The sequence below is a fragment of the Artibeus jamaicensis genome, unplaced genomic scaffold (assembly GCF_021234435.1).
Source record: "Artibeus jamaicensis isolate MK-2021 breed Jamaican fruit bat unplaced genomic scaffold, CSHL_Jam_final scaffold_1283, whole genome shotgun sequence".
Classification (NCBI taxonomy): Eukaryota; Metazoa; Chordata; class Mammalia; order Chiroptera; family Phyllostomidae; genus Artibeus; species Artibeus jamaicensis.
Window position 1 is genome coordinate 8,808,470 of NW_026522028.1, and position 72,089 is coordinate 8,880,558.

A 72,089-nucleotide genomic window follows, 5' to 3' on the forward strand; every position below is an offset into this window, starting at 1 on the left:
AAATCAACTCAAATCACAGAAACAGAAAAAACTGCTAGAAATCTGGCTTTTATATCACTTATCAGAATGTGTTGAAGTTATGTTTCACAACCAAATATAGTCACATTAAAACTGCTTATAAAATAGTCCAAACATATCAGCTCTTCCTCTAAAAATTCATGAGTGTAAAAATAAAAACACTGAATATGCCATGTTAAGTTGAAGATACCTTCTGATTAATTTCTATTTCTTGCTACAGGTTTATAAACATGCCAATAATTCATGCATTACATTAAAATCTTATCCACCAGTGGACTATGGTGACAAGAATATAAAAGTTCACATTTTAAAAATATAAATTTAAATTTCTTCTTAACACTGACATGAAAACAGGCAGTGACTAGAGTTGCATCAATCCTTCCCAACTGTCTCAAAAAATATGTGCACTGTTACAATAAAAACAGTTCACCAGCTGTTTATGCAAAAATTATTTGACGAAAAACAAGCATAGCCATATGGCACTCCAGTTCTGCTATGGGAGCATGAAAAATAATTTTGTAGACTGTAGTACATAATGGTCATGCTAAGTGGGGTGTCAACTATTGCAGGCACATTACATTAATAGTTAATCTGTCCTTTTATCCTCTAAGTACTTACATTTCTTAACAGCTTGTAGTTTGGAAACAACAACTCAATGATTAAGAATTAAAATTTTGGAAATGACAAAATATTTGATGCAATATGGACATACGCAATATTAATTCCCTAATTAAAAATACTGTTTAAATAATACATTAATTGGGTAATAGGAATGTGATGGGGTGCTGGTTCTCATTTCTAACTAGAGATTCCCAAAATATGGCTATTTCGAAAGTGCGACACCACAATTTAGAAGAAAAAATACTTAGAAGAGGTACTTCAGGTAAGAACTAAATCAACATACCCATTTGTACTTTCAGTGTAAGAATTGTACTTCTTACTCATCTTTGTATTATTTGCAATATCTATTACTATTACTCTGTCTTGCACATAGGAAGCATGTAATAAATATTTGCTGAATAGATTACTCTTAGAAAAATGCAATTTTAAATGCCATTAGCAGACCTTTGAGTCATTAAGTTTGTCTAGAACTTCAGGAATACATTGGAAAATAACCCTCATCCATTACACAGACTGTATAGTTGAATCATGTTTATTAGTTTATGAAATTCCAATATTTTACCCTCACATTAACTTTCCTTTTTGAGTTGTTTTACACACTGGGAGCTAAAGTCACCTGAAAGACAAAACTGAATGACCTAGCTCTCATTCAGCATATCAGAGTACTTAATTTAAGATCCTGGAAAAGAAGGTGGAAACCAAAATGGAGAAGAGAAAAACCAGATTAGAAAAACAGTCATTCACATTTGAATGTTTTGGTAGATACCCTGACAAAAAGATGTTCATTGACATGTGGCTCTGTCATTAATAACTTTAAAATGTCAACTGAGTGTCATGGTGACATTAATAACTGAGAAAGAAACCACAGCAAATATAGTTCTGTAAGAAAAATGTTGCAGACATACCATCTATTTCTAAAATGTTTATCCTCTGTGGTTTTCATGGTTCATTTGATACAGAAGTGCCTCGTTTAAACTCATGATCTACGTGGTTTACCTCCCCCCATATCAATTCCAAGACCAAGATGTTAGTCTTTTATTTCAGAGACTTAGAACACCACATTAAAGGATTTCAAGGTGGTAATGATATCCTTGTTTACAAATGGTAAACATAATTGGTGTGTAGATGAGTATGTCTCAAGGGACTTTGGAAGAAGGCTTCAAATTCTAGGATGGATACATAGCTGGTTCAGAGAACTTAACAATCATAATCAATAAGGGTGTATTATGAAAGCAACTTGAAAGATATTTGAGGAAGCAAAGTTTTTAAATTTGTACAGACACAAATTAGTAAAAGCTCACAGCTTAATATTTGAATGATAGGACAATTAAATACTGGAACCACAATACTTTAGCCCAGGGGTGTCAAACTCATTTTCAGTGAGGGCCACATCAGCCTGGTGGTTGCCTTCAAAGGCCCAAACGTAATTTCAACTCTTTAAGGAGTAGTTACATTTATACAGAGTTAAAATTATTTTGGCCCTTTGAAGGCAACTGTGAGGCTGATGTGGCCCCTGGTGAAAATGAGTTTGACACCCCAGCTTTAGTCAATCACAGTTTCAATGGAGCAAAACTTACAAGATTGGGAGAGACTCTAAGATATAGCATTATTATCCTTCTATGATATTAATATTTAAGAAATATTAAATAGTTTTTAGTTGAATTTATTTCACATGTTACATAAAATCTATCAAAAGGGCAGGGTTTTTTTCCCCAGGAAGGCAGACCTTTTTATTGATTTTTATTGTGGCATGTCATTAAAGTAATTGCTTTTTATCACTTTTAAAAAATATGTATTTTTTAATTTTTATTTTAAAATTTTTTATTTATTTTTAGAAACAGGGGAAGGGGGAGAGAAAGAAAGGGAGAGAAATATCAATGTATAGTTGCTTTTTTTGCATCTGCTACTGGGGACCTGGCCTGCAACCCAGGCATGTACCCTGACTGAGAATTGAACCAGCAACCCTTTGGTTTGCAGGTGAGTGCTCAACCCACTGAGACACACCAGCCAGGGCAATAGGTATTTTTTAGAACAAGGAAATTTTCTGCTCAGTTGTTGACTATAAATAGTAATATTTTCAGTAAAGTGTTAGAAACATATACATGAATAGAACTCAAGAGCATTATGCTAAGTGAAATAAGCCAGGTGGTGAGGGACAAATACCATATGATCTCACCTTTAACAGGAACCTAATCAACAAAAGAGAAAAGCAAGGAAAATATAACCAGAGGCACTGAAATTAAGAACAACCTGACAGTAACCAGAGAGGAGGTGGGAGGGGATAATGGGGTAGAAGGATTTTTAGGAACAACTACAAAGGACATATGGACAAAACCAATAGGGGGTGGAAGCAGGGGAAGGAAGTGTGGATAGCTGGAGTTGGGGGGCAGTAGAGGGAGTAAATGCAGACAACTGTACTTAAACAACAATAAAATAATTAAAAAACAGGCATATAAAAAAGATTTCAAGAATACACACAATTTTTGAGAAAGCAACACTATGAATATTGAGAGATATGTTCACCCAGAATGGATATGGGTAGTGTGAAATAATTAATGGGTGATGATAATTGATGAACTAAAATGCTACTTTGTGGAAAAAAAACAATTGTTATTAGGAAATAAGAATACATTAGAGGGGGAGTTGAGATTTCTTGATTTATGGATATATATAATATATAACTTATTTAAAAATATTTATTATATGCTTGTCTGATATTAAATCTAAGCATGCTTATCTTAAAAGTAAGAAATTGTCCAAAAAAGAAATAAACACCACCTATAATTTCCTATCGAGAGATAGGCTATACAGATCTACTTTTTAAAGTTTGTTCTCAGTATTTTAAATTTTCTGTAATATTTGTTGCAGACACTTTACCCATTAATATTTTTAATTTGTTCATTTATTTTACATGCAGAATTTTAACTTTTTTGTAGATCTGTCTATCATATTTACCATTTGTATATGATTTCTGAAATTGGAGTCATATTAAAAAGGAGTCATATCTTTCCCAAATCATCTTTAATATTCTTCCCATTTTTTATTGTGCTTATTTTTCATGAGCAGAGCTTGATTTATTGGCATTAAAAAACCACTTCTCATACACAAAACATGCTGATTGTTGTTTTTGAGTGTTCGATGTACTCTTTAAAGATTAGAGAAAATTTAAAGCACAGATTAAGTGAATTGTTTCTCCTGTAAGCACTTGAATGACTACTTGACAACACTGATCTCAAGTGCACAAACCCAGGCACCCACAGAGAGATTCCCAGGCCTGCTTGTCACAATGTGTGACCTGGCAGATGCTGACTGTGGTGTCGGCACAGGTCTGCATTTGGTCACAGGAGTGGGTCATTGCCAAAACCCAGGGGCACAGGACCTGCAGAAAGTTCATTTGCATGTTAGAATCACATCTATAAATGGCTACAAAGTACATCTTGCTCCTAGCCATTGCAGCTAAGTTGTGACTTAGAGTTCTAAAACTCCAGGCATCCAATGACATTCTGCCAGACAACTGCTGTAAACATGGTGACCAGTCAGGGCCCAGCCCCATGGGACACAGCTGTTCCTTCTGTATCTGCTATAGGTGGGAGCAGAGCAGAGGAGAAAGTACAAGATGCCACATGCCTAGCTATTCTGAGCCCCCAAACAGAGAGCACTGGGAGAGGGCCAGAACCCCACCCACAGCTTAGCTGAGACACTAGACACCACCCTCCTCACCCCACCATGGGAGGCCAGGGTATGGGCTCTGTCCTCGGTGATCATAGGAGCTGGACACAGGTATTTAGAATGCACAGGCTGCCTGTTACCTTGTAAAGTGGTGGCTAAAAATAAAGACCAGGGGCTCCCATTTACAAAGTGGTTTACTGAATTGTTAGAACCATGTAGTCACTGAACAAGATGGACATGAGACAATATGGGCCCTGCCAGGGGACTGGGGTAATCTGCGTGTCCTCCCTTCTGTGATGTCCACGTGCACCAGGAGCTGCCATTGTGTTAGCTGGTGTTTGTGCTCTGACATTTCTTGGGTCACAAGCCAGGCTGCAATGTTCAGTAGACCTGTTCCAGCCTCTTGGCCCAGGATCCCTCATAGCAAGTGATGTCTAGAAGCCTCTGGATGGAGACCTCAGGAACTTGGGTGTCACTGCTGCCCCCTCAGGCACAGCCTGCTATTTCCACAGCAATCACCCCAAAGTGTCAGTGTCTGAGTGACCTATGCCAGGTCATACAGAGCAGAACTAAGGGAGCACTATGGAGGCCACAGAAACTGCAGTCAGGGGCACCCTACAAAATCAAACAGGTATGTTTTCCAAAAATATTTTTTACAGCACTTTAAATAATTTACAAAAAAAAGCTATAAAACTCATGTTTACTAGGATACACATGCCAAATAGGGGCATCACTTCCCATTACTGTACATATGTACAGGGAGGTCACAGCGGGTCTTGCCCTCCTCTGCACACGTACAGGTTCACCCACACACACGCTCTACCCACAGACATGCTGGTGCTTGGACTCGGTTCACAGGTTGAGGACTTTGCCAGGGGCTATGGGGCTGCCATCCTCCTTGGAGGTGTCACTCAGCTTACTGGCATCACTGCTCCAGGCCTCCCAGTCCTTGTCCTCTCTATCTACCCTCCATCTATACCTCAGGTCCAAAATATCCTCTTCAACCAAGTTCCTACTGTTGTGAAAGCTGAATGCTGCTGGAGACTTCCTCCTGGGCCAGTGCCCTGCTTCCTACTTCACGAGCAAGTGTGAGCTTCCAAACACAGGGCCATGGCCAGCCAGGGCCTCTCTAAAGGCCAAGAAGGATGCACCCTGCAAAGGCAGGCTTGGGCCAGGGCTGAAGAGGCGAGCTGGCTTGGTCCCCCAGGAGACACTACTCCTAAAGTGGAATAACTTCATGGAGAGCAGCAGGGAGAAGCCAGAAAAGGGAAGGCCTTTCTTGGGGTCCCCAGGGAGGCTAGGCGTGTCCCCAGCCTGGACCTCTGGTACCTTCTCCCTCTTGCTCCCCAGCCCCCTATTCCACAGTGAGTCCCTGCCTTCAGAGCACAGCACCCACGTGCTCTGTAGTTGACTCTGTTGGGCAAAGTCCTGTGCACCAGAGGGTGAGGCCAGCCTGGGGCTCTTCCCTCCCTGTCTGATTCCAGGCTCAGAATCAGTGTGCTCTAGCTTCAAGAGGTCACAGGTAAGGTTCCACTGGGGGTTCCTGCCCCTCTGCTTGCTTTCGCACAGCTGTACAGCTGACCAAAAGCACTATCCCCAGGCAGTAAGCCCGGCCCCTCTCCAGCTCTGGTTTTTGTGAGGGTAAAGGTCTCTCCTACCTGTGGGTGACCCTCTGGCAGATAGTCTCACTGGAGCTCCTGGGTGCTGCCCACTGACCTCTGGACCTCTGAGGAGTAGGGAGGCAGGCCTACTCTGTGTGGAGGCCATCCCTTACTCTTGTGGCTAGCTGAGGGGTACCCCTGTCCCTCTGGTTCTGTGTGTACATGTCAGGCTGAATGGCCAGGTCTAGAGCCTCCACCTTCTGGGATAGTGGCTCTGGCTTGGGCACAGTCCCTGGCCCAAGCATGGTGGAACTCCCTCCTTGAATTACTGAACCACTTACAGACTCCTTGGTGTTTCTGGCCAAAAACTTCCTGATCTCCACTTGATGCTGTCCTCAACTGTCCACAGAACTGCTGTCCTCAGACTGAGAGCTGGGCCTGGCAGCTGAGCCATACAGGTGGCTGGCGTCTGCCTTGCTGGAGCACATACACCCTTTGCAGGCTCTCCACTGTGATGGGAGGGCGAGGGATATGTTGGTGGGCCCAGTGCTGTCAGGCTTTGCTCTCTCTGTCTGGCTGCAGAAGATACCGGAAGGAAGGTTTCCTCAGAGGGTCGTTCTGAGATGCAGACCCAGGGCCTGCATCTCAGTGATGCTGAACCTGACTTTCTTCCTGCACACAGCACTGGGATTCCTATACCATTTCTTGAGCCTCCACTTGAATCATAACAAGTCCTTCATGGTGGTGTCTGGTCCTCATCATTGTCCAATGAGCTGATCTTGTCCTCAGAGCTCTCCTTGTCCACACTTCTTTTTTTTTTTTATACTTGGATTGTTTTTTTTAAACTTTTTTATTGATTATGCCATTACATTTGTTCTATTCCCCCTCCATTCCCCTCCACCCTGCATACCCCTCCCCCACCATTTCCCCCTTTAGTTCATGAACACGTGTCTCAAATTCTTTAGATTCTGTATTTCCCCTACTATTCTTACCCTCCCCCCTATCTATTTTCTATCTACTGTCTATGCTACTGATTTTCTGTACCTTCTTCCCCTTCTCCTCCTCCCACTCCCCTGTTGCTAACCCTCCATGTGATCTTCATTTCTATGGTTCTGCTCCTGATCTAGCTGTCCTCTTAGTTTGCTTTTGTTTTAGGTGTGGTTGTTACTAACTGTGAGTTTGCTGTCCTTTCACTGTTCCTATTTTTTTATCTTCTTTTTCTTAGGTAAGTCCCTTTAACATTTCATATAATAAGGGCTTGGTGATGATGAAGTCCTTGAATTTGATCTTATCTGAGAAGCACCTTATCTGTCCTTCCATTCTAAATGAAAGTTTTGCTGGATAAAGCAATCTTGGTTGTAGGTCTTTGGATTTCATGACTTGGAATACCTCTTTCCAGCCCCTTCTTGCCTGTAAGGTCTCTTTTGAGAAATCCACTGACAGTCTGATGGGGACTCCTTTGTAGGTGACTGTCCCCTTAGCTCTTGCTGCTTCTAGGATTCTCTCCTTCATTTGAATCTTGGCTAATGTAATGATGATGTGCCTTGGTGTGTTTCTTCTTGGGTCCAACTTCTTTGGGACTCTCTGAGCTTCCTGGATTTCCTGGAAGTCTATTTCCTTTGCCAGATTGGGGAAATTCTCCTTTATTATTTGTTCAAATAAGTTTTCCACTGGTGGCTGTGCCTTTCTCCCTTCTGGTACCCCCTATAATTCGGATGTTGGAACGTTTAAAGATGTCCTGGAGGTTCCTAAGCTTCTCCTCATTTTTCTGAATTCTTATTTCTTCATTCTTTTCTGTTTGATCATTTTCTTCTTCCTTCTGGTCCACTCCCTTGATTTGAGTCCCAATTTCCTTTCCATTACTATTGGTTTCCTTTGTATTACCATTCATTTCAATTAGTTTAGCTTCCATATGTTTCTCTAATTTGTGACTAAAATCAACCAGTTCTGTAAGGATCCTGATAACCAGTGTTTTGAACTGTGCATCTGAAAGACTGGCTATTTCTTCATCGCTTAGATCTATCGGTTCTGGGGCTCTGAGTTGTCCTAGAGCCATTTTTGGTCTATTCGTGCCGTTAAGTAGGCAGAGCGAAGCCTTAGTTGTTTACCAGGACGGGGCGACCCAGGTCCCTGGTTTGTGATGCTGTGTGTGGGGGCGTGGTCAGAGAGGGAGCAATGGTGGTCCTCTCCGCTAGCCCAGTCCGTCCAGTCATACCACTCGCCCCGGTTTATCCAATCGGAATTGCGCGAGCCTGCTGCCCCGCACAGGCTTCCCTTCTCACTGGTTTATCCGCACGCAGATGCATGACCGACCCACCGCAGACAGCCCGCCGCGCCTCTTCCCTGTGTGCTCCCGTAGCTAGCCCATGATCAGCGCCTTCGGCTGCTTGTGCACCGCGAACCACCTGGGGATTTTTTCTTGCCAACCTGCTCTGCTGCTGGCTTCGCTTCTCTTACTGGTTTAGCTGAGCATTTAGTTGTCTTTGGACTCCGTATTGTCGATTTTCTGTGTGGCTTGGTTGTGTTTATTGTTGTTAAAAATAGTTGTTCTTAGATTTGGTTGTGCACAGAGGCAAGGTGGTTCCACCTACGTCTCCATCTTGGCGGAAGTCCTCCACACTTCTCATCTCCTGCCTTTTTGTGGCCTGACAACACACTGTTCCTCACATCTGTGGCCACATGTTCATCACCCAGTCTGACAGTCCTGTAGGGGAGAAGCTGCTCCTAGTTTCACCTTCCCTTCTAGGGGCCTCACTGGCTTTTCCCTGGCCAAGATCAGTGTCCAGGGCACCCTGCTTCACCATCTTTCTCGTCTTGAGGGTTTGGATGATGACACAGTGTTGCTGTCTCCCCTGCATTTCCTTTTGCAACTCAGTGACAGGTCCAGTGTTTTAGAGACAGAGCCTTGGGACCACCAGCCTACCCACTGGGACCAGGCAACAGCAGTGGGCTCTGTACAGACTATAGGCAGGGGTCTGTTCTGGCCAGCAAACTCCCCTATTGTGCCTTCAGTGCCAGAAATGTCTGGATCTCCCTTTGTGTACTGTAGTTACTGTCCACGGAGCTGCTGTCCTCATCTGGGTGGGAAGGCACATTTGGGGGACAAGGGAGCAGGCTGGAGGACAGGGGTCTCACACGGCCTTCCCCAGGGGCTGGCAGGATTGTTTTGGAAGTGTCCAGGATCTCTTCAGCACACATGAGCTAAGCGGACATGTCTGCCGAATAGGAGGATTTGTCCACAAACTTGCTACTGGCCACTGTATTTCCTGGAAGTGCAGGGGCTTTGGTTTCCTTTGGTGGCTTGGAGAGACTGTCAGGGTTGAGGCCATCTGGGCTGAGGTCCATGGCCTTCAAAACCCCTGACTTCTTGCCTAATGTTTTCCAGTGGGTTTGAGCAAGGCACCTTTTGTGGTGTGGGTCCTGCTGTGAGCAGGGAGTGTCGGGCTGCTCCTCCCCCAGCCGGGTTTCTGTGGTGGGTCTCCGCTCACCTCCCTTCTTTTCTCCAGCTGGTACAGCTGGATGGTCTCCTTGATGCAGCCATAGCTGCTGGAGTCATATGCCTCGTGCACCAGGACTTCACTCTTGACTCCCTGTCATCTCTTCCCTGGGCCCAGATTCCTTTTGATCCCACCCTTACTGTGGGCTTCTGCAGTTCCACTGGTGTTGGCTGGCCTGGGGGCTGTCATCTTCAGACCACCCAAGTTCTTTAGCTCTGTGGTAACTTTAGACCTGAGGCTTCTTGGCTGCATGGTCACCTTTGCCAACCAGGGAGGTTTCCCGAAGAAAAACTCCTTACAGGCTCTGGCCAAATCCTGTTAATATGCCTTGACAACCAGCTGTTTGCAGGATCTGAGTGCCAATTTGGCCAACTTGTCATTGGGGTCTGTTTTTTTTACCCACAGATACATCTTGTGTTGTCTGTTCTCATTTCTGCACAGATGCTCTGCTCAAAGGAGTCCTGGTTACTGAGATGGACTGGGGAGACGAGCCCCAGCTCCCATTCGGCCACCAGGGACACCTCCTGAGCCAGGTGCCAGTTTGGGGGGAACATGGGGCAGGTGGAGGCTGATCTGAGGAGGTCCTTTTGCACTGAGTGTCTCTGTCGGCGTGGGCTGGTCAGCCCTACTCTTGGTGGTCCGAGAAGTGGACATGAAACCTACAGCTTCCCGGCAGCCTGAAGGCCTCCCATGTGGACTGAAGATCAAGCAGAAGAGGAGTTTATGAGGAACATTCTAGTGACAGGAAGGCATGTTAAGCCCAGGCTTTGAATACCCACTAGCTTCACCTCCTCAAAAAGCTGTCCTGGTGCTAACAAGATAAAGGCCAAACACAGTTCTCTGCAGGTTAAAAAACAGGAAGATTCCATCCCTGGGTGGGTGAGAGGCATGTCAAGGGTTGATTCATTCTTGGTGGGAGGAGTGAGCCATTGAAACTCTCTTCCAGTCTAGGTTCAGAGTTCTGATGGAGCAGCCAACTTTGGCACATCATGGGCATGAGGTTGTCATCACCCCACCTTCACGCTGTGGTGTCCTTTGCTGACTTTTAGAACAGACTCTGTATTCTGCCTGGCTGCCCTGCCACTAGCTGGGCTCCAGCCTGCCCATTCTGCATCCCACGAAAAGAGGGATCGGGGGAGAGGGGTCGCACAGAGGCAGCTGCTTTCTGGCATCATTCCTCTATGACATCATGGAGGAGGCTATGGCCATCTTCAACCTGCCACTGCTTCCCATCCTGCTTTTTCCCATTTTTTTAAACTTTAAATTTATAATATGTTTATCAGACAGAATCATAAACAGTTGGTCTGCAGTCTGGATTCTGCCTGAATTTTTTTTTCATACAGTGAAGTTTTTGCTACCGTGTTCCTTTAGTTAGCGTGTGTGTGTGTGTGTGTGTGTGTGTGTGTGTGTGTGTGTATAGACTTACATAGTGTATATAAAACCAAAAAAGTGAACTAATCATAGAAATAGCTTGGTGTATTTCCACAAACTGAGCACGTTCATATAACTATCATCCAGATTAGGGATAAGAACCACAGCAGAGACAGTACTGTGAAAAAAATATTGCAGACATGCCATCTGTTTCTAAAACCCAGAAGCTCCTAACATGCCTCCTTCTAATTGCTACTTCTTTCAAAACATAACTACTATTCTTTCAAATTTTCTATGAGATAAATTTCTCAGTTTTTGAATTTTATATAAACTGAAGCAATAAAAATGATTGTTTTTCATGTGATTATTGACCATTTGGATAACCTCTTTTGTAAAGTGCTTTTTTCAAGTCTTCTGTTTTTCTATTGGGTTGTCTCCCTTTTTCTCATTGTATTATAGAAGTTCTCTATGTATTTTGGACATAAGACCTATGTTGATGTTTCTGCTGAACTTTTCCCATTTCTTGGCTTGCTTTTTCAATCTCTTAATAGTTTATCTTGATATCAAATGTATAGCAATCTTTTTTTTTGCGTTTTATTTTTATTTTTTTAATTTACTTTTTTATTGATTATGCTGTTACAGTTGTTCTATTCCCCCTTCATTCCCCTCCACCCTACCCCCCGCCCCCACCATTACCCCCCTTTAGTTTATGACCATGTGTCTCAAGTTCTTTAGATTCTATATTTCCCATACTATTCTTGCCCCCCCCGAACGCACCTGATCTCGTCCGTATAGCAATCTTAAAGCACTCTATTTTATCGATTTTTCTATTTTTTATTGTTTTTGTGTACTATGTAAGAAATTCTTGCTTGTTCTATGGTTATGAAGATGTTCTACTACATTTTCTTCTAAACACCATATATCATTTTAAATTTCACAGTAAGATATGCAGTTCATCTCGAGGTGATTTTTTTTTTTGTTATGTAACTCAGAAACCAAGATTTAATTTTTTTTCTCTCATATATATTCAATTGATTTGGGACATTTTACAAGAAGATATTTCTTTCCCTGCTGCATCCAGTTATCACAAATCAAATGACTGTATATTCACAGGTCTATTTCAGAACTCTCTACCAGGGATGTCCAAAATTTTGGCATCTCTGGGACACACATTAAATATACAAACCCTAATGAAAACTGATGAGCAAAAACAAACAAAAAAAGGTTTTAAGTAAATTTACAGTTTTGTGATAGGCCTCATCCATAGCCATCCTGGGCTGCATGAGGCCTGGGGGCCACAGGTTGGACGCCCCTGTGTCCGTTAATCTACTTTGTTGTTTTTTGTTTTTTTGCAAATATCATATTGTCTTACTTAGTGTGGTTCTGTAATTATTTCTGAAATCTGGTAGTGTAAGTAAATAAATTTTGCTTTTCTTCAAGATTATCTTGGCTATACTTGGCCCTTCATTTTTCTATACACATTTAGAGTCAGCATGTCAATTTCCATTTTTAATAAATAAAGTGCAGACATTTTTATTGGGAGTACACTGAATACAATATTCCATTAGAGAAGAGTCAGTGAATAATTATTTAATTATTTAATTTATCTCAGCTATATTTCTAACGACATCTTATAAATATTTGTTAAATTTATTTCTCGGTATTTATTGTTTCTTACATGACTTTGTAAATGGTTTTATTAATCTCATTTGTATTTGATTATCTAAATAATAATATAGGTGTAAAATAATTTGCTTATGTTCAACTTGTATCCCACAACCTTGATAATTTTACATATTAATTCTAAATATTTTGTCTGTAGATTCTTTTCAAATTATGTATAAAACTCTATATGGCTATTAATGGCAGTTAATAACCATTGAATTCTTTCTTTGAATCCTTATGTCTTTATGTGTATATGTATGTGTTCTTGCCTCATTACACTGGCTGGGATGGCCTTTAAAATTTTACAAAGCAATGATGATAATGTTATTCATAGGCATATTTGTCTTGTTTCTGATCTCAAGGAGAAAACTTTCAATATTTCACTGTTAACTAAATCTTTGCTCTAGGAATTTATATCCTCTTTATTCAACTCAAGGAGTTCCCTTCCTTTTCTAAATTGTTTTTTAAATCAATAATGACTATTAACTTCTGTCAAGTATATTTTCCTCAATATATACGTGATTTTTTATTTCTGATCTTCATTTTTTTAATAAAATACTGATATATTTAATATTAAAGAAAAGTTGCATTCCGCAAATACATTCCAATTGGCCATAATTTATTACTACCATTTTAGCTAGATTAATCTTTTTTATTGTTGGCCCTATTATAGATATCCTCCATTTCCCTTTGCCCTCCTCTACCCGGCCCCTGCCCACCCCTGGCCTTCATCACATTGTTGTTTGTGTCCATGGGTTATGCATATGTGTATATATGTTCTTTGACTAATCAGTTTTTTAATTCATCTTTTTATTTAGTACTGGATTTAATTTGCTGATGTTTTGAGATTATTATACCCGTGCTTAAGAAATAAATTAGAAAAAAAAAGAAATAAATTAGTTATATGGAGCGGGGGGGGGCTGGGATGGGAGAAATAAGACAAAAAACTGTACTTGAAAAATAACTAAATAAAATTTTTAAAAATTTTTGAGAAAAAAAGAAATAAATTAGTTATAATATTATTTTTAAAAATATTCTTATCAAGTTTTGGTGTTACAGTATTGCTGCTCTTACAAAGTGAGTTGAGATGTGTTCCCTCTTTCTCTATTCTTTGGAAATCTTTTTATGATTTATTTTTATTTCTTTTTTTTGTTTTGTTTTATTTTATTTTAATTTTTTTATTGATTATGCTGTTACAGTTGTTCTATTCCCCCTTTCATTCCCCTCCACCCTACCCCCCCATTCCCACCATTAACCCTCCTTTAGTTTATGACCATGTGTCTCAAGTCCTTTAGATTCTATATTTCCCATGCTATTCTTGCCCCCCCCCATCTATTTTCTATCTACTGTCTATGCTACTTATTTTCTGTACCTTCTCCCCCCTTCTCCTCCTCCCACTCCCCTGTTGCTAACCCTCCTTGAGATCTTCATTTCTATGTTTCCACTCCTGATCTAGCTGTCCTTTTAGTTTGCTTTCATTTTAGGTGTGGTTGTTAATAACTGTGAGTTTGTTGTCCTTTCACTGTTCATGTTTCTTTAACTTTTTCTTCGATAAGTCCCTTTAACATTTCATATAATAAGGGCTTGGTGATGATGAACTCCTTGAATTTGATCTTATCTGAGAAGCACTTTATCTGTCCTTCCATTCTACATGAAAACTTTGCTGGATAGAGCAATCTTGGTTGTAGGTCTTTGGATTGCATGACTTGGAATATCTCTTTCCAGCCCCTTCTTGCCTGTAAGGTCTCTTTTGAGAAATCTGCTGACAGTCTGATGGGGACTCCTTTGTAGGTGACTGTCCCCTTAGCTCTTGCTGCTTCTAGGATTCTCTCCTTCATTTGAATCTTGGCTAATGTAATGATGATGTGCCTTGGTGTGTTCCTTCTTGGGTCCAACTTCTTTGGGAATCTCTGAGCTTCCTGGATTTCCTGGAAGTCTATTTCCTTTGCCAGATTGGGGAAATTCTCCTTTATTATTTGTTCAAATAAGTTTTCCACTGGTGGCTGTGCCTTTCCCCCTTCTGGTACCCCTATAATTCGGATGTTGGAGCGTTTAAAGATGTCCTGGAGGTTCCTAAGACTCTCCTCATTTCTTTGAATTCTTGCTTCTTGACTCTTTTCTGTTTGGCCATTATTTGCTTTCTTCTGGTCCACTCCATTGATTTGAGTCCCAGTTTCCTTTTCATCTCTATTGGTTTCCTGTGTAATTGCATTCATTTCAATTAGTTTCGCCTTCATATATTTGTCTAATTTGTGGCTATAATCAACCAGTTCTGTGAGGATCCTGATGACCAGTGTTTTAAACTGTGCATCTGAGAGTTTTGCTATTTCTTCATCACTTAGATCTATAGGTTCTGGGGCTTTGAGTTCTTCTTGAGCCATTTTTGGTCTGTTCGTGCCCTTTAAGTGTGAGGAGGAGCCTTGGACTCCCAGGTTGCTGGTTTGTGACGCTGTATGTGGGGGCGTGGTCCGAGCAGGGAGATGCGGCCCCCTCTGCTGTTTCGTGCCGCTGCGGTAGGGTGAGGAGGAGCGCCTAAGGTGGTTCACCTGGGCCGGGCCACTCAGAGTCGCTGGGTTATGATGCTGTATGTGGAGGTGGGGTTAGAGCAGGGAAATGGCGGCACCCTCTGCTGCTGCTGGCCTCAGGGACTGCCGGCCCGGTCCACCCGCGCACAAATGCGCCACCACAGTCAACACGCAGCCCTGCTCCCCCGCTGTCTCCTCCGCAGTCGCTGGCCTAGTTGCTCGCTCGATCGCTCACTAGGTCCAACCCCGCGCCTGGGTTCCGTGCGCCTAGATTCCGCACACCTGGATTCCCTGCCGCTTGAGTCTGTCTGACCGAGTCCTCCTGTGCAAGCCCGCTTCACCAGCCGCTGGTTTTGCCCCTTACTGGTCAGGCTGAAGAATTTGTTGTTAACAGACTTCTGAAAAGTTCAATTTTCCGTGTTCTGACTGTGTTTTCTGTTGCTAATATTTAGTTGTCTCTAAACTTGGTTGTGTGAGAAGGCACGGCACATCCACCTATGTCTCCATCTTGGCGGAAGTCCTATTTTTATTTCTTCATCAATGAAGCCATTGGGTTCTAGAGTTTGCTTAGAGAAAAATTAAATTATAAATTCTGTTTAATTTCATTCTTACTAATATTTTCTCTTTCTTTTTGTGTTAATTTAGTAAGAAACTACTTTTCTAGGGATCCATGTTTAGTTTATTCTTTCTAGTTTTTTAAAAAATATTATATTTATTTATTTTTAGAGAGAGAGGAAGGGAAGGAGAAAGAGTGGGAGAGAACCATCAATGTGTGGTTGCCTCTCATGATTCCCCTACTGAGGACCTGGCCCACAACCCAGGCATGTGCCCTGCCTGGGAATCGAACCAGTGACCCTTTGCTTCACAGGCCCATGTTCAATACACTGAGCTACATCAACCAGGGCCTCTTTCTATTTTTTTTGTAACACTATTTTTTAATTTTTATTTTTTAAATTACATTTTATATTTAATATTATTTTGTATTAGTTTCAAAAATACAGTATAGTGGTTAGACAATCATATACTTTAGAAAGTGTCCCCCCTGTAACCCTCAATATTTCCATTAGTCACCTGGCACCATACATAGTTATTACAATATTATTGACTATACTCCCTAAGTTGCACTTTACATTCCTGTGACTATTCTGTAACAAGCAATTTGTATTTCTCAATACTTTCATCTTTTTCACATAATCCCTCAATACCCCTCCTCTCTGGCAACCATCAGTCTGTTGTCTGTATCTATGAGTCTGTTTCTGTTTTTTGTTTTTATTGCTCTTTAGTTTCCAAATATAAATGAAATCATATGGTATTTGTCTTTCTCTGCATAATACCCTTCAGGTCTATCTATGCTGTTTCAAAATGTAAAATTTCAAAAATATGTAAAATTCTATTTCTCAGTAGTATGGCTCAGTAGTATTCCACTGTATACAACATGTATATAAGGATAACATTTTTGAAAATCAATTTACAGTGAATATTTAACAAGGGTATTTCTCATCAGTCTGTGAAATACAAAGACATGCATTCAAAACATGCATTCAATATCCATTATATTATTATACTATTTATAATAACAAAGCAATGGAAGTGCTTTTCTAAGAAATGAACATATTTGAATAAATTAAGAAAAACTATTTTCTTAAGAAAACAGAACATGAAGCATGGACTAAGTTGTTTAAATTTCACTCAGGAGATGTCAGCCCAGCACAGTGGGAATGAGGAAAAAAAGGAAATTGCTTAACATCAAAAACAATGTCAAGCAATGCATTAATGCATGTGTTATTGCTTCAAATAAGCCATAAAGAGATAAAACAGATCACTCTGGAGGCATAATCACTTAGCATATGAGACCTCTCTGGAAGGGTAGTTAGTCCCAGGAACAGTCCACAGAAAAAGAAATGAGTGCAACTTATCTATCCACCTTTCTTCTGTCTCTTTTTTCCTTCTGACAGAGTAGAACTCTGAAATCTAGATTCCGCTCTTTACAATGCACTGTTTCATCCAAGTTCAAAAAGGGGAGGCATGACCTTGAATGGCTCAGCTACCAGGTAAGAAAGTGAAAGGAGCACTGGCTTTCACAGATTTGTAGAGGCAACTCAACTCCCCACATTATGGATGGAACTTATAAGAAAAGAATATAAAAGAAAGCTACTGTACAGCAGCCAAATTAATTCCACTTGGTTGACAATAAATCTGCATCCGCTAATACAATCAAAATATTTTTAAGACAGAAAAAATCAAAGAATTTGTATTAAATACTTAAGATACTAAGACTTTAAAAATAAGCACTAAAAAATCAAAAATATTAAAAAACAAATACTCCTTGGGTGGTGTGGGTCAATGGATTGAGTGCCAGTGGCAAAACAAAGGGTCACCCATTTTATTCCAAGTCAGAGCACATGCCTGGGTTGCAAGCCAGATGCCCAGTAAGAGGTGAGTGAGAGGTAACCACACACTGATGTTAATCTATTCCCTTTCTCCCTCCTTACCACTCTCTCTAAAATGAATAAGTAAAATCTTAAAAAAACAAATACTAAAATATTAAAGCACTGAAAACAAATATTGAAATATACTGAGATGTTGGCTTAATTAGATAAGACACTGTGTAACTTTATAACCCCTAAGGTGCTCCAAAACACTCAAATCCAACAAGTATCTGAAATTCATCCTATTAAAAATAAAACCAGAAGGCACCCCCTCAAGCCCCACCCCATTCTATTCCTCCTGTTCTCCCTGAATCAGGGTCACACAAGGTAGATGACTGAAATAACGGTATTCCTTATCTTTCTTTCACAGGCCTTATCCACTAAGTAGGTCAATAGCATTTCCAGTCAGTCAACAGTGAATGCCATACATCTCTTGAATCTGCTCCATCTCTGTTGCCACTGCCATTAAGTTCAAGGCTAGATCATCATTTATTGGCAATATTCTGATAGCTGTTTACTTGGTACTTTCATTTGTTTTCAAAAAATCTTTACTTGGTGCCTACACTGGACTCTCTACCAAAAGCTGTAGCTATAAAGATTAATCAAAAGCAGTACTCACATTCAAGTAACTTACTCTTGAGTAGAGGAAACTACACATAAAAAAGTATCAATGGTGTCATCCATGTGTTTGAAAAACAGTTCTTCCAGATAGAATGCGAGAAATTGTTCGAATTTAGTTTTGAAGCCTCTAACCTTACACCTATCTAGCTTATTCCCCTTCCTGAAAGTAATTATTATAAAATGCAAGGCCAATTCTCACTTAAATTACTGAAGTATCTACCCGTCATCAAGTAGATAAAATCCAACTTGTTCTCTGTATGTTTATAAGAAATCAGCAGTTCTTACAGTACACTTTGGGACCTGTGAGAAGGGAAGTGGGTCCCTGAGTCCTTTTTAGTGGGTCTCAAAGGTCAAAATTATGGCCATGATAATCTTAAAATGTTCTTTGTGATTTTCCCCCCTAACTCTCTTACAAATGTACAGGTGACATTTCCAGACATGGTGTAAGAAATATGCAACACTGGGAAAAGAAATTTGTTTTATTTTGGAAAAATTACATTTGGGAAACCATTTATGTTAACATGTAGTGGGTTTATTATTCTTCTTTAAATAAGTTAATAAATGTTTTAAAATTTATCAGCTTTAATTCCTACTGTGGCAAACATCAGTAGAGATAAATCACATATGGATGATTACTTTGGATTTCTCAAAAAATTTTAAGAATGCCGAAGGGGTCCTCAGACCAAAGAGTTTGAGAACTGTTTCTATAAAAATCTTTCTCTTAGAGTAGGAACTTTCTTTTAGAATAAGGAAATAGCTTCTGGGAAAATTAAGCTTATCAGTCAGCCATGTCTGAGAATGAATTACTTTAATCTTTTAATCAAATTGCTTTTGCTTTCATAGCTAGGGTACAGAACATAGTGTTCTGGGTCATCCTGTCCTCTGAACTTTCATATATACTTACATATAGGCAATAAGGCAGTGAAGGAAAAAATGAACTCTACTTTCTCGATGGTTGAACACACTTGCTGATCACAGCAAAAGTGGCCTCCACTGGGACCTCCAATCAACTGACCCTATCAAATTTGCCCTCTTTATCTCACTCTTTTTGTCCTTAATTCTCTTTTATATAGTTAAATTCCTGGTTCTATACTGAAAAATGTCAATACATATAAACAAACTCCTTGGCCCCTGAAACCTCCATTATCTTCAACTAGCAGATTGGGGATAACGGATTATCCCCAACTAGCAGATTAGCAGATAAAAAGAACTCAGATTTTATCTTGAACCTGGACATTTGCCTGCTCTGCTCCTGTCCTCCAGTATCTGAAGCAGACAAAAACTAACAACCATGCTGTCTCACTTCCCTTTTATGGGATCAAACCACAAGTGGACCCTCTCTGCTTCTAGGCAAACATTCTCTGTTCCCCTATTGGACTCCTACTCCCATTCGCTGAGATGACTATTCCACACCTTCTTGTGCCTCAAGGACCCAGCACAGCTTTCATCTTCCTCATTCATGGCTGATATCCTTCCTTCTTTACTCACTGGGAGAACGGAAGCTATTAGAAAAGAGTACGCACATTTCCCCAACACCAGAGATGGCATTCTACTGCCTCTGTGCTAAATCTTTTCTTTCCTTTCCTGTTACAATTCCCCTACCTATGCATTCCATTCTGTACCCACCCCCTATTCAAGACTGTTCTTCTGCCCTGGCTGGCGTAGCTCAGTGGATTGAGCGCGGGCCTGCGAACCAGAGTATCACGGTTCGATTCCCAGTCAGGGCACATGCCTGGGCTGCAGGCCAGTTCCCAGCAGAGGATGCATGAGAGGCAACCATACATTGATATTTCTCTCCCACTCTTTCTCCTTCCCTTCCCCTCTCTCTCTCGAAAAAAAAAAGACTGTTCTTCCTAAAACTCCCACCTCCCCTGCATTATCAGTTTTTACCCTTACTAGTCAATCATTGTCACTAGTATAGAACAACCAGTGGTAATCCAGGTTAAAAACAGACTATCTTGATGGCAAGCTCCCTTCCCATAGGAATTACATGGAATGTGTAGGTCACCTTGGATAGTGTGGACATTTTCACAACATTAAGTGGTCCAACCCATGGACACTAACTACTACATGTCTTGCCAATTATTTGTGTCTTCTTTAATTTCTTTCATCAATGTTTGGTAGTTTCAATTGTACATACAAGTCTTGTTCTTCCTTTGTTAAGCTATTCTTAAATATTTTATTCTTTCTCGTGCTATTGCAAATGACATTTTTTTCCTCAATTTGCTTTTGAATAGTTCATTCTCAGTTATTCTGAATCCAAATCCAGATGAGCACACTACAGGAAAACTATCAGTGAACAATCCTAATGAAAATAGATGCAAAACTCCTCAACAACAAGGAAAAATAGCAAACCAAGTTCAGTAGCACATTAAAATGGCAATACACCGTGACCATATAGGATTTATCCCTGGGATGCAAGGATGGTTCAACATAAGCAAATCAACTAGATCAGGAATAGATTCACAGAAATGGACATGTCACGGAGGAGTATCAGTGGATAGGGGGTGGGGGGAGAGTGGGGGAAAGGTACAGAAAATAAGCATAAATGGTAGATACAAAATAGACAGGGGAAGGTTAAGAGACTATGGTAAATGCAGAAGCCAAAGAACTTATATGTATGACTTATGGATATGAACTAAGGTGGCAGGAGTGATGATGGGAGGGGGTACAGGGAGGAGGGAATAAAGGGAGAAAAACATGAGACAAGTATAATAGCATACTCAATATCATACATTGAAAAAACATAAGCAAATTAATCAAACTGATACACCATTTAACAGAATGAAGGGTAAAAGTCACACAATCATCATAGTAAATGCAAAAGAAAACCCCAAAACCCAAACTAGACTAAATCCAATGCCCTTTCATGACAAAAATTCTTTAAAAACTAGGTATAGAAGGAACTCACTTCAACATAATAAAGACCATAGATGAAAAGCTGACAGCTAACATCACACTAAACAGTGAAAAGCTGAACACTTTACCTTCAAGATCAGGAAAATATGAAGCACAGCTGCTCTTGACACATCGATACAACACAGTACTGGAACTCCTAGCCAGGGACATTAGGAAAAAATAAATAAATGAAAGGCATCCAAATTGGAAAGTGTGAAGTAAAATGAACTGTTTGCAGATGACATTTCCTTATATATGGAAAACTCTAAAGACTACTAGCACACATACCATAGGCACACACAAAAACTGTTGGAATCTATATGTTCAGTAAAGTTACAGGATACAAAATTCTACCTTCTGCACATGACTCAGTGGGAAGTACCACCAGGACAACAGAGAGAGGAGAATTAGTTTGGGAAATTTGTCTCCCTGGCCCTCTCCTTATCATTTTACCAAGGAATGGTAAATGATAGCCCTTGACAGGTCAGATTCTCCACACTGCCCTTTCTGTCTCAGGTTTTTGATAACTGCTCTCTAACTTCCCCCACTTTTAGGCCTAGAGGTACAATATAACGTCTTCCTCTTCTTAAAGACCCTGAGGTCCTGACCTTTCCCTTGTGAAGTCCTTACAGCTTTCTCTCACTTTTGTAAAAATCCCACTTAGGAACTGCTTCAAATTGCCCAAGTGATATGCATTTCTTGCCAGTAGCCTGATGAATCCATCTCACATTCACACTCAATTTAGGATTAAATGTTGAAATTTACACTTTGAAAATATATCTCATACCTAAACAGTTTTCACCACCTGTCCCATCTTCACCCTCATTTAAGCCACCCTAATTTCTCACCCTAATTAGAACAATAGTTTAGTACTTCTGCTGTCTCTTCTTACCTCATTCTATTATCCACACAGCAGCCTGTGTCATCTTTTGAAAAGTCAGTCAGACAATGCCATTCCCCCCACTCACAAGCTTCTAAAGGCTTTCCACTACACACAGAATGAAAGAAAAGTTAAAATTCTTGATGATGGACAGAAAGGCTCTATGTAGCTGACCTTTCTGTCTCCTGATCCCATTGTCTGACACTCTCTGTCATGCTTACCTGCATTGTTTCAGTCACGGTGGCCTCCTGGAAGTGCTGTGAACACTCATATTCTGCTACTACTTTAGAGCATTTGCACTCAGTGTCACTGTGCAGGGAATATTCTTATCCTAGAAGTTTCCATGCTCCATTTCTCTCTCTTTTTTTCAGCCCTTGCTGAAGTGTCATCCCATAAAAGAGACCTTCTTTTAATGCACTATCTAAAATAACAACCTCCAGTCCATATCTATTGCACACCTTTACTTCTCTTCATACCACTCATCAGTGCCTCATATGACCTACATGATGACTTGTCCGTTGTCTTTCCCCCCTATTTGTATGCTCTATGAGTGAAGGGATTACCACCTTCACCAGAACCTAGAAAAGCACGTGGTGTTTATTTAGAGACTCCAGATAAATTTCTGGAGAATGAATGAATGAATGTGAATTCCATCCCTATGACTATGAATGGAACTATACCAAATGGATCAAATAAATTAAATGCAAACTTAAATGAAAAGCCAATTCCACGATCACTTTGCTTCATCAGTTTGTATTCTAGAAAAAATCAAGTCAAATACAATAGCATCGGATTAAAATAACCTGATTCAGCCTCTAACAGGGGAACTGTCCTGAAAATGTGGCTAGGCATATTTTCAAATCAAATTATTAAGGATTCCTTCCCCAGGACCAACCCAGAATGGGCATGATAGAGTTTAATGGTTTAGTTCCCCTAGGTGGGTGTTTGATTGTTTTGTTTGGTTTTGATTTTGTGGTCCATCGTTGAGTAAGACTCCTTGTTAATGAACTACTATGCAATCTACCATACGAAAAAAGGGTGTATAAATGTATATGAATACCTATATGTATATGTATACATATATGTCAGTCAAAAAACAATAAAAGAGGCAACAGCATGCCTATATCCAGGATAATCTATATATTTCTTCAATAATTTTTTTAGCTTTCCCTTTCCAGATTTTAAATTCCTCTTCTCCTCTTAATAATTATCCTGAATTTAAGTCAATTATTGCCTTGCTTTTATAAATACCTTTATTTCACATGAAAACTATAATGATCTGCATAAAAACGAAATTATGGAATATTCTTCTCTCAACTGTGTTTTTGTTCATCACTGTTTTAAGATTAACTCATATTGCTATAATTTTAATTCATGAGCCCTCATTTTTGTATATTATTCCATTATAGAATTATATGTTAAATGATTTATCCATGTTACTCTTGATAGACTTTCAGGTGGTTTTCAGGTGGCTGTGCTATTCTCTATGGGACACCATAAATATTCTTTTATGTGTCTTTCCATTATTATAAGCATTGGAACTGTCCCCGCTCTTCAGAAGACTACATAGGTGAACTCTTCCCTCTTTTCAGAAGACTATGTATCTCTATGTTTAATTGACTTTACATTGACCTTGCAATTACTCTAAGGGAAATCTTGATTTCCTTACTTAGGAGTTTACTGTAACCCTTTGAAAATTTACTGACATAACCCCAAATAATTCATTTGCCAAAACTCTGAGGTTAACATAACAATCACAATTAACAGTCTCTGAAGACAGTTCTTTGCCTGAAAGCCCCCATCCCTAAGCCTCTTACCTATCTTGGGATATATTTACAGTATCGTGACACCTTTCTAACATCACAGAAAAATTCCTTCTTCATGACATTATGGCAGTGTTCTGCAAGAATCGTAAATTGAACCAACTCCAAATAAATACATAGAATCTCTGGTGGAGGAAGAAAGAGCTGTGCTTCTATTTCAGATTGGTGATGCACTCGTTATTTCAATGTCCACATTAAACTGACCAGTTAATTTCAGCTTTCATGACACAGAGGGTTTAAATTAATCTTCTCGCTAAAAAAGCCTGCCAGACAGGAAAATCTCAGATAGTCCATGCGGCAATATATTCACCGATATGCCCCCTACAGAAAAGGACATAAAAGAAAGAATAAACAAGTGGAATTTCATCAAAATAAAAAGCTTCTGCATGGCTAAAAAAAACAGCATTAAAACGAAAAAAGAACCAAACAAATAGGAAAACATACTTGCCAATGATACCTCAGACAAAAAAGTTTGATCTCCAAAATATATAAAGAACTCAAAGGACTCCACTCCAGGAACACAAACAACCCAATTTTAAAATGGGCAAAGGACTTAAACAGACACTTCTCCAGGGAGGACATACGGAGGGCCCAGAGACACATGAAAAGATATTCAGCATCACCAGCCATCAGAGATATGCAAACTAAAACCACAGTGAGATACCACTCCACACAAGTGAGAATGGCCATCATAAACAAATCAACAAACAAAAAGGGTTGGAGAAGATGTGCAGAGAAGGGAACTCTAGTACAGTGTTGGTGGAGTGCAGACTGCTAGAGCCCCTATCGAAAACAGTATAGGATTTCCTCAGAAAACTAAAAATGGAACTGCCTGTTGACCTGGCAATTCAACTGCTGGGACTTTACCCAGAGAACCTTGAAACACAAATCCAAATGAACCTATGCACCCCAATGTTAGTAGCAGCACAATTTATAATAGCCAAGGGCTGGAAGCAACCTAGGTGCCCATCAGTAAATGAATGGAACAAAAAACTATGGTACATTTACATGATAGAATGCTATGCAGCGGAAAGAAAGAAGGAGCCTTACACTTGGACAGCATAGATGGAACTAGAGAGCATTATGCTAAGTGAAATAAGCCATGAAACACAAATACCATATGATCCTACCTGTAAATGGAACCTAATCAACAAAACAAACAAGCAAACAAAATATAGCCAGAGGCTTTGAAATTAAAAACAATCTGACAGGAACAAGAGGGGAGGTGGGAGGGATAATGGGGGGGAGGGGAAGGGTTTTCAGGAACATCTGTAAAGGACACATGGACGAAACCAAGGGGGTTGGGAGTTGGGGATGACTGGGGAGGGGGTTAGTGGTGGAGGGGAATGGAGACAACTGTACTTGAACAACAATAAAAAGACACTAAAAGAGAGCCTGCCAAAATTCACAGAAATACAAATACAGGACTCGCATTTAAATTTGCTATTCAAATTAGTAATAAATATCTTCCTTAATAGTCATGCCTAAGGCGACATTTGGGATATACTGGTACTTAAAAGATATTCATTTTTAAATCCAAAATGCAATGACCTTTTCTACTAATTTCTACAAAGTTCTCAAGGTTCCCTTCAAAGTGTTCGATTTGCTGAAGATATTATTTGCATTTCAGGAACTCACTATCTGTGGGGGCCTTAACAATCTCACACTGCATTTGACTATTCATTTCAGAACTGTACATTACCTTCAATCAAAGCACCGAGAAGCGTATGGTAAGTGTTTTCCCGAAGAGGGCAGGTTTTGTGGCAGTTTCTCTAATAAGAATATCTCTCAACTGCAATACGTTTCAACCTTCAAAAGAAAAAGCAGCAAGTACACTGGCTGATAGTGTAAGAGAACTCCGTGGACTGGGCTCCGGGACTGGATAATGAAAAAAAAAACAACAAAAAAAAAACCCCCACAAAACACAAAACAAAACAAACCCTGAGCAGCCCAAATAATCCCAAGAATGTAGATGGAGCCCGAATAATGCCAAGAATGTAGATGGGAAGAAGTTTTTTGAACCTCATCGGCTCCCATACTAGCTAAGGCCTCAACGATTTACCTTACTTCCGGCTTTTCCCTACACAAAATGTCGCCAGACCTCTAGGTCTAACTGCTTCTCCGCTAGTCTATTTGCATCCTGGACTGTCCTGCCTCAGAAGAACGCACCTGGGGCTGTTCTCCAGTCCTCTACATCGTTTACCACAACAACCCAGCTACCCCAGCTACAAACGTCTGAGATGTCTGGTAACCATGGTGGCGCAGATGGCCCAGCCCAGGCCAAGATGGAGACCTCGTCAGTTCTCCATCCCACAACTGAACCTCAAATGGATTTGAGACTGACCAGAGACGGTGACGGTGGCAATGATGCTACCGTTCCCATCGTTGCCAGCCCAGAAAATCAAGGCACAGATGCGGAAAACATCGGTGGCCGAGACACGCTCGACCACGGCGACGGCGGGCTAAGACGGGAAGCGGACGAAGGTGAGGAAGAAGCGGCAGAAGACCACCATCAGGTACCGTGCACTGAGAGCAACCCTGATCGGTATTTATCAGATGAGGCTCGGGCCCTGGAAGACTGGATGTCGTCAGAGACATCTGCCCTGCCCCGCCCTCGTTGGAACCTCCCTAGTGCTCTTCGAGATCGGCAGCTGGGGTCCAGCGCCCGCTTTGTGTACGAGGCCTGTGGGGCAGGAGTGTTTGTGCAGCGCTTCTGCTTGCAGTATGGGCTGGAAGGCCACAGTGGTTGTGTCAATAGTGTTCACTTTAACCAGCGTGGCACCTGGCTGGCCAGTAGCGGTGATGACCTGACAGTGGTAGTTTGGGATTGGGCGCATCAGCAGCCAGTACTGAACTTTGACAGTTGTCACAGAAATAACGTCCTTCAGGCCAAGTTCCTTCCCAACTGTGGCGATTCCACCCTGGCCACGTGTGCCCGTGATGGGCAGGTACGGGTGGCACAGCTACCTGCTCTGCCACACAGCAGCTTCTCTAGGCAGGTGGCCCAACATAGGGGAGCCAGCCACAAGCTGGCTCTGGAGCCAGACTCCCCTTTTAAGTTCCTGACCTCAGGTGAAGACGCTGTTGTCTTTGCCATTGACCTCAGACAAGACGAGCCAGCTTCAAAAGTGGTGGTAACAAAAGAGCAGTGGAGGAAAGTGGGGCTCTATACGATCTTTGTGAATCCTGCCAATACTTACCAGTTTGCTGTGGGTGGAATGGACCAGTTTGTAAGAATTTATGACCAGAGGAAAATTGATGAGAATGAGAATAATGGAGTACTCAAGAAGTTCTGTCCTCATCACCTGGTGAACTGTGATGCTGGAGTACACATCACCTGCCTGGTGTACAGCCATGATGGCACAGAGGTCCTGGCCAGTTACACCGATGAAGATATTTACCTCTTCCACTCCTCTAGCTGTGATGGGGCCCAGTATGCTAAGAGATATAAGGGGCACAGAAATCATACCACAGTCAAAGGTGTCAATTTCTATGGCCCTGGGAGTGAGTTTGTGGTGAGCGGTAGTGATGGTGGGCACATCTTCCTCTGGGAGAAATCATCCTGTCAGGTCATTCAGCTCCTGGAGGAGGGGGACAGGGCAGGTACTGTCAACTGTCTTGAGCCCCACCCTTACCTCCCTGTGATGGCGACCAGTGGCCTAGACCATGATGTCAAGATCTGGGCACCCACAGCAGAAGATCCCACTCAGCTTCTTGGGTTAAAGGATGTGATTAAGAAGAACAAGCAGGAACGAGATAGAGACAGGTTGGGCCACGCTGGAGTGTTTGACCCAAGCCTGCTGTCGTTACTCATGCATCACCTGATACATGCGGGTTCTGACCCTGACGACAGTGACTGGGTACCTCGCTCAGTTGGACTCGTGGAACCAGAATCGCATGAACCTCCCCATTCCCCAGATGTCTCTGAGGACGAGGCCGCTGACTAAGACCGCCAAGACCAGGGACAGGACCAAGAACATGTGCAGTGCCTGCCATCCTGAATGCTGCACACCTGATCCAGCTGGATGTCACCGCAGTAGGCTGGACTTTTAAGTTTGAAATTCAGATTAACTGATAGATTTTTCTTTGGTCTTTTATTTTCCACAATAAAAACCACCTTTCATCTCTTTCCTCTGCTTTCCTTCTTTCCTTTCTCACACGCTTTTTCCCTCATGCCTTTCCTCTCACTAGGTCTCTTTTTTTCCTCTTTCTTTATCCCTTCTGCATAAATGTGAGAGCGATTTATTGATGGCTTGCTTTGTTTGTTAGCTTATGGTACACCTGTAAAGGTCCCCAGTTCTGGTGAAAATATTAAGAGCCTTACTGAATCTATCTTATCATTTCTGACGCTGGAAACTCTCACTTTTATTTCATCATTAGTAGTATGTTAGTAAGTTCTCTGGTTGAGTTGAAAATTGTACAAATGTGTTTATTCTTTAAAAGTGAGTAAGATTAAGTACATGCACGCCTGAGTCCACACCTGTGTGTACTCACAGTCTCACAGAGAGGGGGAAGGGAGAGCAAGAATGGAAAATGGAGAGAAAACGTGGTTAGATGGATGCATAGGAAGTAAATTTATCTGCCTAGAACTTATAACTGTGTGTTGCTCCTGTTTTCTGAATCCATATGTTAACGCTGATGAATCGTGCTGAACGGGGCTTGTGAGGATTTAAGTGCAGTGGCCTGACACTCTGCCCGGTCTTTGAATTCTCGTGAAGTTGCATGGCTGAGAACGCCCACAGGATTACCTTCCACAGAGTTCTCTTGGCACAGTCATCTACTAGAATGTACCAGTCAGGAATATAAGAATTCTTAGTATTTGAAAACACCTATGTATTTGAACCAACTTTAAGAAGAACTTCCAGTTTCAATAAAGAGTAGTTTCTACTTACAGACAAATTGTGTGATATCATTGGGCGAGATACCTCACTGGCATCGATACATTGCTGAAGGCTGCTTTTGAGGGGTTAAGTTGCTTTAAAACTCTTTTGTTCTAAGCCTTATTTGATGTAAATGTTGGGTACAGGAGTTCCAGTTGGTGTGCAATAACAATGTTGCAGTTTTACACCTGTTATTTGTCTTGGTGACGCAGAGGCCCTCCTTGCCCCCAACACCCTTGGGAAGTATAACCCACCCTGCTTTGCAGACGTTTGTTGGTGGAGAAGGAGGTGATAAAACACCCCATGCCCTGACAGCAGATTTTCTTGGCTAATGCTCCTTAAATGGATATTATCTCCAGGCCCTGGAGCACAGTTTGAGAAGTATGTATATATAATGAGATTACACTTCAGAATGGAAAGTTACATGTCCAAAATTTCTGCTGGCTGAGATTCAAAGTTAGGGACAGCTGCCTAGGGTTCTAGCCCCATGGGGTAGCCCCTACCAAGCTCTGCTCTCAGGAAAGGACGTGAAATGTCCCTAAAGAACACAGGAGTCTGAAGGATGAATATGTGGTTTAAAACATGCCATCAGGAAAGCAGAGTTAAAACTAGAATCCCAAGTTAAGAGCAACCCTGCACAATTGGGTGGGATGTACAATGGCAAGAACATCAGCAAATTTAAAAAAATAAGTGAAAGAATGTTTGAAATTCCCAGTGACAGCAGGTGGCCCTGAGAACAATGGCAAGAGGGGTAAGTGCCCAGTTCTTTTGCCACCTGCTATTTGGCAGCAGTCTCTCTCTCTCTTGGTGGGGGTGGGATGGAGGAGGGATGGAGGATTGATGGGGAAGGGGTTGTGCTCTGAACTAAACCCTTCTTCAGGTTTCCCTGTGTGGCTGTGGGACTGCTTGTGCAAGAAGAGGCACTTGGAGCCACATTTGGAAGGCAAGGGCAAAGAAGTAGCCCTCTTTGGCTTATGCTCAGAAAGTAGGGCAGAGGCACACTGGTACTTACCTACTGGCTTACCTTAGTGTGAGGCAGCAGCCAGGCCCACAGCCACAGCAGTGCCCCCTCAGATCTTCAGCTTCAGCAGCTCCATAAAAAGACTGCCCACTTCTTTCTGCTCTCACGCCAGCTCGGCTGGAGGCCTGGAGGCCTGGAGACAGTGGAAGATCAGCATTGGGTTCCAGTTTGTCCTTGTGGGTTCTGGTTATTCCTCACAGGTTCCAGTCCATCTTTGCTTCCCCCCACTGCACATCCACGTCTCCTTCCTGAATGCTGTGCTGAGCCTGGGCTCCAGCACCTGGAGCAAAGACAAAGGCCTCAGCAGCACAGACTGCTTAACCAGACCCCACAATTACATACTCTCTGGCCCCTATTATGAGTCACCTCTCCTTGGACCCTGAAGAAAGCAGCCATAACCACCTGTGTGGATTGAGTATGTCACCAGATTGATTGCATAGAGAATTTGCCATTTGGAAGAGTCAATTCCTGTAAAGAGAGGGGCTGGACTTGTATAGTGTAGGTAGACGGGTACACAGACAGATAACAGGAAGTTAAGTAATTTTAAAAATAAAGTTACTCTTATAGATGGCAACCAAGCTGGTAGTGTGGATCTCAGAATATGAAAGTAATGTTAGAATTTTAGTTTATGTAAATATTGGTATATTAGGCGATAGAAGAGAACAATAAACATCATAACCAACCTTCCATGAGATGGTGGGCAAAGCTAACAATTCTAGCATATAAGCAGGCGAAATTCCAACTTAAATTTAATTTCTCAACACAAACTATTTTCATTCCACAGTGTGCTTTCTACAGGACAGTTCTACGTAGGTTCTCGTGGCCTCTATGCAGTGTTATAATTGTCTTCTCCTTAGGCACAGATTCTAACTCCAAAAAGCTCCTACATAGGCCAAACTCCACTTTTATAAAGACAGCTTCTGGCAGTCATTCCTTAAAGGGACAGGTGTGGGAAAGACCACAGGTGGAAAATGTATATATATAAAGGAATCTGATTATGAAATGGCAAGCCCAAAGAATTTTAGTGAGTTGTGTTGGTCCAACAGTGACCTTCAGCAGTGCTTCTTCTACCACACAAGACAAAAGCATAAGGCAAAACTTTACAGTAGTCTGGATCTTCGCCATCCCTCATGCACATCCATGAATTTCACTATCTTAATTTGCTTTGTCTTCAATCTCTTCGATAGTAAAATTCACGGCTTTGACTTTCAGATTTCATTCTCAGAGACTTATGGGGGACTGAATGCACATTTCCTTAATGGACAGTGAGTTCAGAGATGGGTGTATGGCAAGGAGCCTGCTATGCTACTCTCAAGCTGTGTTGTGGGGAGGACCAGGGATTTTGGGGTGTTTTCACTGGGAGGGGTTTGGGAAGTTTCTTATCCTGTTGTTTCATTCAGAGTACCAGGCTTTCCTTTTTCCCGCTAGGTTTGGCAACAATTTTATTTCTAACTCCATTGTATAAGCAACCACCCAACTACCTGTAGAACTTCCATACATATATACCAGCAAGTATATTCAAGTGTAGTTTCTCAATAGCGCTCTTTTGTGTGTATTTATTGATTTGTGAGTGAGAGCGGGGAGAGAAAGAGAGAGAGAATGTGAGTGAGAGTCAGTCTTGTTGTTTTACTTATTTATGAACTCATTGAGTGCTCTGATCTGGGATCAAACATGCAACCTTGGCATATTGGGGTGATGCTCCAAGCAACTGAGCTACTGCCCAGGGCTTGATAGTTTTTCATAAAACCCATGTTAAAGTGGAGGACAGAAAACTTAAGTTCAGAGAAGTTAGCTGCCCAACGCCATTGAGCTCAGGAGGTGTAAACCAGAGGTTCACATGCAATTTGCAAGTACATTATTCCAACAAATAGTGGCACGTAGCATAATTGTTTTGGTGTGTGGTCATTTGACCTAGGTGACAATAGAAATAGGGATCCCACATCTCAAGATTCTTTCATGATATTATTTTAAGGGTGGAATATTCTTTATCTGATATAATCCACAGTAAGATCACGATATTTGAAAGTCACCCTTCACCTATTAAGGTGGCTCCTGTGTCAACCTGAATTTTGTTAGTTGTATGGCAGACATGTTAGCACCTCAAGCCTTTTTAATAGAATTGTAGTCTTCTGAGTAGAGTGAACTGAAAAACAACATTGAACCACTGGGAAAAAAAACAAAAACAAAACATAAAACACAAAGTATGGAAATAGTACATTCTTGAGTAGGAACCGTGAATCTAGCTTCAGTTATACAATGATTTGAATGACATTGGATGGAAAGGTTTCTGCTAGTGAAGGTACCAAAATCCTGCCACTTTGAAACTGCTACGGGGGATATTAATTTTAAGCTGTTTACTAAGGGACAAGACTCAGAAATAAACTTTTACCTTATTCCTTTTCCTTCCCAAGAGATTCAGAAGGAGAAACCTGCTTCAGGAAGGAGATTTTAGGATGCCACCTTAGCCTAATTTGAATCAGGCATGGTAAACAAGAGGGCTTCAGGCAGGTAGCTATTGACTAGATACCCACTGTGTCCCATTGTTTCTCAGTGGCTTAGCAAGGAGTCTCCTGTGGTGTGTGAGTGTATTCTGGTATTCCTCAGTTATCTGTAAATTACCCACTCTCACTTCTGAAATCTAATATCCAGTTCCCCCTCTTTCTCCTTTGGCCAAAAATATATTTGATACCCAAAGTTGCCTCAATGTCTTGGGAATTTCCACAACTAGGTATTCCCCTGTGCATGTATTAAACTCTGATCTCCTCCTGTTAATCTGTCCCAGTTAATTTGATTATTAACCAAGTTTAGAAAAATTTAGATGGTAGGAAGGAAAGCATTAATATATTTTTAGCCCTCAGACATCAGTCTCAAATTCACATCACACCTTACTCTGAGTGATTGGTTCTTTTGATTATTCTGCTAAAAATATTATAATAATATTATAATTATTGATATTCTAGGGACTGATATTCTAGGGACTCTCTTCCTTAGCTGACAGGTATTACCAAAACTATGAGGAACTACAACCCATGATAGATAGCCATTAATGTCTTGCATCATATAAGGAAACATTTTTTTTTCCACAGTGAACAGCTCTCTAAGTAAGAGTCAGTATTTGGTCATTGGTTGTTAAACTCTTAAAACTGATAAGTTGCAATTGATAATCATACTCTTTAATATTTTTTAGTTTTTATTTTAGATTTTATTTATTTATCTTTAGAGGGGAAGGGGAGGAGAGAGGGAGAGAAATATCAATGTATGGTTGCTTCCCATGTATCCCCTGATGGGGACTGGCTTCCAACCCAGGCATGTGCCCTTACTGTGAATTGAACCTCGATCCATTGGTTTGCAGGCCCGCACTCAATCCACTGAGCTACACCAACCAGGGCACGCTTTAATATTTTTTAAAGTTTGCGGATATGCATTTTGGGTGAGTAAGGGTACCTGTAAAGTTTTTAAAAATGTTCTTAGTAATGTGGAAATAAACTTAGATTAACATTACCAGATAGAACTAAATATTTGTGAATTGGGGGGAGATTTTGTTCCATGCTCTCTCCTGTAGTGGCTTCTATATTTATTTATTTATTTATTTTAGGTTTTATTTATTTATCTTTAGAGGGGAAGGGAAGGAGAGAGGGAAAGAAATATCACTGTATGGTTGCTTCTCATGCGATCCCTGCTGGGAACTGGCCCCTGCTGGGAACTGGCCTGCAACCCAGGCATGTGCCCTGACTGGGAATCGAACCGCAATCTTTTGGTTTGCAGGCCCGTGCTCCATCCACTGAGTTACACCAGCCAGAGCTTGTAGTGGCTTCTATAAAAAAAAAATCTGTGTGTAATTTCAGGGTGATGGAACTGCTCTGTGTGATACTGGAATGGTAGATATACGAACTGATGCATTTGTTATACAGAGTTATAACTGATGCACAGAGTTATACATCAAAAATAATAAACTTTAATAAATGCAAACTAACAAAAAAATGAACCAGGATGTCAGGGGATCTGAGAATTGAACACTGTGACAAATGAATCTAAGTCTATTACAAATGTATGATATATCCTCACTGAAGCAGGTGGGAGTAAAAGCAGCTGACTAAATAACTGTCAAGTACTGTTTTGAAGGGCAATAGTAAGGGTAAAGACAAAATGAGATATATGTAAAAACTTTATCGACAAATTAACATCTCATAAGGATTCATGTTAAGTGATCATTTTAAACCAGCTGTATATATATGTCTTAGGTGAAGAAAATTAAAAAGTATATGATGGATAGTGATAACTAGGTTTTTTACTGTCAGAGAGGTAAATTACAGATAAGTGAGGAAGGAAGGGTAGATGAACCCTGCAGTACTGAATCAGAGTTGAAGATACCAGTATCAATTCACAATTAGGTTAGCATAATACATGATAGATAGATAGATCGATAGATAGATGATAGATAATAGCTGCAGGAATAATATAAATGTGTGTATACATGGGTTAGTACACTGACACATATTTCATAGTTCTGTCCCCTGAAAGGCCCTGGAAACAGTGATACCTCACTAATAATGAGTACCCCCAGCCTTCATATCTTGATTTCTAAAACTATTCTCTGATAAAAGGAACAAAGGATCCTTGTAAAAATGTGTGATTCCAGTGCTGGGCCAGGGAATAGACAAAATAAACTTGGAGCATCTGGATAGCATGGAAGTGGATGAGGGCCCATTAATGTGACACATGAAAACTGAGTTCCCAATGGCCAAAGCTGGAACAATTTCACCACCTCCCCAAATAATGTGGTGTTACATTATGACCTAAAGACTTAAATATTCACCAATCTATCGTGAAATAAGTAAGTAAATAAATAAATTGAAAGAAGGGCTAAATCTCACTACGGAATAATTACAAATAGCATGAGTAGACACTGACTTCATGAAGAGATAGAGTTTTAGTCTCTGTCCACTTTGAGTATGGGCTAGATTTAGTGTCTTGCTTCCAAAGAACACAGCATAAAATGGGAAAAAATTAGTAACTTCACAGTAAAAAGCAAAATAAGACTACCAGCACCACTTAACAAAGTGATGGTGGTTAATATCACCAGTGATAAAGTCACATTGATGTCATATGTCTCCAATATGGGTATTCATCTCTCTGGTTATTCTTTCTTAAAATCTGTAACTTTCCTGTGGCCATGAAAATATACCAATGCAACCCAAACTGAGGGACATTCTACCAAATATGGGCCAGGACTCTTCAAATCTATCAAGGTCATAGGAAACAAAGAACAGCTGAGAAACTACCACAGACCAGAGGAGCCTAAGGAGACATTGTGACTAAATGCAATGTGGTATACTGTATAGAATCCTGAAACAGAAAAGGACATTAGTGGACAAAGTGATAAAATCTCAATAAAGTATGTAGTTTAGTTAGTACTAGTAAACAAATTCTTGTTCTTTGTTAAGCAAATATACCAAAGTAATGTATGATGTTAAAATTAGGGGAAAATGAGTAAGTACTATGTGGGAACTGTGTTTTTTCTTAGAAATTTTTCTATAAGTTTAAAATTATTTCAAAATAATAATGCACTAAATATCAAAAATCTATTATATATTATAATAAAGCCAAGTATATATATATAAAGTATATATTATATATACCTTATTATATATTAATTCTGGTAATGTTTATCATGTCAGTAGAAATAAATTAGTTCTCCTGATTTTTGAAGTCTCTGCTTATTTTGTGATTCATGCTGAGTAACTTTCATTATTTGCGACCTTTCGAAAATATTCTTCTTTCATCATTTCTCTATTTTGTTCAGTGGTGTGCTTCTGGCGAGTTGCTCCAAATAAAAGTGCAATAAATAGTATAAATTGAAATAAAAATGAAATTTTAAAGGACAGCATTTAGTAAATTCTAAAAAGAGAAAAATTTTCTTACAGATATTTCACCAAACTAAATTGTAAAATGCATAGTATTTTGAAACAGTACAAAATATTCCTGCATATCTGATATCTTTAAAGCACTGATCATTTAACAGGAAACTTTTCTTTGCAATAAGTAAAATTTTAAAGACATCTTTAGAGCAGAGGTGGAGTGGAGCCTGGTTTACTTTGGCTGAAAGGTTTCTAGGAGGAGAGCAATTAAAACAGTGAGTGTAGGCATGTCTTTTCAGAAATTTGGCTATGAAGAGGAAAAGAAAGAAGGAGTGACAGGTGGAATGAGATACAGAATTAGGGGGTCATTTTATACTTTATTTTTATCATAAAGGATATTAGGAAAAAAGCATATTGACAGTAAACATCTAGGAGAGAGCAACAAAGAAATTATGTGGGAAAGTGAGGAAACTAAGAGGATTCAAGCCCTTGTGAGGAAGTGTGATCTAGAAGCCAGTGGAGGAATGCCCTTTCCCAGGATCAGACCAGATGGTAGAAATCAGTCAAGAAAACTGACAGGTTTGATAGTGAGAAAATGGGTATGGGGAGCCTGATATTATTGCTTTGACATTATTCTGGCTTGTAAAATATAAATTAGGCCACCATTTTAGACACATGGGAATTTGGTGGATTCAAAAAGAGAAGATAATTGAACATCATTTTCTCAGAAAATAAGAAAATAAACTTTCTAGGATTATATACTTTATTCTCGGCACATTGAGCTATTAAAATAAAATTGCAACTAGACACAACAAAGAAAGGAAACTTTAGGCCAATATCGCTGATGAACATAGACACTAAAATGCTCAACAAAATATTGGCAAACCGCATCCAACAATACATTAAAGAGATTAATGCCATGATTAAATAAGATTGATTCATCACAGGGATGCAAGGATGGTACAACATTTGCAAATCAATAAATGTAATACATCACATAAACAAAAGCAAAGACAAAAATCACATGATCATGTCAATAGATGTGAAAAAAGCTTTTGATAAGGTGCAACACCCATTTATGACAAAAACATTTAGCAAAGTGAATAGAGAGAGCATTCTTCAACATAATAAAGGCCATATGTGAGAGACCATCATACTCAATGGGCAAAAACTAAAATCTTTCCCACTAAGGTCAGGAACAAGACAAGGTTGTCCATTTTTACCACTTCTATTCAACATAGTATTGGAAGATTTAGCTACAGCAATCAGACAAGAAAAAGAAATAAAAGGCATCTAAATTGGAAAGGAGGAAATAAAACTGTCATTGCAGATGACATGATACTGTACATAGCCATGATACTGAAAATCCTATAGTCTCCACCCAAAAACTGCTCTACCTAATAAGTGAATTTGGCAAAACAGCAGGATACAAAGTCAATATCCAGAAATCAAAGGCATTTTTTATACCAACAATGAAATATCAGAAGCAAAAATCAGGAAAAATCCCATTTGATATAGGAACAAGAAAAATAAAATACCTAGGAATGAACCTAACCAAGGAAGTAAAAGACCTATACTTAGAAAACTACACAACACTGAAGAAAAAAAACAAGGAAGACAAAAAAAAAAAAGGAAACATATACCATGTTCATGGATGGTAAGAATTAACATCATCAAAATATCCATACTACCCAAAGCAATTTATAGATTCAATGCAATGCCTATTAAGTACCAATGGCATAATTCACAAATATAGAACAAACACTTCAAAAATTTATACAGAAATATAAATGACCCCAAATAGCAGCTGCAATTTTGAGAAAGACGAGAAAAGTTAGAGGGATCACCATACCTGATACCAAACTGTATTAAAAGGCCACTGTAATCAAAACAGCCTGGTATTGACATAAGAACAGACACATAGACCAGTGGAACAGAACAGAGAGCCCAGAAATAAACCCAAGTCTGTACTGTCAATTAACTTTTGACAAAGGGGGCAGTGGCATAAAATGAAGTAAAAATAGCCTCTTGAACAAATGGTGTTGGGAAAGCTAGACAGCTACATGCAATAAAATGAGACTCGAGCACCAACTTACACCATACACCAAAATCAATTCAAGGTGGATAGAAGATCTAAATATAAACCGTGATACCATTAAAGTCCTAGAGGAGAACATAGGCAGGAAAATCTCAGATATTTCATGCATCAACATTTTTACTGATATGTCCCCTAGAGCAAGGGACATAAAGGAAAGAATAAACAAATAGGACCTCATCAAAATAAAATGTTTCTGCATGGCTAAAGAAAACAGTATTAAAATAAAAAGAGAACCAACCATATGGGAAAACATATTTGCTAATGAGACCTCAGACAAGGGTTTAGTCTCCAAATATACAAGGAACTTACATGACTCCACTCTAAGAAGACAAGCAATCCAATTGAAAAGTGGGCAAAGGACTTGAGCAGACACGTCTCCAAGGAGGACATACAGAGGATCCAGAGTCACATGAAAAGATGCTCAGTATCACTAGCTATCAGAGAGATGCAAAGACCACAATGAGATACCACTTTACACCAGTCAGAATGGCCATCATAAACAAAGCAATGAACAACAAGTGTTGAGGATGTGAAGAAAAGGGAACCCTAGTGCACTGTTGGTGGGATTGCAGACTGGTACAACCACTATGGAAAGCAGTATGGAATTTTCTAAGAAAACTAAAAATGGATCTGCCTTTTGACCCAGCAATTCCACTGCTAGGATTATATCCTAAGAACCCTGAAACACCAATCCCAAAGAACCTATGTACCCCAGTATTCATAGCAGCACAATTTACAATAGCCAAGTGTTGGAAGCAACCTAGGCACCCATCAGTAAATGAGTGGATCAAAAAACTATAGTACATTTACACAATGGAAATCTATACAGCAGAAAGAAAGAAGGGGCTCCTATCCTTTGCAACAGCATGGATGGAACTGGAAAGCATTATTCTGAATAAAATAAGCCAGGTGGTGAAAGAGAAATACCATATGATCTCTCTTTTAACAGGAACCTAAACAACAAAACAAAGAAGGAAGGGAAATATAACCAAAGACACTGAAATAGAGAATAGGCTGACAGCGACCAGAGGGGAGATGGGAGGGAATTTCGGGGGAAAAGGGTGAATGGTTTGTAGGAACAATTATAATGGAGACATGGACAACCATGGGGGGTGGAAATGGAAGGGAGGGGGAGGGCTGGGGGGGTTGGTCTGATGTTGGGGGAAAAGGCAGAAAACTGTACTTCAACAATTAAAAATACATATTTAAAAATTTTGTAACTAAAGAAATTTGCCTTAGAGATCACATTAATGACATTGTGTGTGAAATCCAGAATTAGCTAAGAAATAGAAAAGAAAGATATCTAGCAAAACTTTGATTCACTAAAGATAAAGGAGTTAACTCTGTATGAAATAGGTAACAGGCATTTATCATGACATCCGTGATTCTGTCAAGGTTATCTTCATTTAACATTCAATCTGGAATTTGCACTTCCCGCCAAATGTTTATAAAAATTCTTCTTGATTATACCTAACATATACATAGAGAGTGCTAAAAAATTCAGTGCTGTTCAAATCTAGGCCCTTCCTAGAGTTACCAGGGGAGGAGAAGCCTTATGCAGACTGCCATGGAGGAGAGGCATACTATTATACTCTTTCAGAGATCCAGTTTCTAAAACCTGGACTAAAATCCGAGGAACCTCTGTAATGAGTATCAGATACCTTGACATTAGAGAATGAATATCCCAACATAGTCCAGGATGGTGTACTTAAAAAATCAGCAAAACAGGTATTTTATTTTATTTTTTTTTAATTTTTAAATTTATCTTTAGAGGGGAAGGAGAGAGGAAGAGAAACATCAATGTATGGTTGCCTCTAGTGCGACCCCTGCTGGGAACTGGCCTGCAGGGAACTGGCCTGCAACCCAGGCATGTGCCCTGACTGGGAATGGAACTGCAATCCTCTGGTTCACAGCCCTGCGCTCAATCCACTGAGCTACACCATCCAGGGTGGTATTTTAATTATTAAGTGAACAAAGAGATATTTTAAACTACAGTGAGATCTAATGAGATCTGTACTAAAGACTAAAATTGTCCACTGAAATCAGAAAACAACTTATGCCACCAGCTATATTCAGCAAACACAATAAGCTATTGTTCTTAAATTTTAGGGGAGAAATAACCTATGAAGTTTTTGTAAATGATTCTACTCTCATACTAGTTTCTACTTATTAATGAGATGCTGTCTGTCTGTATGTCCTTCCATACCGTTGACAGTTACACTTTAATGCATTTTGTACTAATTATATCTCTTATTTCTCCATCACTTGCTGTATTTGCTTGTATCTCCTGAACAGCTTTGAATGGTAATGATGTGAGTACACATCTTCGTATGTTTTAATGGTAATTAAGAGTGTAGCCTAAAAAGTAATATTTTATTTACCTCCCACTTTCCTAATTTTTCTAGGCTGTGGTAATAAGAAAATTAAGTCACATATTAACAGAAGAAAAATCAAAGTTTAAAAATGCATGTGGAGAATTCATATTGGCATACAAATTTGTAAGATGATGATGCATACTGGGTAAATCAGACACTTTTTGACAAAGGAGAAAAAACCAGGGGAAGAGGGTCCTAGATTTCAGAACTGAAAATGGGCTATGAACTGGTAGTTGAGGAAGAGGGGAACACACCTGGCAGAAAAAAACCTGCTAGAAAACACAGAAACACTGGGATTTCTGAGGTATATAGTTAATACCTGAGTGAAGGTGTTATGCTATATGTATGTGTCTGAAACCTTCTTGTTTACCATGCCTGATTCAAATTAGGCTAAGGTGGCATCCTAAAATCTCCTTCCTGAAGCAGGTTTCTCCTTCTGAATCTCTTGGGAAGGAAAAGGAATAAGGTAAAAGTTTATTTCTGAGTCTTGTCCCTTAGTAAACAGCTTAAAATTAATATCCCCCGTAGCAGTTTCAAAGTGGCAGGATTTTGGTACCTTCACTAGCAGAAACCTTTCCATCCAATGTCATTCAAATCATTGTATAACTGAAGCTAGATTCACGGTTCCTACTCAAGAATGTACTATTTCCATACTTTGTGTTTTATGTTTTGTTTTTGTTTTTTTCCCAGTGGTTCAATGTTGTTTTTCAGTTCACTCTACTCAGAAGACTACAATTCTATTAAAAAGGCTTGAGGTGCTAACATGTCTGCCATACAACTAACAAAATTCAGGTTGACACAGGAGCCACCTTAATAGGTGAAGGGTGACTTTCAAATATCGTGATCTTACTGTGGATTATATCAGATAAAGAATATTCCACCCTTAAAATAATATCATGAAAGAATCTTGAGATGTGGGATCCCTATTTCTATTGTCACCTAGGTCAAATGACCACACACCAAAACAATTATGCTACGTGCCACTATTTGTTGGAATAATGTACTTGCAAATTGCATGTGAACCTCTGGTTTACACCTCCTGAGCTCAATGGCGTTGGGCAGCTAACTTCTCTGAACTTAAGTTTTCTGTCCTCCACTTTAACATGGGTTTTATGAAAAACTATCAAGCCCTGGGCAGTAGCTCAGTTGCTTGGAGCATCACCCCAATATGCCAAGGTTGCATGTTTGATCCCAGATCAGAGCACTCAATGAGTTCATAAATAAGTAAAACAACAAGACTGACTCTCACTCACATTCTCTCTCTCTTTCTCTCCCCGCTCTCACTCACAAATCAATAAATACACACAAAAGAGCGCTATTGAGAAACTACACTTGAATATACTTGCTGGTATATATGTATGGAAGTTCTACAGGTAGTTGGGTGGTTGCTTATACAATGGAGTTAGAAATAAAATTGTTGCCAAACCTAGCGGGAAAAAAGGAAAGCCTGGTACTCTGAATGAAACAACAGGATAAGAAACTTCCCAAACCCCTCCCAGTGAAAACACCCCAAAATCCCTGGTCCTCCCCACAACACAGCTTGAGAGTAGCATAGCAGGCTCCTTGCCATACACCCATCTCTGAACTCACTGTCCATTAAGGAAATGTGCATTCAGTCCCCCATAAGTCTCTGAGAATGAAATCTGAAAGTCAAAGCCGTGAATTTTACTATCGAAGAGATTGAAGACAAAGCAAATTAAGATAGTGAAATTCATGGATGTGCATGAGGGATGGCGAAGATCCAGACTACTGTAAAGTTTTGCCTTATGCTTTTGTCTTGTGTGGTAGAAGAAGCACTGCTGAAGGTCACTGTTGGACCAACACAACTCACTAAAATTCTTTGGGCTTGCCATTTCATAATCAGATTCCTTTATATATATACATTTTCCACCTGTGGTCTTTCCCACACCTGTCCCTTTAAGGAATGACTGCCAGAAGCTGTCTTTATAAAAGTGGAGTTTGGCCTATGTAGGAGCTTTTTGGAGTTAGAATCTGTGCCTAAGGAGAAGACAATTATAACACTGCATAGAGGCCACGAGAACCTACGTAGAACTGTCCTGTAGAAAGCACACTGTGGAATGAAAATAGTTTGTGTTGAGAAATTAAATTTAAGTTGGAATTTCGCCTGCTTATATGCTAGAATTGTTAGCTTTGCCCACCATCTCATGGAAGGTTGGTTATGATGTTTATTGTTCTCTTCTATCGCCTAATATACCAATATTTACATAAACTAAAATTCTAACATTACTTTCATATTCTGAGATCCACACTACCAGCTTGGTTGCCATCTATAAGAGTAACTTTATTTTTAAAATTACTTAACTTCCTGTTATCTGTCTGTGTACCCGTCTACCTACACTATACAAGTCCAGCCCCTCTCTTTACAGGAATTGACTCTTCCAAATGGCAAATTCTCTATGCAATCAATCTGGTGACATACTCAATCCACACAGGTGGTTATGGCTGCTTTCTTCAGGGTCCAAGGAGAGGTGACTCATAATAGGGGCCAGAGAGTATGTAATTGTGGGGTCTGGTTAAGCAGTCTGTGCTGCTGAGGCCTTTGTCTTTGCTCCAGGTGCTGGAGCCCAGGCTCAGCACAGCATTCAGGAAGGAGACGTGGATGTGCAGTGGGGGAAGCAAAGATGGACTGGAACCTGTGAGGAATAACCAGAACCCACAAGGACAAACTGGAACCCAATGCTGATCTTCCACTGTCTCCAGGCCTCCAGGCCTCCAGCCGAGCTGGCGTGAGAGCAGAAAGAAGTGGGCAGTCTTTTTATGGAGCTGCTGAAGCTGAAGATCTGAGGGGGCACTGCTGTGGCTGTGGGCCTGGCTGCTGCCTCACACTAAGGTAAGCCAGTAGGTAAGTACCAGTGTGCCTCTGCCCTACTTTCTGAGCATAAGCCAAAGAGGGCTACTTCTTTGCCCTTGCCTTCCAAATGTGGCTCCAAGTGCCTCTTCTTGCACAAGCAGTCCCACAGCCACACAGGGAAACCTGAAGAAGGGTTTAGTTCAGAGCACAACCCCTTCCCCATCAATCCTCCATCCCTCCTCCATCCCACCCCCACCAAGAGAGAGAGAGAGACTGCTGCCAAATAGCAGGTGGCAAAAGAACTGGGCACTTACCCCTCTTGCCATTGTTCTCAGGGCCACCTGCTGTCACTGGGAATTTCAAACATTCTTTCACTTATTTTTTTAAATTTGCTGATGTTCTTGCCATTGTACATCCCACCCAATTGTGCAGGGTTGCTCTTAACTTGGGATTCTAGTTTTAACTCTGCTTTCCTGATGGCATGTTTTAAACCACATATTCATCCTTCAGACTCCTGTGTTCTTTAGGGACATTTCACGTCCTTTCCTGAGAGCAGAGCTTGGTAGGGGCTACCCCATGGGGCTAGAACCCTAGGCAGCTGTCCCTAACTTTGAATCTCAGCCAGCAGAAATTTTGGACATGTAACTTTCCATTCTGAAGTGTAATCTCATTATATATACATACTTCTCAAACTGTGCTCCAGGGCCTGGAGATAATATCCATTTAAGGAGCATTAGCCAAGAAAATCTGCTGTCAGGGCATGGGGTGTTTTATCACCTCCTTCTCCACCAACAAACGTCTGCAAAGCAGGGTGGGTTATACTTCCCAAGGGTGTTGGGGGCAAGGAGGGCCTCTGCGTCACCAAGACAAATAACAGGTGTAAAACTGCAACATTGTTATTGCACACCAACTGGAACTCCTGTACCCAACATTTACATCAAATAAGGCTTAGAACAAAAGAGTTTTAAAGCAACTTAACCCCCTCAAAAGCAGCCTTCAGCAATGTATCGATGCCAGTGAGGTATCTCGCCCAATGATATCACACAATTTGTCTGTAAGTAGAAACTACTCTTTATTGAAACTGGAAGTTCTTCTTAAAGTTGGTTCAAATACATAGGTGTTTTCAAATACTAAGAATTCTTATATTCCTGACTGGTACATTCTAGTAGATGACTGTGCCAAGAGAACTCTGTGGAAGGTAATCCTGTGGGCGTTCTCAGCCATGCAACTTCACGAGAATTCAAAGACCGGGCAGAGTGTCAGGCCACTGCACTTAAATCCTCACAAGCCCCGTTCAGCACGATTCATCAGCGTTAACATATGGATTCAGAAAACAGGAGCAACACACAGTTATAAGTTCTAGGCAGATAAATTTACTTCCTATGCATCCATCTAACCACGTTTTCTCTCCATTTTCCATTCTTGCTCTCCCTTCCCCCTCTCTGTGAGACTGTGAGTACACACAGGTGTGGACTCAGGCGTGCATGTACTTAATCTTACTCACTTTTAAAGAATAAACACATTTGTACAATTTTCAACTCAACCAGAGAACTTACTAACATACTACTAATGATGAAATAAAAGTGAGAGTTTCCAGCGTCAGAAATGATAAGATAGATTCAGTAAGGCTCTTAATATTTTCACCAGAACTGGGGACCTTTACAGGTGTACCATAAGCTAACAAACAAAGCAAGCCATCAATAAATCGCTCTCACATTTATGCAGAAGGGATAAAGAAAGAGGAAAAAAAGAGACCTAGTGAGAGGAAAGGCATGAGGGAAAAAGCGTGTGAGAAAGGAAAGAAGGAAAGCAGAGGAAAGAGATGAAAGGTGGTTTTTATTGTGGAAAATAAAAGACCAAAGAAAAATCTATCAGTTAATCTGAATTTCAAACTTAAAAGTCCAGCCTACTGCGGTGACATCCAGCTGGATCAGGTGTGCAGCATTCAGGATGGCAGGCACTGCACATGTTCTTGGTCCTGTCCCTGGTCTTGGCGGTCTTAGTCAGCGGCCTCGTCCTCAGAGACATCTGGGGAATGGGGGAGGTTCATGCGATTCTGGTTCCACGAGTCCAACTGAGCGAGGTACCCAGTCACTGTCGTCAGGGTCAGAACCCGCATGTATCAGGTGATGCATGAGTAACGACAGCAGGCTTGGGTCAAACACTCCAGCGTGGCCCAACCTGTCTCTATCTCGTTCCTGCTTGTTCTTCTTAATCACATCCTTTAACCCAAGAAGCTGAGTGGGATCTTCTGCTGTGGGTGCCCAGATCTTGACATCATGGTCTAGGCCACTGGTCGCCATCACAGGGAGGTAAGGGTGGGGCTCAAGACAGTTGACAGTACCTGCCCTGTCCCCCTCCTCCAGGAGCTGAATGACCTGACAGGATGATTTCTCCCAGAGGAAGATGTGCCCACCATCACTACCGCTCACCACAAACTCACTCCCAGGGCCATAGAAATTGACACCTTTGACTGTGGTATGATTTCTGTGCCCCTTATATCTCTTAGCATACTGGGCCCCATCACAGCTAGAGGAGTGGAAGAGGTAAATATCTTCATCGGTGTAACTGGCCAGGACCTCTGTGCCATCATGGCTGTACACCAGGCAGGTGATGTGTACTCCAGCATCACAGTTCACCAGGTGATGAGGACAGAACTTCTTGAGTACTCCATTATTCTCATTCTCATCAATTTTCCTCTGGTCATAAATTCTTACAAACTGGTCCATTCCACCCACAGCAAACTGGTAAGTATTGGCAGGATTCACAAAGATCGTATAGAGCCCCACTTTCCTCCACTGCTCTTTTGTTACCACCACTTTTGAAGCTGGCTCGTCTTGTCTGAGGTCAATGGCAAAGACAACAGCGTCTTCACCTGAGGTCAGGAACTTAAAAGGGAGTCTGGCTCCAGAGCCAGCTTGTGGCTGGCTCCCCTATGTTGGGCCACCTGCCTAGAGAAGCTGCTGTGTGGCAGAGCAGGTAGCTGTGCCACCCGTACCTGCCCATCACGGGCACACGTGGCCAGGGTGGAATCGCCACAGTTGGGAAGGAACTTGGCCTGAAGGACGTTATTTCTGTGACAACTGTCAAAGTTCAGTACTGGCTGCTGATGCGCCCAATCCCAAACTACCACTGTCAGGTCATCACCGCTACTGGCCAGCCAGGTGCCACGCTGGTTAAAGTGAACACTATTGACACAACCACTGTGGCCTTCCAGCCCATACTGCAAGCAGAAGCGCTGCACAAACACTCCTGCCCCACAGGCCTCGTACACAAAGCGGGCGCTGGACCCCAGCTGCCGATCTCGAAGAGCACTAGGGAGGTTCCAACGAGGGCGGGGCAGGGCAGATGTCTCTGACGACATCCAGTCTTCCAGGGCCCGAGCCTCATCTGATAAATACCGATCAGGGTTGCTCTCAGTGCACGGTACCTGATGGTGGTCTTCTGCCGCTTCTTCCTCACCTTCGTCCGCTTCCCGTCTTAGCCCGCCGTCGCCGTGGTCGAGCGTGTCTCGGCCACCGATGTTTTCCGCATCTGTGCCTTGATTTTCTGGGCTGGCAACGATGGGAACGGTAGCATCATTGCCACCGTCACCGTCTCTGGTCAGTCTCAAATCCATTTGAGGTTCAGTTGTGGGATGGAGAACTGACGAGGTCTCCATCTTGGCCTGGGCTGGGCCATCTGCGCCACCATGGTTACCAGACATCTCAGACGTTTGTAGCTGGGGTAGCTGGGTTGTTGTGGTAAACGATGTAGAGGACTGGAGAACAGCCCCAGGTGCGTTCTTCTGAGGCAGGACAGTCCAGGATGCAAATAGACTAGCGGAGAAGCAGTTAGACCTAGAGGTCTGGCGACATTTTGTGTAGGGAAAAGCCGGAAGTAAGGTAAATCGTTGAGGCCTTAGCTAGTATGGGAGCCGATGAGGTTCAAAAAACTTCTTCCCATCTACATTCTTGGCATTATTCGGGCTCCATCTACATTCTTGGGATTATTTGGGCTGCTCAGGGTTTGTTTTGTTTTGTGTTTTGTGGGGGTTTTTTTTTTTGTTGTTTTTTTTTTTCATTATCCAGTCCCGGAGCCCAGTCCACGGAGTTCTCTTACACTATCAGCCAGTGTACTTGCTGCTTTTTCTTTTGAAGGTTGAAACGTATTGCAGTTGAGAGATATTCTTATTAGAGAAACTGCCACAAAACCTGCCCTCTTCGGGAAAAACACTTACCATACGCTTCTCGGTGCTTTGATTGAAGGTAATGTACAGTTCTGAAATGAATAGTCAAATGCAGTGTGAGATTGTTAAGGCCCCCACAGATAGTGAGTTCCTGAAATGCAAATAATATCTTCAGCAAATCGAACACTTTGAAGGGAACCTTGAGAACTTTGTAGAAATTAGTAGAAAAGGTCATTGCATTTTGGATTTAAAAATGAATATCTTTTAAGTACCAGTATATCCCAAATGTCGCCTTAGGCATGACTATTAAGGAAGATATTTATTACTAATTTGAATAGCAAATTTAAATGCGAGTCCTGTATTTGTATTTCTGTGAATTTTGGCAGGCTCTCTTTTAGTGTCTTTTTATTGTTGTTCAAGTACAGTTGTCTCCATTCCCCTCCACCACTAACCCCCTCCCCAGTCATCCCCAACTCCCAACCCCCTTGGTTTCGTCCATGTGTCCTTTACAGATGTTCCTGAAAACCCTTCCCCTCCCCCCCATTATCCCTCCCACCTCCCCTCTTGTTCCTGTCAGATTGTTTTTAATTTCAAAGCCTCTGGCTATATTTTGTTTGCTTGTTTGTTTTGTTGATTAGGTTCCATTTACAGGTAGGATCATATGGTATTTGTGTTTCATGGCTTATTTCACTTAGCATAATGCTCTCTAGTTCCATCTATGCTGTCCAAGTGTAAGGCTCCTTCTTTCTTTCCGCTGCATAGCATTCTATCATGTAAATGTACCATAGTTTTTTGTTCCATTCATTTACTGATGGGCACCTAGGTTGCTTCCAGCCCTTGGCTATTATAAATTGTGCTGCTACTAACATTGGGGTGCATAGGTTCATTTGGATTTGTGTTTCAAGGTTCTCTGGGTAAAGTCCCAGCAGTTGAATTGCCAGGTCAACAGGCAGTTCCATTTTTAGTTTTCTGAGGAAATCCTATACTGTTTTCGATAGGGGCTCTAGCAGTCTGCACTCCACCAACACTGTACTAGAGTTCCCTTCTCTGCACATCTTCTCCAACCCTTTTTGTTTGTTGATTTGTTTATGATGGCCATTCTCACTTGTGTGGAGTGGTATCTCACTGTGGTTTTAGTTTGCATATCTCTGATGGCTGGTGATGCTGAATATCTTTTCATGTGTCTCTGGGCCCTCCGTATGTCCTCCCTGGAGAAGTGTCTGTTTAAGTCCTTTGCCCATTTTAAAATTGGGTTGTTTGTGTTCCTGGAGTGGAGTCCTTTGAGTTCTTTATATATTTTGGAGATCAAACTTTTTTGTCTGAGGTATCATTGGCAAGTATGTTTTCCTATTTGTTTGGTTCTTTTTTCGTTTTAATGCTGTTTTTTTTAGCCATGCAGAAGCTTTTTATTTTGATGAAATTCCACTTGTTTATTCTTTCTTTTATGTCCTTTTCTGTAGGGGGCATATCGGTGAATATATTGCCGCATGGACTATCTGAGATTTTCCTGTCTGGCAGGCTTTTTTAGCGAGAAGATTAATTTAAACCCTCTGTGTCATGAAAGCTGAAATTAACTGGTCAGTTTAATGTGGACATTGAAATAACGAGTGCATCACCAATCTGAAATAGAAGCACAGCTCTTTCTTCCTCCACCAGAGATTCTATGTATTTATTTGGAGTTGGTTCAATTTACGATTCTTGCAGAACACTGCCATAATGTCATGAAGAAGGAATTTTTCTGTGATGTTAGAAAGGTGTCACGATACTGTAAATATATCCCAAGATAGGTAAGAGGCTTAGGGATGGGGGGCTTTCAGGCAAAGAACTGTCTTCAGAGACTGTTAATTGTGATTGTTATGTTAACCTCAGAGTTTTGGCAAATGAATTATTTGGGGTTATGTCAGTAAATTTTCAAAGGGTTACAGTAAACTCCTAAGTAAGGAAATCAAGATTTCCCTTAGAGTAATTGCAAGGTCAATGTAAAGTCAATTAAACATAGAGATACATAGTCTTCTGAAAAGAGGGAAGAGTTCACCTATGTAGTCTTCTGAAGAGCGGGGACAGTTCCAATGCTTATAATAATGGAAAGACACATAAAAGAATATTTATGGTGTCCCATAGAGAATAGCACAGCCACCTGAAAACCACCTGAAAGTCTATCAAGAGTAACATGGATAAATCATTTAACATATAATTCTATAATGGAATAATATACAAAAATGAGGGCTCATGAATTAAAATTATAGCAATATGAGTTAATCTTAAAACAGTGATGAACAAAAACACAGTTGAGAGAAGAATATTCCATAATTTCGTTTTTATGCAGATCATTATAGTTTTCATGTGAAATAAAGGTATTTATAAAAGCAAGGCAATAATTGACTTAAATTCAGGATAATTATTAAGAGGAGAAGAGGAATTTAAAATCTGGAAAGGGAAAGCTAAAAAAATTATTGAAGAAATATATAGATTATCCTGGATATAGGCATGCTGTTGCCTCTTTTATTGTTTTTTGACTGACATATATGTATACATATACATATAGGTATTCATATACATTTATACACCCTTTTTTTCGTATGGTAGATTGCATAGTAGTTCATTAACAAGGAGTCTTACTCAACGATGGACCACAAAATCAAAACCAAACAAAACAATCAAACACCCACCTAGGGGAACTAAACCATTAAACTCTATCATGCCCATTCTGGGTTGGTCCTGGGGAAGGAATCCTTAATAATTTGATTTGAAAATATGCCTAGCCACATTTTCAGGACAGTTCCCCTGTTAGAGGCTGAATCAGGTTATTTTAATCCGATGCTATTGTATTTGACTTGATTTTTCTAGAATACAAACTGATGAAGCAAAGTGATCGTGAATTGGCTTTTCATTTAAGTTTGCATTTAATTTATTTGATCCATTTGGTATAGTTCCATTCATAGTCATAGGGATGGAATTCACATTCATTCATTCATTCTCCAGAAATTTATCTGGAGTCTCTAAATAAACACCACGTGCTTTTCTAGGTTCTGGTGAAGGTGGTAATCCCTTCACTCATAGAGCATACAAATAGGGGGGAAAGACAACGGACAAGTCATCATGTAGGTCATATGAGGCACTGATGAGTGGTATGAAGAGAAGTAAAGGTGTGCAATAGATATGGACTGGAGGTTGTTATTTTAGATAGTGCATTAAAAGAAGGTCTCTTTTATGGGATGACACTTCAGCAAGGGCTGAAAAAAGAGAGAGAAATGGAGCATGGAAACTTCTAGGATAAGAATATTCCCTGCACAGTGACACTGAGTGCAAATGCTCTAAAGTAGTAGCAGAATATGAGTGTTCACAGCACTTCCAGGAGGCCACCGTGACTGAAACAATGCAGGTAAGCATGACAGAGAGTGTCAGACAATGGGATCAGGAGACAGAAAGGTCAGCTACATAGAGCCTTTCTGTCCATCATCAAGAATTTTAACTTTTCTTTCATTCTGTGTGTAGTGGAAAGCCTTTAGAAGCTTGTGAGTGGGGGAATGGCATTGTCTGACTGACTTTTCAAAAGATGACACAGGCTGCTGTGTGGATAATAGAATGAGGTAAGAAGAGACAGCAGAAGTACTAAACTATTGTTCTAATTAGGGTGAGAAATTAGGGTGGCTTAAATGAGGGTGAAGATGGGACAGGTGGTGAAAACTGTTTAGGTATGAGATATATTTTCAAAGTGTAAATTTCAACATTTAATCCTAAATTGAGTGTGAATGTGAGATGGATTCATCAGGCTACTGGCAAGAAATGCATATCACTTGGGCAATTTGAAGCAGTTCCTAAGTGGGATTTTTACAAAAGTGAGAGAAAGCTGTAAGGACTTCACAAGGGAAAGGTCAGGACCTCAGGGTCTTTAAGAAGAGGAAGACGTTATATTGTACCTCTAGGCCTAAAAGTGGGGAAGTTAGAGAGCAGTTATCAAAAACCTGAGACAGAAAGGGCAGTGTGGAGAATCTGACCTGTCAAGGGCTATCATTTACCATTCCTTGGTAAAATGATAAGGAGAGGGCCAGGGAGACAAATTTCCCAAACTAATTCTCCTCTCTCTGTTGTCCTGGTGGTACTTCCCACTGAGTCATGTGCAGAAGGTAGAATTTTGTATCCTGTAACTTTACTGAACATATAGATTCCAACAGTTTTTGTGTGTGCCTATGGTATGTGTGCTAGTAGTCTTTAGAGTTTTCCATATATAAGGAAATGTCATCTGCAAACAGTTCATTTTACTTCACACTTTCCAATTTGGATGCCTTTCATTTATTTATTTTTTCCTAATGTCCCTGGCTAGGAGTTCCAGTACTGTGTTGTATCGATGTGTCAAGAGCAGCTGTGCTTCATATTTTCCTGATCTTGAAGGTAAAGTGTTCAGCTTTTTCACTGTTTAGTGTGATGTTAGCTGTCAGCTTTTCATCTATGGTCTTTATTATGTTGAAGTGAGTTCCTTCTATACCTAGTTTTTAAAGAATTTTTGTCATGAAAGGGCATTGGATTTAGTCTAGTTTGGGTTTTGGGGTTTTCTTTTGCATTTACTATGATGATTGTGTGACTTTTACCCTTCATTCTGTTAAATGGTGTATCAGTTTGATTAATTTGCTTATGTTTTTTCAATGTATGATATTGAGTATGCTATTATACTTGTCTCATGTTTTTCTCCCCTTTATTCCCTCCTCCCTGTACCCCCTCCCATCATCACTCCTGCCACCTTAGTTCATATCCATAAGTCATACATATAAGTTCTTTGGCTTCTGCATTTACCATAGTCTCTTAACCTTCCCCTGTCTATTTTGTATCTACCATTTATGCTTATTTTCTGTACCTTTCCCCCACTCTCCCCCCACCCCCTATCCACTGATACTCCTCCGTGACATGTCCATTTCTGTGAATCTATTCCTGATCTAGTTGATTTGCTTATGTTGAACCATCCTTGCATCCCAGGGATAAATCCTATATGGTCACGGTGTATTGCCATTTTAATGTGCTACTGAACTTGGTTTGCTATTTTTCCTTGTTGTTGAGGAGTTTTGCATCTATTTTCATTAGGATTGTTCACTGATAGTTTTCCTGTAGTGTGCTCATCTGGATTTGGATTCAGAATAACTGAGAATGAACTATTCAAAAGCAAATTGAGGAAAAAAATGTCATTTGCAATAGCACGAGAAAGAATAAAATATTTAAGAATAGCTTAACAAAGGAAGAACAAGACTTGTATGTACAATTGAAACTACCAAACATTGATGAAAGAAATTAAAGAAGACACAAATAATTGGCAAGACATGTAGTAGTTAGTGTCCATGGGTTGGACCACTTAATGTTGTGAAAATGTCCACACTATCCAAGGTGACCTACACATTCCATGTAATTCCTATGGGAAGGGAGCTTGCCATCAAGATAGTCTGTTTTTAACCTGGATTACCACTGGTTGTTCTATACTAGTGACAATGATTGACTAGTAAGGGTAAAAACTGATAATGCAGGGGAGGTGGGAGTTTTAGGAAGAACAGTCTTTTTTTTTTTCGAGAGAGAGAGGGGAAGGGAAGGAGAAAGAGTGGGAGAGAAATATCAATGTATGGTTGCCTCTCATGCATCCTCTGCTGGGAACTGGCCTGCAGCCCAGGCATGTGCCCTGACTGGGAATCGAACCGCGATACTCTGGTTCGCAGGCCCGCGCTCAATCCACTGAGCTACGCCAGCCAGGGCAGAAGAACAGTCTTGAATAGGGGGTGGGTACAGAATGGAATGCATAGGTAGGGGAATTGTAACAGGAAAGGAAAGAAAAGATTTAGCACAGAGGCAGTAGAATGCCATCTCTGGTGTTGGGGAAATGTGCGTACTCTTTTCTAATAGCTTCCGTTCTCCCAGTGAGTAAAGAAGGAAGGATATCAGCCATGAATGAGGAAGATGAAAGCTGTGCTGGGTCCTTGAGGCACAAGAAGGTGTGGAATAGTCATCTCAGCGAATGGGAGTAGGAGTCCAATAGGGGAACAGAGAATGTTTGCCTAGAAGCAGAGAGGGTCCACTTGTGGTTTGATCCCATAAAAGGGAAGTGAGACAGCATGGTTGTTAGTTTTTGTCTGCTTCAGATACTGGAGGACAGGAGCAGAGCAGGCAAATATCCAGGTTCAAGATAAAATCTGAGTTCTTTTTATCTGCTAATCTGCTAGTTGGGGATAATCCGTTATCCCCAATCTGCTAGTTGAAGATAATGGAGGTTTCAGGGGCCAAGGAGTTTGTTTATATGTATTGACATTTTTCAGTATAGAACCAGGAATTTAACTATATAAAAGAGAATTAAGGACAAAAAGAGTGAGATAAAGAGGGCAAATTTGATAGGGTCAGTTGATTGGAGGTCCCAGTGGAGGCCACTTTTGCTGTGATCAGCAAGTGTGTTCAACCATCGAGAAAGTAGAGTTCATTTTTTCCTTCACTGCCTTATTGCCTATATGTAAGATATATGAAAGTTCAGAGGACAGGATGACCCAGAACACTATGTTCTGTACCCTAGCTATGAAAGCAAAAGCAATTTGATTAAAAGATTAAAGTAATTCATTCTCAGACATGGCTGACTGATAAGCTTAATTTTCCCAGAAGCTATTTCCTTATTCTAAAAGAAAGTTCCTACTCTAAGAGAAAGATTTTTATAGAAACAGTTCTCAAACTCTTTGGTCTGAGGACCCCTTCGGCATTCTTAAAATTTTTTGAGAAATCCAAAGTAATCATCCATATGTGATTTATCTCTACTGATGTTTGCCACAGTAGGAATTAAAGCTGATAAATTTTAAAACATTTATTAACTTATTTAAAGAAGAATAATAAACCCACTACATGTTAACATAAATGGTTTCCCAAATGTAATTTTTCCAAAATAAAACAAATTTCTTTTCCCAGTGTTGCATATTTCTTACACCATGTCTGGAAATGTCACCTGTACATTTGTAAGAGAGTTAGGGGGGAAAATCACAAAGAACATTTTAAGATTATCATGGCCATAATTTTGACCTTTGAGACCCACTAAAAAGGACTCAGGGACCCACTTCCCTTCTCACAGGTCCCAAAGTGTACTGTAAGAACTGCTGATTTCTTATAAACATACAGAGAACAAGTTGGATTTTATCTACTTGATGACGGGTAGATACTTCAGTAATTTAAGTGAGAATTGGCCTTGCATTTTATAATAATTACTTTCAGGAAGGGGAATAAGCTAGATAGGTGTAAGGTTAGAGGCTTCAAAACTAAATTCGAACAATTTCTCGCATTCTATCTGGAAGAACTGTTTTTCAAACACATGGATGACACCATTGATACTTTTTTATGTGTAGTTTCCTCTACTCAAGAGTAAGTTACTTGAATGTGAGTACTGCTTTTGATTAATCTTTTATAGCTACAGCTTTTGGTAGAGAGTCCAGTGTAGGCACCAAGTAAAGATTTTTTGAAAACAAATGAAAGTACCAAGTAAACAGCTATCAGAATATTGCCAATAAATGATGATCTAGCCTTGAACTTAATGGCAGTGGCAACAGAGATGGAGCAGATTCAAGAGATGTATGGCATTCACTGTTGACTGACTGGAAATGCTATTGACCTACTTAGTGGATAAGGCCTGTGAAAGAAAGATAAGGAATACCGTTATTTCAGTCATCTACCTTGTGTGACCCTGATTCAGGGAGAACAGGAGGAATAGAATGGGGTGGGGCTTGAGGGGGTGCCTTCTGGTTTTATTTTTAATAGGATGAATTTCAGATACTTGTTGGATTTGAGTGTTTTGGAGCACCTTAGGGGTTATAAAGTTACACAGTGTCTTATCTAATTAAGCCAACATCTCAGTATATTTCAATATTTGTTTTCAGTGTTTTAATATTTAATATTTGTTTTTAATACTTTTGATGTTTTAGTGCTTATTTTTAATGTCTTAGTATCTTAACTATTTGATCAGAATTCTTGGATTTTTGCTGTCCTAAATTAATGATTCTGTTAGCAGATGCTGATTTATTGTCATCCAAGGGGAATTAATGGGCCTGTTGTACAGTGGCTTGTTTTCAAATTCACTGCTTCTAAGTTCCACCCATAATGTGGGGAGTTTAATTGCCCCTATAAAGTTGTGAAGGAATGTGCTGATGTCAACCTTAGTATATATGTGCTGTAAAAAGGAGAAACAGCACTTGACTTATTCACAGAAAGTGTCCAAATCTTTGGTCACCATCCTCATACACCACAAGCCCCAACTGAAGTTGATGACACATTGAAATATGCCTGTCAGCAAGAATGCATTTTCATAGTTCACGGTTATTAAATAGACACCATGTAATTGAAAATAGACAAGCATTATGCAAAGAAAGTATTGTCAACAGAAGGTAACAAAGTCTCATTCAGTTTTTGAGAGAGTAGCCCTAACAGACAAGAAAGAACACTTTAAATAATGAAGGGATTTTGTTCTCATGTCCTTTATTGTCACTCATCTTTCCATCTGGCCAGAGTTGCTATTTTATCCAGTACTTCCTCATATAGTGTTATCCTGTCTTTACATTTTTGTTTGTAATCTACTCTGCAAGCCTAATTATTTCCCTGTCCCAAGAGGATGTGAATAATTTTAGAGTTAAAAGAGAAGCGTCTGCAAAAACAGAAAATACATGTCATTTCATTATAATTAGTGTATTTGTCTTTTATAATTTATGCCAAAAATGTATCAATATCTCCAAAGAATGAATGACTACCACCTGTCTTAAAAGATGAATACAGCCCCCAACTCCAATTATTTTCACTGCCTCAAATAAAAAAATGTGTTAATGAAAGTTGGAGCTATTAATATGTATCACACTTTTCTATTGTTTGTATAATTTAGTGAGTCACAGAAATTGTACTATTCAAGAAAAATAAAAATATAATTTTGAAAGCTAAATTGTCCTTGAGTTTCATCAGTTATTAAATGTGCATTTAATAAAGCACTCAGTGAGCATAGAAAACTATATATTCATGCATCTCAGTAGAGATATTGATATATTTAAATGAATAAGAGAACATTATTTCTAAGGGTATGTAACATGGATAGTGCTGTTAATGTGTGAAATAAAGCTATAAAACTACAATGCAAAAATATACTAGTATAATATAATGGAATTTTTACCACCACCATCCTCCCATGCCTGAGAATTAAGTACTTTATCTTTTTTAGTTTTTTAATTGATTATGCCATTACATTTGTTCTATTCCCCCCTCCATTCCCCTCCACCCTGCAAACCCCTTCCCCACCACTCCCCCCTTTAGTTCATGAACACATGTCTCAAGTTCTTTAGATTCTGTATTTCCCCTACTATTCTTACCCTCTCCCCTATCTATTTTCTATCTACTGTCTATGCTACTTATTTTCTGTACCTTCTCCCCCCTTCTCCTTCTCCCACTCCCCTGTTGCTAATCCTCTACATGATCTTCATTTCTATGGTTCACTCCTGATCTAGCTGTCCTCTTAATTTGTTTTTGTTTTAGGTGTGGTTGTTGATAACTGTGAGTTTGCTGTCCTTTCACTGTTCCTATTTTTTTATCTTCTTTTTCTTAGGTAAGTCCCTTTAACATTTCATATAATAAGGGCTTGGTGATGATGAACTCCTTGAATTTGATCTTATCTGAGAAGCACTTTATCTGTCCTTCCATTCTACATGAAAACTTTGCTGGATAGAGCAATCTTGGTTGTAGGTCTTTGGTTTTCATGACTTGGGATACCTCTTTCCAGCCCCTTCTTGCCTGTAAGGTCTCTTTTGAGAAATCCACTGACAGTCTGATGGGAACTCCTTTGTAGGTGACTGTCCCCTTATCTCTTGCTGCTTCTAGGATTCTCTCCTTCATTTGAATCTTGGCTAATGTAATGATGATGTGCCTTGGTGTGTTCCTTCTTGGGTCCAACTTCTTTGGGACTCTCTGAGCTTCCTGGATTTCCTGGAAGTCTATTTCCTTTGCCAGATTGGGGAAGTTCTCTTTCATTATTTGTTCAAATAAGGTTTCCACTCGTGACTGTTCTTCTTCCCCTTCTGGTACCCCTATAATTCGAATGTTGAAACGTTTAAAGATGTCCTGGAGGTTCCTAAGCCTCTCCTCATTTTTTTTGAATTCTTGTTTCTTCATTCTTTTCTGTTTGGTCATTTTTTCCTTCCTTCTGGTCTACTTTCTTGATTTGAGTCCCAGTCTCCTTTCCATTAGTATTGGTTTCCTGTGCATTACCATTCACTTCAATTAGTTTAGCCTTCATATGTTCCTCTAATTTGTGACTAAAATCAACCAGTTCTGTGAGGATCCTGATCACCAGTGTTTTGAACTGTGCATCTGAAAGTTTGGCTATTTCTTCATCACTTGGATTTATTGGCTCTGGGGCTCTAAGTTGTTCTTGAGCCATGTTTTTATATGTTTGTGCCTATGATGTAGGAGGAGATTCGCCTTGGTGTGTACCGGGGCGGGGCCACCCAGGTCGCTGGTTTGTGACACTGTATGTGGGGGCGGGGTCAGAGAGGGAGCAATGGCAGTCCTCTCTGCTCACCCACTCCATCCCACCACTCGCCCACGCCTGTTTATCTGAGCAGAAGTGTGCGAGCCTGCCGCCTTGCGCTGTGAGGTCTCAATGCTCGCCTCTTTACTGGTTTATCTGCACGCAAATGCTCGACTGACCACAGACAGCCAGCCATGCCTCTTCCCCGTGTCCATCCGTAGCTAGCCCGCACCTGGAATCCGTGCCTTCAGCTGCTTGTGTACCGCCCCCCCCCCCATTTGGGGATCTTTTTGGCCAACCCCACTCCACTGCTGGCTTTGCCCCTCTTACCGGTTTAGCTGAGCATTTCATTGTTTTCGGACTCCGTATTGTCAATTTTCTGTGTTGTTTGGTTGCGTTTATTGTTGTTAAAACTTTATTATTTTTAGATTTGGTTGTGCGCGGACGCAAGGTGTTTCTACCTATGCCTCCATCTTGGTGGAAGTCCTGAGCATTAAGTACTTTATATTTTAAAGTTAAACAAAAGTCTATTTTATTAAACATCTATTATCGGGAGTAGTGCCACTCTTTCTCTTCTAATTTCTGTGCAGAAAAAATATTTCTGCTTTGCTCCATTTTTGGAATACTTCCATTTTTACACCTAATGTGATACTTCAAACTATGAAATATGGAAGCCCACATTTCACTATTTAGCAGACTCCCTGCTCACGTATGACACACCCCCTTGCTCTCTTGCCCACACTTTTGCCTCAGTGCTCCAACATGGTGAGCACTTTGGGCTTCTTGTGAACATGGGGTAAATATACTTGGATAGTGCCCAGGGCCAACCTTTTGTAGAAGCACTGGCCATCCTCCTTGCTGCTGCTGTCTTTTGCCACTGATCTATGAATGTTATAAACCTAACATCCTTCCCTATACACAGTTTGGGTACATAGATTGACTGCTTTGCAGATCAACCTATGTTTATATTTCTTCATATATAAACATATCACATTTTCTATTGTTTGTATAATTTAATGAGTGACAGAAATTGTACTATTCAAGAAAAATAAAAATGCAGTTTTGAAAACTGAATTGTCCTTGAGTTCCATCCATTATTAAATGTGCATTTAATAAAGCACTCAGTGAGCATAGAAAACTATATGTTCATGCATATCAACTCTCTGTTTATATGTTCTTTTCTTCACCATTTTTCTCACCTTCCCCACTCACTGCCACCCTATCAACCCACCTACTAAATTAGTACCAACATTTAGATTTTGGGTGAGTTAGAAGATCTCTACTTCTGCTTCTGACTTTAACCATGTTTCTGGTCCAGCTTTTACTGCATACTGTTATTGCCAAGGGTAAGGGATAGAAAATGGTGGTTATAAAGTGCTTTAAAAATTAATGAATCCACTTAATGGGAAATGGGGTAAATGGTAGAATTTGGTCACTTAGACTCAGTTTTATAAAATGAAAATGAGAAGGCTAGATTACATGTTTTCATGGCTAATTTTAGCCAAATGCAAAGTTGTCTCTGTGACACAACATGGCTGATTTTCTTATATGGCTTCTAAATAAACTATAAAGTCAAATTTTAAAAAGAGGTACATATTGTTATAAAGAAGCTTACATAGTGAGAAAGCAGTGACTGTTTATTCTTCATAGAGATTGGTTATAATATTAGAATATTCAGTGGTTATCTCCTGTCAACCTTGGGAAACTGTTCAAGTTTTGCTTCTGAGTTCCAGAGACATGAGCAAGAAATGACACAGATAAAATTATTCTTGCAAAATAAGTTAAATTAAGCTTTGTTTATAAGACTAAACTGCTTTTGTCTGCTCAGTTCAAGGCTGGTATCCATTTTTTAAAGTTTTATCAGTTATGTGATTGAAAATATTTGCTGAAACTCATGATACCATACACTTAAAGTGGATGGACTGTTTTGCATTTAATTATACCTCACTAAAGGCACTTCCTTCTATTCTCCTTTATTCTCTCACTTCAAAGAACTGAGGACTTATCATTTTCATCTTGCTAAACCTGATGTGTGTTATAAAACTCTCTACTTGCAGGGAGCTTTAGATTACACCAATTTTTAAATTTATGTTTTAATTTAAATTCAATAAATTAGTCCTTAAATGGTTATTAACTCAGACATTTTTCTTACTTTATCCTTTTTACATAAATGAAAACATGTTCTTCATGTTTTTTTCAAAAACAAATTTTCTTAAGAATATATTTATTGAATGCCTACTAGATAAATATCAGGTAGTGTAATAGATGCAATGGATAAAAGAGTGAGGAAGACAAATAAAAAGCCATGTCCTGATGTATTAATATTAAGCGATATCTTAAGTAGAAAAAAAATAAGCAGGAGGTGAGGATAGGGATGCTGGGATAAGTATTGTTTTTTTTGCAAAATTTGGAGAAAAAAACGTGGAGAATGTGCTGATTGAACATAGACTTTAACTTTCTGTGCTACCAAGGGAAGGACCCATATGGTGTTCTTGGTTCCCATGTAATTTAAAGGGAAATTTTCACAATGTCCAGAGGCCTTGATGTCCTGCAAATGAAGGAGGAGGATGCCCTCACATTTCTTGCCACAGGAATCTACTTAGATGGCACAACCTTGACTTCCAAATGGAACAGGACATCTACAAAAGTAAAAGTGAGGGTATTTACATCATAAATCTGAAAAGAACCTGTGAGAAGCTTCTGCTGGCAGCCTGTCCCTTTGTTGCCATTGAAAACCCTGCTGATGTCAATGTCATATCATCCAGGAACACTGACCAGTGAGCTGTGCTAAAGTCTGCTGCTTTATTCCTGGACCCTTCATTAACCAGATTCAGGCAGCCTTCCAGGAACCAAGACTTTAGGTGGTTACTGATCTCAGGGTTGACCACCAGCCTCTCACCAAGGTGTCCTATCTTAACCAGCCTACCATCGCTCTGTGTAACACAAACACTCCTCTGTGCTACATGGACATTGCCATCCCTTGTAACAAGGGGGCTCATTCAGCAGGTCTGATGTGGTGTATGCTGGCCTGGGAAGTTATGCACATGTGCAGCACCATCCCTCATGAACACCCATGGGAGGTCATGCCTGATCTCTACTTCTACAGAGACCCTGAAGAGACTAAGAAGGAAGAGCAGTTAGCTGCTGAAAAGGCTGTGACCAAGGAGGAATTTCAGGGTGAATGGACAGCTCCAGTTACTGAGTTTACTGCTGTTCAACCGAGGTCGCTGACTGGTCTGAAGGCATGCAGGTGTCCTCTGTGCCCATTCAGCAGTTCCCTACTGAAGATTGGAGCACCCAGCCTGCCACTGAATACTAGTCTGCAGCCCCCACAGGAACACAGGCCATGAAATGGGTAGGAACAACCACTGAGTGATCTTAAACTCTTATTTCACAAATTCCTAACAGAATGGAAATAAGGTTGATGGAAAATAAACAGTTTCTAAAAAAATAGACTTTAAGAAGGAGAATAAGTAAGGCACATGAATATATATATATATATATATATATATATATATACACACACACACTCAATCCCACTATTATATATATAATATATATAACTTAAAATTTCAATTTTATTTAAAAATTTGTACCTATCCTAATGTGTTCTTAGAAATACATGCATTAATATCTGTCTCATGACTGGCACAAAGTAGGAACATAATAATAATAGCTAATGACATAAAGGGACTACATAATATTTTATCTAAAGTAAGGTAATAAGTCTGGAATTAGTCTGGAGAAAGAGTTGTTAGTCATTGATTTTCCCAAGTCTCATTCTGATTAAAAGGAGAGTGACAGGTTATGAGAATTGATCAGGGAGAGAATAATCAACTTAGCTGCCCCTGAAAAAATTATTATCGAGGGAGGAAGTGGAGAGGGATACCTTAAGGAGCATTTAATTGTGATAATAGAGGGTAGTCTTTGGTCTATGTTGTAATGTATAAGTTACCAAGCTTTGGTTAAAGTGAGTAGGGTACATCTGGAGAGGGTAGAGCTATACTGACTTAATACAAAACCACTAGAACAAACACATGGACCAATGGAACAGAATAGATAGCTCAGAAATAAACCCAAGTCTCTATGGTCAATTAATATTTGACAAAGGGGGAAGAAGCATAAAGTGGAGTAAAAAGAGCCTGTTCAGTAAATGGTGTTGGGAGATCTGGACAGCAACATGCAAAAGAAAAAAAGAAATTCAACCAACTTACACCATACACAAAAGTAAGCTGAAGATGGATAAAAGACAAATATAAGTCACAGCACCATAAAAGCCTTAGAGGGAAACATAGGCAGGAAAATCTCACACATTCCATACAGCAATATTTTCACCAATATGTCCCCTAGAGCAAGGGACATAAAGGAAAGAATAAACAAATGGGATTTTATCAAAATAAAAAGCTTCTGCACAGCTAAAGAAAACATCAGCAAAATGAAAAGGGAACCAACTGTGTGGGGAAATATGTTTGCCAATGATATGTTGGACAAGGATTTGATCTCTAAAATATATAAAGAACTCACAGGACTCCACTCCAGGAACACAAACAACCCAATTAAAACTTGGGCAAAGGAATTGAACAGACACTTCCCCAGGAAGGAAATACAGAGGTTCCAGAGACATACAAAAGGATACTTACTTAGCACCGGTAGCCATCAGAGAGATGCAAATTAAAAACACAGTGAAATACCACTTCTCACTGATGAGAAAGGCCATCATAAACAAATCAACAAATAACAAGTGCTGGTTTTCCACAGTGTTGGTGTAGCCACTGTGGAAAACCAGTATGGAATTTCCTCAGAAAACTAAAAATGGAGCTGCCTTTTGAACTGGCAATTCTACTGCTGGGATTATACCCTAAGAATCCTGAAACACCAATTCACAAGAGTATATGCACCCCAATGTTCATAGCAGCACAATTTATGATAGCAAAGTGCTGGAAGCGACTTAACTGCCCATCACTAAATGAGTGGATCAGAAACTGTGGTACATTTACATGATAGAATACTATGCAGTAAAAGAAAGAAGGAGCTCCTACCCTTCATGACAGCATGGATGGAACTGAAGAGCATTATGCTAAGTGCAATAAACCAGGCAGTAAAAGACACATATCACATGATCTCACCTATAAGTGGAACCTAATCAAGAACACAAACAAGCAAGCAAAATATAACCAGAGATATTGATATAAAGAACAAACTGACAACTTCCACCAAGATGGAGAAATAGGTGGCTATGCCGTGCCTTCTCCCACAACCAAGTTTGGAGACAATTAAATATTAGCAACAGAAAACACAGCCAGAATACAGAAAATTGAACTTTTCGGAAGTCTGTTAACAACAAATTCTTCAGCCTGACCGGTAAGGGGCGAAACCAGCAGCTGGTGGAGCGGGGTTGCACAGGAAAACTCGGTGGGACGGACTCAGCCCCGCAGAATCCAGGTGCGAGGAATCCAGGCGCAGGGTTGGACCTAGTGAGCAACTGAGCAAGCGACCAAGTGAGCGACCGTGGGGGAAACAGCGAGGGAGCACGGCTGCGGGTTGACTGTGGTCGCTCAATTGTGCGCGGATAGACAAGTGAGGGAGTGGGCGATTGGACTGGAACCCAACGGGTCCCCACAGCCAGCAGCAGGGAGGGCGCTGCCATTTCCCTGCCCTGACCCCACCTCCACATACAGCATCACAACCCAGCGACCTGGGAGTCTAAGGCGCCGCTCCTCACACTTAAAGGGCCCGAACAGACCAAAAATGATTCAAGAAGATCTCAAAGCCCCGGAGCCTATAAATCTAAGCAATGAAGAAATAGCAAAACTCTCAGATGCACAGTTTAAAACACTGGTGATCAGGATCCTCACAGAACTGGTTGATTATAGCCACAAATTAGACAAATATATGAAGGCGAAACTAATTGAAATGAATGCAATTACACAGGAAACCAATAGAGATGAAAAGGAAACTGGGACTCAAATCAATGGAGTGGACCAGAAGAAAGCAAATAATGGCCAAACAGAAAAGAGTCAAGAAGCAAGAATTCAAAGACATGAGGAGAGTCTTAGGAACCTCCAGGACATCTTTAAATGCTCCAACATCCGAATTATAGGGGTACCAGAAGGGGGAAAGGCACAGCCACCAGTGGAAAACTTATTTGAACAAATAATAAAGGAGAATTTCCCCAATCTGGCAAAGGAAATAGACTTCCAGGAAATCCAGGAAGCTCAGAGAGTCCCGAAGTTGGACCCAAGAAGGAACACACCAAGGCACATCATCATTACATTAGCCAAGATTAAAATGAAGGAGAGAATCCTAGAAGCAGCAAGAGATAAGGGGACAGTCACCTACAAAGGAGTTCCCATCAGACTGTCAGTGGATTTCTCAAAAGAGACCTTACAGGCAAGAAGGGGCTGGAAAGAGATATTCCAAGTCATGAAATCCAAAGACCTACAACCAAGATTGCTCTATTCAGCAAAGTTTTCATGTAGAATGGAAGGACAGATAAAGTGCTTCTCAGATAAGATCAAATTCAAGGAGTTCATCATCACCAAGCCCTTATTATAGGAAATGTTAAAGGGACTTATCGAAGAAAAACAAGTTAAAGAAACATGAACAGTGAAAGGACAACAAACTCACAGTTATTAACAACCACACCTAAAACAAAAGCAAACTAAAAAGACAGCTAGATCAGGAGTGGAAACATAGAAATGAAGATCTCAAGGAAGGTTAGCAACAGGGGAGTGGGAGGAGGAGAAGGGGGGAGAAGGTACAGAAAATAAGTAGCATAGACAGTAGATAGAAAATAGATAGGGGGCAAGAATAGCATGGGAAATATAGAATCTAAAGGATTTGAGACACATGGTCATAAACTAAAGGGGGGTAATGGTGGGGATGGGGGGGTAGGGTGGAGGGGAATGAAGGGGGGAATAGAACAACTGTAATGGCATAATCAATAAAAAAATTTTTAAAAAATAAAGAACAAACTGACAGTAACCAGAATGGAGGTGGGAGAGGAAAATGGGGGAAAAGGAGGAAGGGTCATCAAGGACTATGTATAAAGGACACATTGACAAAGCTAAAGGGAGGTAGGATTGAGGGTGGGAGGTGGAGGTAGCTAGGGTGGGTGGGAGTGGCAGGGGGAAATGGAGACAATTGTGCTTGAACAACAATTAAAAATTAACACAAACCCACTAACATAGACTGCTAACTTATTCCTCTTGTTCTTTTCAAAATTAACTATGTTATGGATGAGAAATAAATGGAAATGGCATTCATATTTGCAAGACTTTATTTTTAACAGAAGTTTTGGTTTACACATATATATTTACTTTATCTTAGGTATTTACACTTAAAAGATTAACAAGTTATTTCTTGTTTAGAGCAATTTAATGATATACTTTGTTTTATTCCTAGAAATTTATATTTTAACATTAAGTTTAGTCTATAATAATTTTTAACTTACATGTTATATTATTCTATTTTTAATGCTACTCAGTGCATGCATGTGCAAGTATGTGTATTCAGTGGCATTTAAAATGAAGTATATGATCTTTGCCTTTATAATTTCCAACCATTTATTATATGTTGGGTTCAACTGGAACCTTATAAAACAAAATCAGAAAATAAAGAGTTAAAACATAAGTATGACACTTGTTAAAATGCCAGCATATACACTTGGCAGGTCAATTATATTATTTATAATTATTGCAAATAAGTCTGTTCTTAGGTGGATAAAAACAATTTTCAATCCTAGCTGCTGCTAACCCTCAGTGTGGTCTCCATGTGGGGATTGCTAATCTGAGCCTTTATCTTAATACTTATAAAGCATTTGTGCCACAATTTATCATGTCTCTTATTTTAAAAAATATGAAATTGAAAACATGGAATTTGATTGTGATATTTGATTTGAATCCTATAATAATCTGTATTTTATTTATTTTTCTTTAATAATTACATAGTGCTAAATATGTTTAAGTGTCCAAGATCTTATTCCATTTTCTCAAAAACAGAATATATACTTATATACTTATTTATTTATAAAACATTTCAATTCCTTTTAGCTAAAATATTACTTGTTTTTTTATCCTATTTTAAGGTATGTGAGACAGATTAATTTAAAGTAGAAATATACCTAGTATATGCAAGTAGATCAACTTATTTAGTTAAAAATCAGTTAAAAATCTATCATGTTAATAAATGTGAATATAGTTCTGTTATTTGGAGAATCCATTCTGTAGCAGTGAAGAACTAAACATGCTTGCATCTTTTGTACTTTAAAAAATTAATTGAGCCCTGGCTGGTGTAGCTCAGTGGACTGAGCGCGGGCCTGCGAACCAGACAATCGCGGTTCGGTTCCCAGTCAGGGCACAAGCCTGGGTTGCAGGCCAGTTCCCTGCAGGCCAGTTCCCAGCAGAGGACGCACGGGGGCAACCATACATTAATGTTTCTCTCCCTCTCTCCTTCCCTTCCCCTCTAAAGATAAATAAATAAAAATATTTAAAAAATAATAATTAAAAATTAATTGACACAATGGATTTTTATAACCTGCTTTCTGTCACCTGATGAATTTACTATTTCATATTCCAACAAGGTTAGTAGACAGTTTACCAACTGAACTATACTGCAGTTACAGTTGGAATAAAAAAGGGTTTACTTCCAACAGAAAATAAACCTTCTCTATAATCTGATACAAATTCAGTTTCCCTGTAGTTTATTCCTGTCTTCAATAGTAAGTGAAATAAACAACTGACACTCTTCACACAAAGAGCCAGAGATAATCATTAATAGAACACTTTTGTGTTTAGGAGAAAAATAAATCCTCTAATATTCAATTTATCCAGTAAATCTTTTCCTACATGTAACCATATGATTTACCATCAAGTAGAAAAATCAATTTTAACTATTATTAAAATGTCCTTAAAATGTAGCAAGCAGGGATGTGTTCCTATTGATTATTTTTCACAGTTGACATTTTTTGAATAGGAAATATATGTACATGATTCAAAAACCAAAATAATACAAAAACACATGTTCAGAAGTCTTCTTAATACCCCAACCTTTCAATCCATTCTACTTTACTGTATACTGATATTTTTATCATATTTTTCTTACCTTTTCAGTATTTATGCAAATTTGAGTATATATTCAGTAGCCTCATTTTTTTTTTAAAAAGGTGGCATGCACAATATGTCATCTTTTTTTACTTTAAAATGTTACTGGAGATCACTTAATCTTGGTACATAAAGACCATTAATTCTTTTTACGGATGCATGGTATTCCATTGTGTAGTTATAGGCTGGGCTATTGAATCAATTTCCTATCATTTACACATGGTTTGTTTCCAGTTGTATACTATTACACTGCCTTGATAAGTAACCTCATTTACATATCATTTAGAATAGATGTAGGCATTTTTGTAGGACAAATATCCAGAAGTCTGTTTCATGAGTCAAAGGATAATTATATTTGTATTTTGGTAAATAATGTCAGATTTCCCTGCATAAGACTTATAGCAGTTATTGCACTTATCAGCAATGCATGATAATGCTGTTTTCTCACAGCCTCAACAATGTTTTTGCTTTAATTTTGAAATGTGACAGGTGAGAAAACACATCTCTGTAGTGGGTGTTCTAGTTCTCTTTTTAAAGGTGAAAAATCAGAAAATTATTTTCTGTTTTTATAGATAATTTGTGTTTGTCTTTCTGAGAATTACCAGTTCATGTTCTTTGCTAATTTTTTCTATTGGATTGTTGATCTCATTATTCTCGATTTCTAGAAATGTTTTATATCTTAAGGTTAGTGTTTTGTCTATAGTACAAACTGTAAAGATGTTTCACAATTTTTCATTTGTGTTTTGACTTTGCTTATGATTTAAAAATAATTTAGTAGAACTTATTATTCTTTTCATATAAGCCTTCAGATATTTATTCTTTTGTTAGAAAGTACTACGCAACTTCAGTATTTAAAAATACACTTATATTGACTTCTGATATTTGTGCTGTATTGGTTTTCATTTACATCTCTAATCTAATTTGAGTTAATCTTGGGGATTATTGTGACAGATAGGTATAAAAATTAGACACCTTTAATGGTTTTCAGTTGTCCAAGCAAGATTTATCTTAAGAATTCACTTTTACCAACTGATTTTTTTATTGTCACCTTTCTTATATACTGATTTCTATGTTTATTTGGGCCTGTTTCTGAACTTTGTACCCTATTCGATTGTTTTCTCTATTTATATACAAGTATAACATGCTTTTAATTATTCCAATTTTAAAGTATACTTTAACTTAGTGGAGAGCTAGTGTCCCCTAATAGATTTGTTTACAATGTTTTCCTACTTATTTTTGCCTACATATTTTCCCATGTAAACATTCAATAATATGTGCTTAATTTTAGAAAATAAACCAAACACAGCAGCAACAAAACTGTTAGTAGTAGAGATAACATTAACTTGTTATTTATACATTTCATAAGATATAAATTTACTTTTGGAGAAGTAAACATCCTTTCATTGTTAAATCTTCCTAGCTATGGTATGTTTTTCTATTTGTTCAACTCTACTTAGTTCCTTCAGAAAAATCTATAGGTTTCACTTTAGATTTATTTCTATCTACATCTTCTTTATTGTTGTTGATATTGTAAAGAATGGAATCTCATTTTATTTTATTTTTAAGTGTACTTTTTAATGTAGAAGATGTCAATTGATTCCGCAATACTAACTTTAGATTCCAATAACTTATTATTTGTAGTAGCTTTTCAGATCATTCTCCTGGAACTACACAAACACATTATCATTTGCCATCAGAAATAACACCTCCTCATTTTACACTGTTATAGATCAAATTTCTTTCTCTTGTTAATCTCACTGGCTGATATATACAATATTTATAGCAGTTGTGGTATAAGCATTTTGTCCTCTTCCTGATTTTAACTGTGCAATGCATTGTAATTAATATGATTGCTTGACATTTTTATGACATATCTGTTGAATTCTATTTTATCAAGATATTCTTATTTTGTTTTAAGAAGAAATAGGTTTTGATCCAATCTATTTGTGCTTTCAACATTAAAAAATATATAAATTTGCATTGATTTGCATCAGTGTACTGCATTAGTGAGAGATAAGTGAGAATTTATTCTGTAGTTTTCATTATTTGTACTTTTATCAAGTTATGGATAAAATTTTATTCATGCTCCATGAAAATAATTTTTAAATAATTTCTTTTTATGTTCTCTTGTATAGGTGAATTACTGTTAGAATAATGTGTTCTTTATGGATTTGGGAGGATTTCATGTGAAACCGTCTGAGCTTGGTGTTATTTATAGGGAGGGGGTTATTATTTTATACACAAATTTCCAGTTCTCTAAGGAGAGTTATGTTTCCACTTTCTGTTCTGGTAATGCTTTTGGTAGATTTTTTCTGTAATATTATCCATTTCATTTATGTTTTTTGCATGAGACAACCTAAAGTAGCTGTAAATGTTTCTTTTCTAAATTCCATTAGTGATTTCAATTATTCAAATTATTTTTAATTTTGTGTTAAGGGTGCTGATGGTTTATTTTATTGATTTTTGTTTCGCTCCTTGATTTAATCTGGACCTTAGAAAAATGAAGTGAGTGGTGTCTACTTTCATTTATTTAAATATGTTTAGCGTTTTGCAGTCCTTATTAATATTTAGGACTTTAAAAAATCTGTTTTAGTGTTACTATTAAACACAGACATTCATATAATATCTTTAGTCTTTAGTCTCATTTTTAAGGCAGTCTATTATGAGCAACAATGTTAATTAGCTTGTATATTCTCCTCATTCTACTCTTTGCATTTCCAATTTGTTCAACCATATTGCCTTTTATAATAGTTACTATCACTATGTTCAACGTTATACTGAAGACCCAGACAGCACAAAATGATAAAGTTAAATGAATGGATGAAGAAATAAAAGGCACACAATTTGATTGGGAAATAAAGAAGTAAAACTATATTTGCAGATCATATGATTATATATGTGGAAAACTGTAAAAAACTGCAAAAAGTTATTACAATTAATGGGTACATTTAGAAAACAGCAGTTTACTAGGTCAGTACACAAAATTTGATTATATTTATATAAAATATTTATAGCAGCACAATTTACAATAGCCAAGTGCTGGAAGCAACCTAGGTGCCCATCAGTAAATGAATGGATCCAAAAACTATGGTACATTTACAGAATGGAATTCTATGCAGCAGAAAGAAAGAAGGAGCTCCTACCCTTTGCAACAGCATGGATGGAACTGGAAAGCATTATGCTGAGTGAAGTAAGCCAGGAGGTGAAAGACAAATACCACATGATCTCACCTTTAACAGGAACCTAAACAACAGAACAATCAAACAAGCGAAATACAACCAAAGACACTGAAATAGAGAACAGGCTGACAGTGACCAGAGGGGAGAGGGGAGGGAATTTCAGGGGAAAAGGGGAAGGGTTTACAGAAACAAGTATGAAAGACACATGGACAAAACTGGGGGGGGGTAGAAATGGGAGGGACGGGGGAGGGTTGGATGGGTGGGCTGGAATGGGAGTAAAAGACAGAAAACTGTACTCGAGCAACAATTAAAAAGATAAATAAAATTAAAAAAATAAAATGGAAATTAATATTTAAAAATAATAAAACAATTTCAAATGTACAAATATAAACTAGTTAGAAATACATTTAATATAGGATATACAATGTCTGAGTACTGAGAAAAATTATGACATTCATTGATGAGTTTAAAGAACACACATATACATGTATATATGTTCATGAATTAGAAGACTCAATGTTATTAAGATTTCAGTACTTTATTAATTTATCTATAGATTCAATGTAATCCCAACCAAACTGATAGGTTAATTATAACAACTACATTAAGATAAAAAGAATGTACAATAGCTAAAACAGCTTTGATAAAAACCTTTGGAAACTTTTATTACCTATTGCAAGATTTACTATAATGCTAAAATAATTTATATAGTGTTATATTGGCTTAATGAAAGACATCAAGATTAATTTTAAATAATCAAGATTTCAGAAATAGACCCACATGCTATATATATGGTCATTTGGTTTGAGGTGGGAAAGATACTTTTTTCAATAAATGTTACTGGAAGAATTGAATATCTGTATGGCAAAAAATAAATAACAGATGACTCTTTACATCATATACACAATTTAGCTGAAAATGAATGATAGACCTAAATGTTAGATACAGGAATAAAACTTCTTGAAGAAAACATAGGATACAATCTTTGTCATATTGGCTTTGATGAAGTTGCTTAAAAAGGCCGAAAGCTATTGATCCATAAATGACAAAATAGTTTCTTGTTCTTTCATAGACAAGGTTAAGAAAATGAAATTGCCTGTCACAGAATGGGAGAACATATTTGCAAGTCTTATATTTGACAGAAGCCTTGTATTCATAAACTGTAAAAATAAATTTCACTCAATATTAAGAAAACAAACCAAATTTCTAAATGGGCAAAAAAATTGAAATGGTGTTTAACAAAAGAAAATATATGTATGGTCAATAATCACATGAAAACACGCTTAACATCACTAGTCATGAGAAAAATTCATATTAAAACATCAATGATACATACACTAGAATTGCTAAAATCTAAAAATTGAAATGCTAAGTTTTGACTAGGATATGAAGGAACGTCATTTCTCTTACATTGCTGATGGGGATGCAAAATGGTACAACCATTTTGAGAAATGGTCAGTTAAAAATTTTTCAGTTGAAAAATATTTTGTCAGTTAAAATTCACATTAAACATGCACTTATCTCATGACATAACAATCCCATATCCCGGTATTTACTCATAATAAAGTTAAAAAATAGGTCCACACAAAGACTTTATATTAACCAGGATTCTTCACAGAAACAGAATCATTAGGATGTGTACACATTATATATGAATACACACATATATAGATGTAGATATAGATATAGATATTATAAGGAATTGGCTTATGTGATTATGGAGGCTGGAAAATCCTAAGACCTGCAGTTGGCAAACTGAAGACACAGGAGAACCAGGTTCCAGTTGGAAAGCTGGCAGGCTTGAGACCAAAGAATATCTCATGTTTCATTCTGAGTGTGAAGGGTGAAAAGCCCATTGTCTCAGCTCAATCAGACAGGCAGGCAGAGTTCCTTCTTTCAGGAGAGGGTCAGGCTTTTTGCTTCATTCGGACTTTCAACTCACTGGATGAAGGACTCCCACATTAGAGAGGGCAATGTGCCTTACTCAGTTTATTACTTAAACATTAGTCTCATCCACAAAAACCCTCATAAACATGCCCAGAAAAATGTTTCTCAATTACCTGAGCACCCCATGGCCCATACATGTTGACACACAAAATTAACCATCAAAGGCATATACACAAATTTCCAAAGTAGCATTTTTTATATGAGCCCCAAACTGGGAGAAAAGCTCAAGTGTCACAAAACTGTAGTGTGACTAAACAAATTGTGGTACACTCATACTATGGAATACTACTCAGTAATAAAAGGAAAGCAAATATTGATGTACACAATAACATGGATTAATCTCAAAATCACGATGCTAAATTAGAAAGTGAAACATAAAGGATTATATAGTATGTGATCGCATTTGTAAGGAATTTTAGAAACTGAAAAATTATAGTAACATAAAGTAGGGTGGTGGTTGCTTGGGGCAAAAGATGAAGGGAATGAATGCAGAGTCACTATGGAAATTTTGGGGTTGATTTTAAAGTT

At 39.3% G+C, this 72,089-nt stretch overlaps 2 protein-coding genes and 2 pseudogenes across 2 annotated transcripts; 2 read left to right on the plus strand and 2 right to left on the minus strand.

The window, feature by feature from the left end:
• Positions 1–5,160: 5,160 nt before the first annotated feature.
• Positions 5,161–10,060, minus strand: LOC119039021 (protein phosphatase 1 regulatory subunit 26-like; annotated as a pseudogene).
• Positions 10,061–25,858: 15,798 nt separating this feature from the next.
• Positions 25,859–27,565, plus strand: LOC128625956 (DDB1- and CUL4-associated factor 8-like). The gene has a single exon (XM_053655824.1). The coding sequence runs from the start codon at positions 25,859–25,861 to the stop codon at positions 27,563–27,565; it is 1,707 nt and encodes a 568-aa protein (XP_053511799.1).
• Positions 27,566–44,661: 17,096 nt separating this feature from the next.
• On the minus strand, positions 44,662–46,368 carry LOC119039098 (DDB1- and CUL4-associated factor 8-like). Its single transcript, XM_037131788.2, is given in 3 exon segments — positions 44,662–44,703; positions 44,705–45,561; positions 45,564–46,368. Coding segments are annotated over 3 exon segments (1,704 nt in total).
• A 13,493-nt stretch (positions 46,369–59,861) lies between these two features.
• On the plus strand, positions 59,862–60,710 carry LOC119038377 (40S ribosomal protein SA-like; annotated as a pseudogene).
• The last annotated feature ends 11,379 nt before the right edge of the window (positions 60,711–72,089 follow it).

Excerpts from the sequence above, each read along its gene's own strand:
- LOC128625956 (XM_053655824.1), top strand. The coding sequence starts at position 25,859 with ATGTCTGGTAACCATGGTGGCGCAGATGGCCCAGCCCAGGCCAAGATG.